This window comes from Indicator indicator (assembly GCF_027791375.1).
Source record: "Indicator indicator isolate 239-I01 chromosome Z unlocalized genomic scaffold, UM_Iind_1.1 iindZ_random_scaffold_45, whole genome shotgun sequence".
NCBI classification, from domain to species: Eukaryota; Metazoa; Chordata; class Aves; order Piciformes; family Indicatoridae; genus Indicator; species Indicator indicator.
The window spans coordinates 103,558-175,646 of NW_026539138.1; the positions used below are offsets into that span (position 1 = coordinate 103,558).

A 72,089-nucleotide genomic window follows, 5' to 3' on the forward strand; every position below is an offset into this window, starting at 1 on the left:
AGAGGGTACATATGGGTGAAAGGAAAGGCCCAAGTGCTTGATTTGCTGCCAGAGGGCAGCATTCTGGGTAGCGACTGTCTCTGTGCTTTTTAGAAAGCACAGCCTCCTCTCCTGACAGCCCTTTACTTCTTTGGTTTGTTTTCATGGGGTTTTTTGTTTTATTTTGTTTTGGTGGTGGTGGTTGGTTTTGGGTTTTGGGGATTTTTTTTTTACAGTCCTTTGTGTTTATATTTGTCACTATTTGGTGAAAATGTTCCTGTTGTGGCAAAAGGTGATTTTGGTCGCATATTTCTCCCAGACATAATGAGTGCTCCAAAGCCATGCTGATGGGAGAAGGCATAACCAGAGCGGCGGGTGCTGGTCCGACGCAGGCGTCTCTTGGGTGAAGGTGGAGGTGGCTGCTTTTTGGCTTCTTTGATCTTGAGCAGGACCTGAAATCAGCAAATAAGATGGAAAAAGTGGGAAGTGCATCATTATTCACAAGCACAGTTAAAAGGGGAACAGAAGCAGGGGTCCAAATCTGAAAGTTATTGACAAAACAGGTGGATGACAAGATGGGTTGCAGAGCAGAAACTGAAGTGGCAGCACAGGATAGCTGCCTGGTAAAAGGAAAAAGCAGTTTTATTCTAAAAGGTGTTAATGGGAATGTCATCTTTAAGTCATGGGAAGGAAAGATTTTGATGCGTTGTCCCTCATAGCATTGTGATGATCTGGTTGGAGTATTACTGCAGGTATTTTGGAATTTCAGTCAAATAACCCAAAATGTGAAAATCGTCTAAACCATTGACAAACATTCAGAAAACAAATAAGGACATATTGTTAAACTATCTCACTTAATCTAGAAAACAGATTACTGAAAGGGACCTCCAGTATGTAAAAGCTTTTTATGATGAGAATGGTGACCAAAAGGTTCTCATGTTCTTTTGGCAGAAGAGTATGAAGTAATGCAGGTAGGTAGTGAGCTCTCTGCTCTCATATGGCCAATAAGATCATCTGCAGATGAGTACCTTTTGAGAAGGAAGCTGTCAAAGAATCATAGAATCGTTTAGGCTGCAAAAGATATTTAAGATCATCAAGTCCAATTGTTAACTCATCACTGCTATGTCACCACTAAATCATGTCCCTTAGCACCACATGGATTTTAAATAACCCCAGGGTTAGCAACTTCCCTAAGCAGTCCATTCCAGTGTTTCACAGCCCTTTTGGGAAATGAATTTTTGCTGATGTCCAGACTAAACCTCCCATGGTGCAACTTGAGGCCATTTCCTCAGATAGTTGTAGAAAGCAATGAGATCTCACCTCGGCCTTCTTTTCTCCAAATTAAACAACCCCAGTTCCCTCACATGAACTTCCCCAGCACTGAGGTCAAACTAACAGGCCTGTAGTTCCTGCATCCTCCTTCCAGTCTTTACTGTAGAGAAGCATCACTTTCCTAACCTCAAGCCAACTGGGACCTCTCCAACTAGCAAGGACTGCTGGTAAATGACTGAAAGTGGCTTGGTGAGTACTTCTGCAATCTCGCTCAGTGCGCTTGGGTGGATCCCATCCAGCTCCATATTTTCTTAGGTGGTGTAGCAGGTCACTTAGCATTTCCTCTTATATTTTAGGGGCTGGAGATTGTGAGACTTGTAGATTTTTTTCTGCCCCTTCATCCTGTGTTATCTGCTTTGTTGATCTTCCCCCTGATTCTTGGCAGTAAACACTCAATTCTATTGTCACCGTCATTAAGCTCAAGTCAATCAAAATACTCCCAGACATAGAGGGCTATCCCACAGCCTTTCCATCCCTGATGGAGTTTATAGCCATCCAGCACATCACTCCAGTTGTGAGTCATCCCACAATATTTCTGTGATGTCAGCTATATCACAGTTTCCCTGCTGCACAGTGTTCAGCATGCACTGGAGTAGGTAGCCCAGGTTCAGCTGATCTATTGATCCCATTACCTTTTTCGAGGAAGAAGCCCTAAATCCTACATGACCATTCTTGGGAGCTTCTCAGTTTCCATCACTTCCTACCCTGATCAGCCCAACTGACTACTACCCATTGTTGGTTTTCCAAGTAGGCAATGATGAAATTTCAAAAAGAAGTTTGAGATCAATGACTTCAGAGCCTTGGGATGAATGGTTAAGGGGTCAGGAGCACAAGTAGTATTTACTTCTGTCCTCCCAGTGGCTATGCCTACTGATGGACTAAACATGAAAATCCAGCAGATTAATGCCTGGCTATGGGTCTGGTGTCAATGGCAGGATTTTGGGTTCTTTGATCACAACCTACTCTACAAGACTCCAGGCCTGCTGACTATAGAAAAAAAACTGCTTATCTCTGAGAGGAAAAAGAATCCTGGGGCAAGAACTGGCAGAGCTGATTGGTAGGTCTTTAAACTAATTTTGAAGGGGGAAGAGGGAAAAATGAGCCTCACTGAGGACATTCCTGGGACAATTGTGAGGCAGGGTACCAGCTCCACTGCTATCCCAGGTTATCACTGTTACCCACGATGGTAACAGATACTCCTCTGCTAAGTCTCTGAAGTGTCTGTATACCAACACAAGAAGCAAGGGGAATAAGCAGGATGAACTGGAAATCTGGGTGCAGTCGCAGGGTTATGATCCTGTTGCAATTACAGAGCCATGGTGGGACAGCTCCCATGACTGGAATGTGGTTATGGAGAGCTATGTTCTCTTCAGGAAGGACAGGCTGACAAGGCAAGGTGGTGGAGTTGCTCTCTGTGTGAATAAACAACTGGAATGTGTTGAGCTCAACCCAGGGGGAGACGATAAAAGCATTGAAAGCTTATGGGTAAGAGTGAAGGGACAGGGACATTGACAGGCTGGAGAGGTGGGCACAAGCCAACATCACGAGGTTCAAAAAGACCAAGTGCAAGGTCCTGCATCTGGGTCAAGGCAATTCCAAGCACAAATACAGGCTGGGCAGTGACTGGCTGGAGAGCAGCCCTGAGGACAGGGACTTGGGGGTGCTGGTGGATGAGAAGCTCAACATGAGCTGTCAGTGTGCACTTGCAGCCCAGAAAGCCAACCAGATCCTGGGCTGCATCAAGAGAAGTGTGGCCGGCAGGTCCAGGGAGGTGATTCTCCCCCTCTGCTCAGCTCTGGTGAGACCCCACCTGGAGTACTGCATCCAGTTCTGGAGCCCCTATTGCAAGAGGGATATGGACATGCTGGAAGGTGTCCAGAGAAGGGCCACCAGGATGATCAGAGGGCTGGAGCACCTCTCCTATGAGGACAGACTGAAAGAGTTGGGGCTGTTCAGTCTGGAGAAGAGAAGGCTTTGAGGTGACCTTATTGTGGCCTTCCAGTATCTGAAGGGGGCCTACAAGAAAGCTGGGGAGGGACTTTTTAGGCTATCAGGTAGTGATAGGACTAGGGGGAATGGAATAAAGCTGGAAGTGGGGAGATTCAGGCTGGCCATGAGGAAGAAGTTCTTCCCCATGAGAGTGGTGAGAGCCTGGAATGGGTTGTCCAGGGAGGTGGTTGAGGCTCCATCCCTGGAGGTGTTTAAGGCCAGGCTGGATGAGGCTCTGGGCAGCCTGATGTAGTGTGAGGTGTCCCTGCCCATGGCAGGGGGGTTGGAACAAGATGATCCTTGTGGTCCCTTCCAACCCTGACTGATTCTGTGATTCTATGATTCCATGACGTACAAACATGGGTGATACAGTTGTGGGGGTTTACTACAGACCACCAAACAAGGAAGAAGCTACTGATGAGGCCTTCTACAGGCAGCTGGAAGTAGCCTCAAGATCAAGTGCCTTGGTGCTCATGGGTGACTTCAACCACTTGGATATTAGTTGGAAAGATCACACAGCCAAGCACAAACAGTGCAAAAGGTTCCTGCAGTGCTTTGATGACAACTTTCTCCTGCAAGTAGCTGAAGAACCAACAAGGAGAAGTGCCATGCTGGACCTGGTATTACAAACGAAGAAGGACTGGCTGTAGATGTCAAGGTTGGGGGTAGTCTTGATTGCAGTGACCATGACATGTTAGAGTTTAATATCAACAGACAAAGAAGCAGGGTGATAAGTGAAATTTCATCCCTAGGCTTAGAGGGCTAACTTTCCCCTCTTCAAGACTCCAGTGGAATAGGGTTCTTGAAGGAAGGGGGGCCCAAAAGAGCTGGTTGATGTTCAAACATTACCTCCTCTGAGCTCAAGAGAAAAGTATTCCCTAGAAAAAAAAAATCAGTAAGGCAAGCAGAAGACCTGCATGGATAAGCAAAGGACTCTTAGTAAAACTCAAAAACAAAAAGGAGGTTTACAATATGTAGAAAAAGGACTGCTCAACTGGAGGGATTATAGAGATGTAGCCAGAGAATGTAGAGATGCAACAAGGAAAGCCAAGGACCTCCTGGAACTGAATCTTGCCAGAGGAGTGAAGGAGAACAAGAAGAGTTTTTTCAAATACATCAATGATAAAAGGAAGAGCAGGCAGAAGGTGGGCCCACTGCTGAATAAGAGGGGAGATATGGTAACTGATGATGCCGAGATGGCAGAGCTGCTGAATGCCTTTTTTGCCTCATTCTTCACTCCTAAGACCAGCCCTCAGGAACCTCAGTCTCTAGAAGGAAGGGAGCAGAACTGGAGAGATGTGGACATTCGCTGGTCAGTCAGGACAGGGTTAGAGATCTCTTATAGCATCTGAAGACACACAAATCCATGGGCCCTGATGGGATGCATCCACGAGTGCTGAGAGAGCTGGCTGATACTGTGGCTGAACCTCTCTGCATCATCTTTGAAAAGTCCTGGAGAACAGGAGAGGTGCCTGATGACTGGAAGCAAGCAAATGTCACTCCAGTCTTCAAAAATGCAAGAAGGAGGAGCCAGGCAACTACAGACCAGTCAGCCCCACCTCCACCCCTGGAAAGATGATGGAGCAGCTCATCCTGGAGGTCATCTCTAACCACATGGAAGACAAGAAGGTTATCAGGAGTAGTCAACATGGATTTACCAAGGGGAAATCTTGTCTAACTAACCTGAGAGCCTTCTATGAAGTTATGACCAAGTGGGCACATGAGGGAAGAGCAGTGGATGTCATATATCTTGACTTCAGTAAAGCTTTTGATACTGTCTCCCATAACATCCTCCTAGAAAAGCTCAGGAGATGTGGCCTAGATGGTTGGTCAGTGAGGTGGATTGAAAACTGCCTCCACAACAGAGTTCAGAGGGTCGTCATCAATGGCACAGAGTCAACTTGGAGGCCTGTGGCAAGTGGTGTCCCCCAGGGATCAGTACTGGGTCCAGTTTTGTTCAGTACCTTTATCACCAACCTGGATGAGGGCATTGAGAGTACCCTCAGCAAGTTCTCTGATGATACAAAACTAGGGGGGGGGTCTGCCTGACACCCCATCAGGTTGTGCAGCCATCCAACGTGACCTGGACAGGCTGGAGAGCTGGGTGCAGGTAAACCTCACGAAGTTTAATAAGGACAAGTGCAGGGTCCTACATCTGGGGAGAAGTAACAACCTGCAGCAGTACAGGTTTGGGGCTGCCCTGCTGGAAAGCAGCTCCACAGAGAAAGACCTTGGAGTGCTGGTGGTCAGCAAGTTCTCCATGGAACAACAATGTGCTCTTGTGGCCAAGAGCGCCAATAGGATCCTGGGATGTATCAACAAAGCTGTGTCCAGCAGGTCTAGGGAAGTTCTTCTACCTCTCTACTCTGCCCTGGTGAGACCACACCTGGAATACTGTGTCCAGTTGGGCTCCCCAGTTCAAGAGAGACAGAAACTTAGTGGAGGGAATCCAACAGAGAGCCACAAGGATGATTAGGGGACTTGAGCATCTCCCCTATGAAGAGAGACTGAGATCTCTGGGGCTATTTAATCTTGAGAAAACTGAGAGAGGATTTGATCAATGTGTATGAATATGTAAGGGGTGGGTATCAGGAGGAGGGGGCCAGGCTCTTTTTGGTGGTTCACAGTGGTAAGACAAGGAACAATGGGTTCAAACTTGAACATAGAAGATTTCACCTCAACATGAGGAGAAACGTCTTTACTGTGAGGGTGATGGATCAGGGGAACAGGCTCCCCAGGGGGGTTGTGGAGTCTTCTTCTCTGGAGACTTTCAAACCTACCTAGATGCATTCCTGTGTGGACTGCACTAAGTGATCCTGCTCTGGCAGGGGGGTTGGACCTGATCATCTCTTGAGGCCCTTTCCAACCTCTGATATACTGTGATATACTGTGATACTGAGATCACATCAATAACCCTTGCATATGTGTTGACACATGAATATCCATCCCCTACCTCCACTGAAACTGCAAACTGAATGACTTTGCTGGCACACCATCTACATTGGCATTGGCATGCCATGCCGCCCCAATACTTATCTATAGTGACCCTGGCTTTATGTCTTTGCACCTTTGAAACTAGTTTAAAGCTCTTTTGTTGGGCCCTTCTAACTCCTGTGCAAAGATCCTTTTCCCCACTTTGAGACAGGTGTACCCCATCTGTCACCAGCAGGCCTGGTGTCATGTAAATTGACCCACGATCAAAGTTCTGACAAAGTTCTGTCAAAGGCAGAAGGCCAGGAATGAGTGCCAGAGGCTCAGCAGAATCCCCAGCCACTGGACCTCATTCCTGCTTGGGACAACAGCAGCTGTAGGTATTTGGCCTCTCTAAGCATCAGGTCTATATTTAAGGTCCTCTCACATTGCCAGATGGGGATCTCTGTACATCAGGAAACCCAAACACTCCTCTCCTGTGATAATGCACTTCTCAGATGAGGTGACATATTAAAGTGATTTTGCACCATAGAGAGAGAGAATCATATAACTGTTTTGAAAGAAAGAGACCTTTAAGATTGTCAGGTTCAACTGTTAACCCCACACTGCCGGCTCACCACTAAAACCACATCCCTCAGTGTCACATCTTCATGTTTCAAATACCTCCAGGGATGGTGACTCCACCACTGGAGCAGCTTGCACCAGTGCTTCATGGCCCTTTCAGTGAAGAAATTTTTTTCTAATGTCCAACCTAAACCTCTCTTGGTGCAACCTGAGAATGGTTCCTCTATTGATGCTCAACCCAAGCACTGAGTCTGGGATTGTGGGCCATAGCTATGTTGGACTTCTTAACTGAAGGCTAACTGGGCCATTTTGACATACCTGAACTGTCTTAAACTGTGTCCTGATAGGTTGGACTTGATGATCTCGAAGGTTTTATCCAACCTGGTTAATTCTGTGATTCTGACGACCTTCCTTGCAATCTTCTCTAGGACCACCCACCCCCTAAGCAAGGGCTGGGAATCCGCCTCCACTCATTCTTCAAGAGTCCTGGAGCACCTGCGGAGCTTCCCAGACATCCCAGGGATGATCAGGGCAGTCCCTGGGGAGCACCGAGGAGCAGGCCCGTGGGGTGGTGCCCGGAGACATTGGTGTCTCGCAGCTCGCTGCAGGAAAACGAAGGACACACCAGGTGGCAGCATCATTTAGCAGATGGTCCTATTTGAGAGCTGGGCCGGAGTCCGCGCTTACTATAACCTTCTGGAGGGCTTCACTGGTGTAACGAGCTGTGCGCTGTCCCAGCCCACTCCATCTCTCCCGGCCTCTCCTTGCCCTAGTGACCTCTTCTTCATATTCCTGGGGATGGGAGGGCAGCTGGACTCGAGGGGGTGGTATTTGGCTACGAATGGATACATTGGCTACAAATGAAGTAAATTCTGAAGTAACAAACTCCCCATCAAATATGCACACCTGCGTGGAGAGCAAAGGGCTGTGATCTGCCAGGCTGAGAACTGGCAGCAGGGCAGGAGGAACACCCAGTTCCTTTGCCACTAAGCCACAGCACTTAACTGCTTCACACATTCTTCCCTTCAGAACAATCTAATCTATATCTAAATAATCTCAGCCTTAGTCCCAGTTACAGAAGGTTTAAACTATGCCAGAACCCAAATTCAGTTCTCTTTCTCAAGAGACACTGGGAAAGAAGGATGTCAGTGCTTGCACCTATAAGGACATACACTCTGCACAATGCCAAGCCCATGTGATATGGCTCCACAGTAAGTTTAGGTGATAGTAAGCATGATTTCTGGTTTAACAAACCACCTCCTTACTTTATCACTGGGAGTTGGCTTTAATTGTGCCTTCAGGAATCGAAAGCCAACTACGGGCAGCACGCAGAGGGTGATGCTGAGGAAGATTGCCAGCCACACATTTGGTTGGCTGAGGGTGTTTCGAGCAGTACCTGAAAAACAAAAGCACAATTAAAACCATTAACAGCAGCAGCTCTCACCATCATTCACCTGAACCTTCCACTCTCTGTGATTCCAAGACAGAGCAAAATATGAAGTGTACACCACCTCCAGCAGTGAAATCAATCAGCTGCAGAGACGACAGCAATGTCAATACCACATTCAAAGACGAGCAAAGAAAAATGCACTGTCCAGATACAACTGCAGCAAGAACTCAGGGTGACAAGGATGTCAGAGTAAGCACCTCATCTCTTTAGAAAGAGTCAAATCCCTGCAAGGGATTGATGTAAATATTGAGGAGACCTTCAGCAGGAGTTCATCCCTCTCATCTGTTGCCAGAACTCTAGTGCAAAAGAAATACTATTATTTTCTTAGTTTCCAGAAGCAGTTCCTGAAGCACATGGAGTACTGATTGCTCAGCAGATGCCACAGCCCTTTATGAGAGGTGCATGTTGTTGCTCTGGATGTCTGCATGGGCAGCATGGCCTAATGGGTATGTTGGCAGAGCAACTCATATATGCTGCTGTGCCACTGCCACCTTCTTTGAAAACAAAATGCTCACTTCTGGCTCCTCCAAAACTGAAGGAAAGTAAGACAAAACAGTCTACAAAACTCTCAGTATAAGGCGTAATAATGCTGTTGCTGGCAATAAAAGTTGCTGAATATTTTCAGCCAAATTCTGCTGTAATAAAATTCCACCACAATTAAAGCAAACAAGTTGTCTGAATCCAGACTAGAAACACTTTCCTTAAAAATAATTTCAGACTAAGACCTTATGAAGCAGCAATCAGCATTATGGATAATTTAACCTACATAGTCTCAACAGAGCAACAGATAGAGATACCCACCTGCTGTTGGAAACTGGACACTCCTCTCACGCAGATTTTTTTTATACTAAAAGCCATATTACAGTGGAAGTGAGCATCTGTTTGGAAACTACCTTGCAACAACTGACCTGCTTCTCAGATGTTTCTAAAATGACTGGGCTTCTTGAAATTGCAGTGAAGATAGGCTGAACAAGTCTTTGCATAAGAATTAATCCAGAAATAAGGCATTGACTAATACACCAATCAGAGACTTGAAATAAAAAGCATTAAGATTTCAGAAGTAGAGTCTCGTAACAATACTATAATGATATTGACTGTGGATGCACAGAGATAGTGAAATCATCGTAACTACTTTGCTAACATTCCATCTTTATCAAAGTCACTCATTTTTTGTCATACTTCACTTTATGCGTGTGTTCAGAAACACAGAATCACAGAATTTCAGGAGCTGGAAGGGACCTTGAAAGATCACCCAGTCAAACCCCCTGCCAAAGCAGGATCACCTACACCAGATTACATAGGAATGCAATATCTCCAGAGGGGGAGTCTCCACAACCTCCCTGGGCAGCCTGTTCCAGTGATCCATCTCCCTCACAGTGAAAACTTTTTTCCTCGTATTTATGTGAAAATTCCTGTGCCTCAACTTCCACCCATTGCCCCTTGTCCTGTCATTGGACACCACCAAGAAGATCCTGGCTCCATTCTCTTGGGACTCACCCTGCACATATTTATAAACATTGATGAGGTCACCTATCAGTCTCCTCTTCTCCAAGCTAAAGAGCCCCAGCTCCCTCAGTCCAAAGACCTGGTTATCTCTGGATTTGTTATTGTTGTGAATTTGCCATTTAACCTGGCTGAAGGCTCATCATGATCACATGGTGTTTCCCTCATGTCTAATGGGAATTTGTACTTCAGTGCTTTCCTGCACCAACATGGTAGGTTATTTACAAAAGCACTTGCATCAAAATTCAAACAAAATGTTTCTAGATACTTGTAAGAATTGGACACTTGGAAAGAGAACATAGAAGAGTGGCAGAAAGCATTGCAGCCAGTTCAGTAGGTTTATTTAAAGGATCATTCCTGTGGCTGCATGTGAATATACATTCTTATGCAAGGAAGTGACCATGGCACACATTCACCTGGACAGATGGGATTCAAAATAAGCATTCCCAGCAGCCCCCAGAAATGCCATAGCTTTTTTTATAGAATAGGCAATCAATGTATTCTCTGTTGCCTTTAGAGAGATGCAAGAAATTCTCAACAGATTTAAGCCTCACAATATGTCTGTTCTGAGTACAATCCATATTCATCCCAGGGCTTACCAATGAAGGGAAATGAGGCTGTGAAGATTAGGTACATGCCATCACTATACATGGTAAAGGTGATAGCAAAGTAAACAGAAAGGCTGCCCCAGATGAAGAACTGGTTCACAACTGTCCAGTACGAGGTGTCCAAGCCAATCTGAAAGAAGGGAGCAATAAAAGTATTGTTAGTACCTTAATTATTTAGCAAATCTCTACTGAAGACAGCTTGTCCTCTGCTTTGTACACCTGCTCCCAGTAGTTATTTATTCAAGTCTCAAATAGATCACAGGATGCTGGGATACCATTCAGGTATACTACATTTTCTGTGTTGTAGTCCTCTTCTCAAGCATTCACCAGTGGCTGATACTGGAGACAGGATACTAAGTTCAAATGTGCTATGCTTATGTTCCCACCCTCAAGCATTTAAAGTCAGGAGAAGACACCTACGAGACCTCAGACAGCAGAAACCATTATCTTTTAAGATTTCTTCTTATCCTGTTAGTACCATCTGAATTTTGTACCACCCAAATCTTAGCTATTTCTTCCAGCAAGTGCAATCTAGCATCTGCATCATGCATGCTGACAGGCTACAGACAGGCCCATAATTCAGACCCTATAAATAACTGCCTTATAGCAGACAGACAGCCCTGTGCTTCAAATCCTTCCCATAAATCTGGAATGAGTCCTTCTCTATTCCCAGCCTTAGCTTTTTTTTCTGCTGTGACTTCAAACTTCCTGAGGCAAAAGCTCTTGCCTTCCTGTCACCCAAATCTTTCATAACATGCAAATTCATGCTCTGCTGAACTGAGGGGAGTCATCTGGTGTCAAGAGACATTTTAGGAGGTGTTGGGGTTTTTTGGTTGTTTTTTTTGTGGTATCTTTTGTTTGGATTTTTTTTTTTGCAATAATGCAAGATACAGCACCAAATACAACACTATCAGGGTTCCAAAGTGGCCCACCAGATGCTGCTTTCATAAAACAACAATTAATTCCTGTCTATATTACCTGGGATGCCTTACCTGTACAGACACCACAATCAGTAAGCAGGTCTGTGCCATCAGTGCAAAGGACTGGTAGTCAGCAATGGCCTTCCCATCACTCCTCATTGTATTGTACATAGCCCCATAGGGGATGAAGAAGAGAATGAGGGAACTGTAGATTCCTTGCAACATGCATGTGAAAAACACCGTTTTGTTAAAATAGAGGTTCTGCTGGCCAGGCACATACAGCTGAGGAAACAGAATGCTCCAACGATCATCCACATCCTGAAAGCAGAGAGGAGATTGTCAGATTTGCTGACGCCTACCCAATCAACCACACAAAAACACTTAGGGTTGGCACATCTCTGAGACAATCATTTCCATGAGAAAGGGTATAATACACAATTCACTCATTTGTGCTGACTACCATTCACAAGCCAAGGTCACTTAAGTATTTTGTCTTGTACTAAGAAAGGTACACCTAATCTTAAGAAGACTGAATGGTCTATTCTCCAGAAAGTTGTCTGGAAGCTGAGGGATAGAAAATACCTCCCCTGTGTCCACACACAGGCAAGTCTATCTGACTTGGATCCCTTAAGTTTCCAGAGCTGAACACTGTGAACCACCGTAGAACAGCAATGTTTTACTTGCTTAACTTGTAAAAGGCATATTATAAGAGCACCTTTATTGCCCTTATGTCTTGTTGAACACTAATAATGAGGTAGAAATGTGTATGTGGAATTACTGCAGAGAGACTTCCACTAGAAAGGCTAAACCTGAAAAACATGGCTTCAGAGACCTAGTTAATTTGTTGTGTTGTGTGGCTGTTAAAAAGGTGGCTTGTCAGGATTCAGGAGCTCAGCTAGCAAGACGTGACTATTTCAGGGGAGTGTTGCAATGGCACCTTTTACTGTAGTCAACAGCCTAACCCAAAAATCTCATCACACACTGGAAACCCACAGGGCAAATCATCCTGGCCTGTATCAGGAATAGCGTAGCCAGCAGGACAAGGGAGGTTATTCTTCCCCTGTACTCAGCTCTGGTCAGGCCACACCTTGAGTACTGTGTCCAGTTCTGGGCTCCTCAATGCAAGAGAGATGTTGAGGTACTGGAACGTGTCCAGAGAAGGGCAACAAAGCTGGTGAGGGGTCTGGAACACAAACCCTATGAGGAGAGGCTGAGGGAGCTGGGGGTGTTTAGCCTGGAGAAGAGGAGGCTCAAGGGTGACCTCATTGCTGTCTACAACTACCTGAAGGGAGGTTGTAGGCAGGTGGGGTTTGGTCTCTTCTCCCAGGCAACCAGCACCAGAACAAGAGGACACAGGCTCAAGTTGTGCCAGGGGAGGTATAGGCTGGATATTAGGAGGAAGTTCTTCACAGAGAGGGTGATTGCCCATTGGAATGGGCTGCCCAGGGACATGGTGGAGTCACCATCGCTGGAGATGTTCAGGAGGAGACTGGATGAGGCACTTGGTGCCATGGTCTAGTTGATTGCTTAGGGCTGGGTGATTGTTTGGACTGGATGATCTTGGAGGTCCCTTCCAACGTCGTTGATTCTATGATTCTATGATAAGTACACCATCTCCTCCCTGGTGTATCATTTTTTTGGGTACAATTTTAGATCTCACAGCAGGAGACAGTTTAAGGGGCTATCACAACACCTAGAAAAAAAAAGTCGTCCTCTTTTGCTTCACAAAACCAGCTCAAAGCACCTGGAGATAAAACCTCTATCAAAAAATCTGAATTATGATAGAAACAGTACCTGATCAAAAAGGCTCATTCCTAGCACTGGGAGGGAAGTGTATACCAAATTGTAAAGTGTGATGAACCACTCATCGTAGACAGTCTGAAAAAAAATTAAGGCAGAGCATGAAGTTAGGAAAAGGCTAATCTTTCCCAAAAATACACACAATTAAATACTGGAACATCTTGACTGGTGACGCCAGGTGGAAGCAGTGCTCCATGGTGGGCAATCAGCAGCAGGGACCCTGCCTCCAACCAGGTGCCCTCAGCCCCAGGGCTGACACCTGCCCATCATCTATCTGCACTTTCCCAGTGCGGGGCTGGATTGGACATTGGTTTGTTTTAAACTAACAGCATATTTTTTGCTGCAGGAGATTTGTTCCTCTTACAAGCTGCTTGAAGGGCACCTGGGGTTAAATTGTTTGCTTCAAATATGCAAATAGAGAAAGCATAAGTCCTACACAAATCTGTGCCAAACTGGTCACAAACACACAGGGCTGGAACACCTCTCCTATGAAGAAAGGTTGACAAACTTGGAGCTGTTTAGCCTGGAGAAGGCTCTAAGAAGGCTCTGTTGTGACCTTTCAGTACTTAAAGAGGACCTACAGAAATGATGAGGACAGACTTGGTAGCAGGATCTGTAGTCATAGGACAAGGGGTAATGGTTTTAAACTAAGAAAAGGTAGATGTATACTATATGAAAAGAAGACTTTTTACAATGAGTGCATTGAAACACTGGCACACGTTGCCCAGACAGGTGGTAGAAACCCCATCCCTAGAAACGTGCAAGGTCAGGCTGGACAGGGCTCTGAGCAACCTGGTTTAATTGAAGATGTCCCTGCTTATTGCATGGGGGTTGGACTAGATGGTCTTTAAAGATCCCTCCCAACCCAAACCATTCAACGGTTCTATGATTTTGTGGTCAGGCCTCTGTGTAATCTTTATCCTTGTTCAATGGTTGTAGTTACTTACAACACTTTTTTAAGTCCCATGAAGGACTTCTGTGCTTTATAATGCTCCTAGATGTCTTCAGGCAGCATAATTAAGGCATCAATATCTGCTTTATACTCATACAGCTGAAGAAGACAGACTGTGTGCCACTCAGTGACAAGGAACAAGGTGGGGGAGTGGTTTAGTCTTTTTTCTTTCAAAATGTTTCCAGGTGCTTTGCTGAAAATGCTAGCTGGCCATAACCATGAGAAAACAAAAGCTGGACCTACCTGTGCTGAGAAGCCAGAGAAGAAGCCATACCAGAAATGCACTAATGTGAAGGCAAAATTCTTATAGAAGAAGTATTTGAGGAACTTGCACATACGGATGTAGGACCACCGGCCATGGACCAAGAGCAGGCGTTGCAGGTAACGGAACTGTGCAAAGGAGAAGTCACTGGACAAGACTGCCTGCATCCCTTCCTGGCCACTGATGCCAACCCCAATGTGGGCAGCTGCAACAAGAAGTTACTGATCATACCATTACACTTTGATTACTCCATTTAAAAAGTTCTTTGCACTGGAAAACTGTTAATTCCCTCCAAGCCTTCATAAAAAGTCATAACTAATGTTATTTTTATGAAACAAGGAATTTTTTGGGCACTAGTTCTCTCAGCAGCATTATGATTTTGTCTGTGTTGAAACATTTCTAGTATCTTGGCTTTTATTATTTGAATGAAATTACATCCTCAGTGACAATTCACATTTTCTTTCTAAATGTATTCCAACAGTATAAATGGTGTTGTTCATAACACTGCTGTTATGAAAAAAACAATTTAAGTCATCTTGACATCTGACTTATATTTACTTGCATGCATGTCCTTCCAGCAGCCTTAACATCCTAATCAAAATTTTCAAACCCTTTAACAATTTCTCAGATACACTGTGACAAGGCAGACTTTAGCCTTTTTTACATTTCATAGACTTTATTAGTTCAATCAAATAATTAGATAGAAGAGTCACATCTCTTTTAATGGTGACTTCAGTTTATTAAACATGGACATAAGTTTAATGTGACAGCTAATTATACAACTTTTACTAATGAGAACAATCTTGATGTCTGGAGGTTGCCTAGATTCAGAGGTTTCCAGAGAACAGCGAATTGGTAAAATCTCCAAATCCCAACCCTCTAATGGGGGGTGTGGGTTAGTTTCTAATTACCATGTACACTTTCAATTTTTCTTATCCTTTCTTTACTGACTGCCTGATTTATCTCCATTGAAGGTCCCTACTTAGCCTTTTATTTCTTAATTAAAAGGCTCTAGTTAATCAATTCCTGCAAATTAACACAAGAAAGATTAGCACTAGGCCCTTCTGAATAATCTTAATTTAATTGTACTGAGTTGGGGGGATTTTTAATTTTTTTTCATAAATTCAGTGAGATAATGGAGCATCCAATGATGCTCAAGGACAAAGGGACCTAGAATCCTTTGATTAATAACTCAAGGGACATCACTGACAAATGGCTCTACCACATGGAAGTAATGAAAAAAAAAATCATGTAACAGTATACAGACTATTTACAAGCATGATGATTTTCTTTCTGCATGGCAGAAAGAAAAGCTCTCAAACATACTGATTTGTTCTTTGTATTGCTCTCGTGATAATGGCTGTGCAGACAGGTGGACATATCATAGTTCCAGCAGTTTTTTGTCTATTCTGAAGCAGAAAAGAGAAATAGGCAGTAAGTGCAGCCTGAGCTTCCTGCAGTCCTGGTGGTGGGAGCACAGCAAAGAGTCCTACTGTGTGTTCTGGAAGGCAGAAAACATGAGTAGCCTATAGTGACAGTGCTCTTTAGAAACCTGCCAAAACTTGGAACACAGCCACTAGGTGCCACAAAGACGGTAGTACAGAAGACATTCAAATGTCTTATTTCTACTAGATCACCTCAGATAGCAAACACATCAGCAAGTCAGTTTGCTAGAGCATGCCAGCTGTTGCCCATCACTCACTTTTGATCATGCTAACGTCGTTGGCACCATCTCCAATTGCCAGGGTCACAGCCGCCTTGTACTTTTTCACCAGCTCCACCACCTGGGCCTTCTGCAGTGGAGTCACCCGGCAGCAGATCACCACTTTACACATGCAGGCAGTTCTTACCAGCTCCAGCTCCAGATTCCCTTCCAGTGCATACGCCTGAGAAGAAGGAGCAAAAAGGCTGTTTCAACCCAAGATTCTGCGATTCAGGTCAGATAGCAGCAGCTCATGGCCTGACAGAGAAGATTAGGCAGTAAGAAAATGAGAACTGAGAGAGATCTTCTGTTCAGCAGAAGGAAGATATAAGAGCAGGGACCATTCACACCACTCAAGATCATTCCATGCAGCAAACAACCTAAGCATGTTCCTTGGATGCATCACAGCTAGATTTACACATGGTTTGCACAGTTAGATTTGCACTGGCTGATGTATCCTGACAGTGCAGTACAAGTTCCAAATGACAAGTTTCAAACAGGAGCACCAAATTAGTAAAGCTGCTGCTGGGACTGAGACAACCTAACATATATCCATGCAAGAGAATCGCTGCTTATCCATCTTGGTTTATTTTTTAAGTTCTGGGAGAACTGTGGTATAAATAGAAGATATTTCCATTAAAAAAAAAAAAAAAAGGAAATGATGAGCTCAGTTGGAAATGATAAAGCAAAACACAAAGCCAGGCAGAAGGCAACTTTGCTCTTGAGTGCTGACCTTTTAAATTAATCAGCAATATTATTTCTGTTTAGGAACACAGAGATAGTTGGATGCCTGGTCACCACTCCAGCTCTATGAGGAGGAGGGAGCAGAGTTAACTTTGCATATTTCTTTCAGACCATGCTTTTTGGCTCTGTCCTTTCTTCTAAGTAGTCATGCATGGAAGAAATTCACAGAGCTCTCTCCTCAGAGCCATTACAGCAGGCCCGCTGCCCTTTCTGCATAAGGCAGACAGTCCCTAAGCTAGATACCCTTTCTTCTTGCAACACAGAGCTGTGAGTCACCAGCGCCCACACTTCCCTCCTGTCAGTGGCAGGCTGGCTTGCACAACAAGAGAGATCTTTTCATCGTTTAGCTTCAGTACTGGCTGCTCAGTGCAGTTAGAGATGGCTTTTTCCACAGTATCTTCACTGCACAGCACTAGCAAAATGCTACCACATACCACATGAATAAATACTGTACACAAATCAGTTTGTGTGGTGATGCCATTACAGCTGCTGATGTGCTTCTGTTCACTCTTTGTTTAAGCAAGATGAAGAGTGTGCGTGTGCTACCATCCCATCCATCTGCACATAAGTGACGCAGCACTGAACAGATGCTGTGTTTGAGCAGGACAGTATCAGCAGTAACACCATTGTTCAAGCTCTAGAAATATAGAATCATTTAGGTTGGAAAAGACCTGGGAGATCATAAAGTGCAACCTACCACTGCCAAATATTCCACTAAACCATGTCTCTAGCACTACATCTACACACCTTTTAAATACCTCCAGGAACAGTGACTCTACCACTTCCCTGGACAGCCTGTTCTAGTGTTTCAACACTTTCAGTGAAGAAAGTTTTCCTAAGATCCAATCTAAACCTTCCCTGGTGCAACTCCTGTCCTATTTCTTACTACTTGGTGGAAGGACTCCTGCCTCCACTACAACCTCCTTTCAGGTAGTTGTAGAGAGTGACGAGGTGTTCCCTGAACACATAAACAAATAAATAACATATAGTTTTGTCCACACTGTCATAGTGATCCTCACACAGGAGAACACCATGTCCTTGATGAGACAGGTGTTGTCCACTCTGCTGTGGGCAATATAGGCCGGCTGCTCCCACACAGACCAGATTTGAATTCCTTTGTGTGGCACATATCTCCTTGCCAGACTGTGGGTAAGTGTGTGGTTTTCCAGGAATAAAAAGAAAGTATTGTCACTGCCACCAGTTGCGCTTTCACAGCACAGCTCCCAGGGTCTGTGCTCTGGGCTGGTGGGATGGATAGGAGCAGACAGGTGCTTGTAACTGGGTGGGATGGTGGGGAATTTGCCCATGCAGATGCACCAAACATGATAGAGGCCTTGTCAGTTTTGTAGTGAGGATCTAAAGAGAATTAAGACCCTGAAGTTAAAAAGGGAGCAAGCATGAATGAAGGAGAGGGTAGGTGGCAACACAGGCACTGTCTGAAAGTGTCTCATCTAATCCAGTGTCCATATACTTGGTACAAAAGCCAAAAATGGAGCAAGCTTATATTTTTTTGAATAATAATTTTCTGGGTCAGTATATATCTCAATCTATTTTCTTTATCAGCAACCTGGGAAAGCAAAATACAAATGAACTTAACCTAGACTAAATGTTCCTCTCAGACAGGCTGAAATGTTTCTAAATTAATTTGTAATCTAGCCTATCCTGAAAAAACTTCCAAAAATGGAGAATCAATTACAATGCTTCACTATTCTCACCAGAAAGACTCTTCACCCAAAATTCTCTTATCTCGATTTAATTCAACTGCCAGTTATTATTTGAGGAGTACTACCAAGACTGAGCAGTATTCTCTCATCCCTGGAGGTGTTAAAAGACATGTAGATGTGGTTCTGGGGAACATGCTTTGGCACCAGATTTATTAGATCTAAATGATGTTTGAGCATGATGATCTGAAAGGTCATTCTCCAACTGAAAAAAAAATCAATGAAAATCAAAGAAAATGGCCCAAATAAGTCGAACTATTTAAACTAAGGCTTTGCAGATGCCAAAGCAAGCAGGAAGCTTTCCTCACAGGTCTTATCAGTGATGCTTTTACATAGATATCTCTGATTTTGTATGTGTGTAGATTATATGGAAATGAAGGACAAAGCATTTGTTTTTTTACTGAATTCTCCATTTTTCCAAAATATTTTTCCAATATGTTAAAATGCTTTCAAATCTAATCTTGAACTCCATCATACCTGCAGTTTCTCCTGGCCTGGTGAAATCTGCTCTCTTTTTAAGCAGTTAATCCAAACTGAATATGAAATAGCCCCCTGCAGATACCATTTAACTGTTGTTTTACATCAACAGTGACCTCTTAAGAGCCATACTTTCCAAGCAATCATGCAAATGTCACTTAACAATTTCACCTGGATCCTATTACTTCAGTTTGCTTGGAATAACATCATGGGAGATAGTGTCAAATGATTTATTTGTTAAGTAGCAAGATGTATATTATATCTGTTAAATATATCTGTTACCAGATATATTTAGTAGAATATATTCTTTGCATATTTGAAACCCATGTCTGATGTTACCTTATTTGCTTGTTGTGTCCATAAACTGCTAACATTTCTGGTATCCTTGCTTAAATGAAAAATGGTCCAGCTACTCTACACCTTTTGTTAACACAACATCAGAGCCAACTCTTCTCTGTTCCAATCTTCTAAAACCTTGCCCATCACCTCTGATGTCTCATCTAATCATCAAATCTAATCTTCAATTAGGGGAAAAAAAATCTGGTCCTCTAGAACTACATTTTTAATGCACTTCTAGATTTTAAAGCATTTCTAATATGTCCTTATCACATTGAGTTCTTCATAGAATTCACTCTTAACATGACTGAGCCTTCCTTACCAGGCTGTGGCCGGTGATAACGAGACCATACACTCCATTTGCTTGCTCATCAGGTATGAGTTTTGGGGTTTTGGAATGTTTTTCAAACCGAATGTTGATTTCATCACTGTCCAGAAAAGAGTCTGGCTTCATCTTTTTCCTTGCATTCCTGACAAAAAAAAACCAAAACCAAACCAAAACAAAACAAAAACAAAAACAAAAAACCCCACACCCAATCAAAATTAGAATAACAATGAAAAGTTTGTGTAAGACATCTATGTCTCATTTAAGCAACTTTATGAAAATAAAAAACACTTCCCTTTGTTAATTTGGTTCAATTTCCCCTGTGTTCCTACAAAAATGTACATAGTTGAGCTGCTGTTGTTCATGCAGATCATCCACATGCTTCTGAAATTCTAGCAAGTGTGTGCTAAATATATGCTAATTTAATGTCAAGCAAACAATCTGAGCATCATGAAGGACAGTAAAAGGAATGCCAATTTTATCTGCATATTGTCTGGCAAACACCTATTTCAAGAGAAAAAGACTGAAAAACTTTCCCATTTTTCCCTTATACCTAAGAAATTGTGTCTGCTGAGGAGACTAAGGAGGAAGGTACATTTCCAGATAATGCTAGGAAAAGATCCAAAAAAAGGATCACAATATGGATGAAAGGCAATAGCAGCAGAGAAACAGCATAGCCCAAGCCTGGAGCCAAAGACTTTGTGGCTCCAGATCATCTGTCAAATGTCTTCTGCTATTGCCTACTTGACTCTGCTTTCTTATATGTTTATATAGATTTCACCTCCTGGATTAAGAAATTTCAAAATTTATCCTGAGAGATGATTTCTGCATTGTGATTAGCTGCTGAATCTTCCAGGGAGCCATCTATCCCTTATCTAAAGTCCCTGAATGAACTACACCAAGTAAAGCCCACAGGGGGGGGAAAAAAAAAAAAAGGAAGGAATAATACAAAATACAAATGGTGCAAGGGCACAGCAATGAAGCTGTGTATTTCAGCCATTTACCTCAGCTCATTAAGTACATCATCAGATGTGCTGCCTTGAATAATGAAAACATCTTCCATGTCATCATACAGCAAATTGCAGGAGTAACCAATATTCATCGCTGTCTCTGTAAAAGGTAAAGCAGGAAAATTACCCATATCAGCAGCCTCAAATTTACCACCATCTCTGTGGCCTTTCTAAACACATGACAAAAGCTCTACCTGCTCATTCAAAAGAGCTCTGAGCTTTTCAGAGTGAACAGTTTAAGCAGCCAAGAGAATCACCCTGATGGATATGGCAGCAAATCTTCTGAAGGTCATCAGGAAAAAAAAAAAGATTCAACCAAAATGAAAAAAAGCTTTAAACACCCATAGGCCAACATGCTTGGAGCAACAAAACCCACTTCATGTCAGTTTATAAAAGGTTTTTTATCTTTCCCTTCCCGTAACTCCCAGAAAAATCCCCAAACCATAGTTCTGGAGAAGAACATCAAGACATTTGCTCACAAATTCTGGGGAGAAAAAAAGGTGCTTCGGTATTTTCTAAGCAAAACCATTACATTTGGAACATAACAAAATGAAATCTTCCATGTTTCCCAAAAATTCTCTGCTAATTTCATGGATTAAATTATTTGCAAACACTTTCAACCTGCTAGAAACATCATTGTTCCAGTGAAGTTACTATTTCTGCAAAATATGGAATCTATTTACTGTTCTTTTCAATTTAGCGCTTTCTTCAAAAGCCTCAGTTTCTATTCTGGATCATTAATTCCAGGACCAGGTTGAAGCATATCAAATATCCTCATTAGCATTAAAATTCCTGGAAGGCAGGACAAGATTTTTTTCACCTCCTTTACCGAGATGGACAACTATACTAAAGTGACAACATTTTCCAGCATATAACAAGGATTATGGGATTCTCAGTGTCACCTCTCCAAAGGCAAAGAATGCTGGCTTCACTCTAGTCTCAGGACGGGAGTTAAGAACAGTCAGTAGCTACAGTTATCTATTCTAATTCCATACAGCTGAGTTTTGTCTAGCTGGCAATGAAGGAAAACCTTCTAGGTTCGTTTTCTGTGCAGTTTTCAAAGGAGAAAGAATGTTGTCCTAGCAGAACCATCCCATCAGTGGGAAAGAAGATAAATATCCAAAGCTGTTAGTCCTTTTACCTTGCTTGTCTCCAGTGAGAACCCATATCTTAATGTTGGCTTTGGCAAGAGTCTCAATTGTCTGTGGGACTCCATCTTGTAACTTGTCCTCAATTGCTGTGGCACCTAGTAGCTTAACAGAAAATAAGGAACTGGTAAGGTCTTTCCATTGCTAGCAAAGGAAAAATCATTAAACCTCCAGTTAATTACTCAGGCAAACACAAATTAAATCCTGGAGCAATGTTATACTGATTTTCATTCTTCCTCAGCAAATGTGCTGTACAGAGCAGAGCCCTGATCCTGCAGATGTTCTAGTCTCTAATCCCCCAGGCTCAGAGTAATCTAGGTTATGCATTAAATTCTTTGCCAACATGTTTGCACACTTATATATCCATGTTCTTCCACATGTCCTCTTCACAGCAGACAGAGCTTTAACTGAGGGACAAAGACATCTGTGGATCTGTGCCCAAACCTCTGTATGCATCCTCTACTGTGAAGCTTGCTCCAAGTGATGTTGTACTGCAGCCGTCTTGTAACTGCTAAAACATCTTGTCCAGCCCGTAACAGAGCTATCCTCACCCCTGCTCCTCACTGTCACACAGCTAAATAAGACACTGCTCAGGATGCTTGATTATTTTAAAGTTATTTCTTTTTCTACATATTGGAGATACCTGGTGCCTTTAACCTATTCTCAAATGGACATGAAGGTTTCACTGGTAACTCAGGTTTAGATGGCATCTGCTACCACCTACCTCTTGCTGTTGGGTGACTAAATTAAGAGTTTGCTTTTAAGCCCAAGATGCATTTTGGCTTCCTAGGATGTTCATCATTCATCAACTCTGAGTGTTATCATTGTAGACAACACCTCTAACAGAACTGCTCAATAGAGTCCTCAAAACAGCACAATTCACAATTTACAGCAGGATCTGATGCTCCAGTTAGCAAGAGTTTAAATGCTCGAGGCATACAAAGCCACCTCCTGGGAACATCTACTCATCCCTGGCAGCCTGATTCTGAGCTGGAAGCCCAAATGTGGACACTGATGTCAAATGTGCCCCGGAAGAGAGAACAAGGGCTTACACTCCCCATAGCCATTGTCTTCCTGGAGCTCTAGAAAGGTGCAATAGTATTATGGCCAGGCTTTTGCCTCTCTGCCCATGACCTGGTGTAATAGCAGCTGAAGAGACAGTCACGATGACTTCCTGACTGTGGATCTTCCTTAGTTTTTAGTTTAATCCATGATAAATAGTACTTTTACTACTATTCTCTGAAACTAACCATGTTTGATCCTCTTGTGTCCTTACATCCTTACTTGTTCTAAAGGTGCCTAGCAGGACCCTACCACACAGAGGGATTTCTGCTCTTGCTCATCATCCAGGTTGTGATATTGGCAGTCCTTTACACTTCCACAAGATTCATGTACTTCCTTGATGACTCTGGTTGTCACACCCATTCTCTGTCACAATCCAAGCTCTCCTGCACCCATTCTCTGTTCTTCCCACAGCACCTTCAGAAAGTCTCTACTGTACAGAGTACAGGGAAGGGTCTGGTGTAGACAATGTTTTCTTCGGAGTGACACATCTTCCTGCTGTGAGCCCATGACTTTTCTCTGCTCAGACCATGAACTTCTAACCCTTTCTTGCAAAGCAACTGGTCCTTAACCTCCTAAACCTCAATGTCCTCCCTACTTTGGACATGACCTACAGAGCATTTGGACTAGAGAATCAGCATTTTCCACTACTCTTTTGAGACCTAGAAGGGCAGTAGTCTCTTTCTCATGGACCATGCAATGTTGAGCATGAGTCTCCTTGGCTCACACTTTCTTCTCCCAGGAGCAATGATGCAGCTCCCTGGAAATCCCAGAATTCCCAAGATTTTACGAAAGCACTGCTGTGAGTACAAAAGCTGAATTGCCTCCCCTCAGATGCCGTACATCATTTTCATTCATTATTCATGTCTCTAAAACACGGACAGACCCCTCAGAGCATTCAAAAAGCTGTAACAACATTCAGGCAGAGAACAATGACTTGAAGGTCACAGCTTAGACCTATGTCAAATTGACATAGACATGTTCATAGCCATCCTCCCCATCATCATGCCCAAGGCTAGAAGAACAAAGAAGACATTCTGAAATGGAGAGGCTCTGGGGATTGTTCACTGCCTGCAATTTCAAAGGCAGGAAAATAAATAAATCAGCCATTTGCACATACAAAAGATAGCTCTGAAATATTTGTGTCCACGTCATCTCCCTCAGGCTCTGGTATGTAACTTCAGCACAAGAAAGCCACTCTGACACCCACATGAGTTAAAATAAAACCATTCCCCTGTACTGGTGGCTGACACCCGAGTTATGGGCTCCTGACGGGGGTGCCAGTGAAAACCCAGGACTGCCATATTCTTAACCGCTCCTGTCACACAACCCACTGAGCTGTTTGCAGAGCAATGTTTACTGAAGTCATACTGAGCTGTTTATTGACGAACCACAATCCTCTCTGCCTCCCCCAGAGCTTGGCCCAGATTCCCTGAAACACCAACCATTAGGTCTTTTTCAATCTCTTCATACAACTCTGACAATTTATCTTCCCGTCCTTCCAAGGCAGTGCTTGCTTCATGGTGACGCCTAATCCAGTCCTGAAAGTAGTCTTCATCCAAGTTTTTGTAGGCCACCACAAGTGTCCTCAGACCTTCACCAGCAAACTCCTGTGAGACAGTGGTGAGGCAGAACAGGTCAAAGGACAGTCTGCCCATTTGGGCTTACAAAGTACCCTCAGAAAGCAAAAGCCTATCTACAAAATCTTCTTGGCTAAAGCCTGCAGAGGAAAAGGTCACATCTTAGACCACAAACCTTGATTAAAAACTGCTCCCAGACCACTTTATCATTGTCACCCATGGTCTTTACAAAGAACAAATTCAAAAGGGCTTTCCTACTTTCTGGCTCAAAGCTCTGTATTGACCAGGCAATTTTTTCATAGGCTCATACTTCTCAACAAAAAGTTCAGAATAGTGAGACCTATATGAACAGTGAATACAGCCTTGGATTTTGGACCTGGACTCAACATTTTTAGGGTCCTGATTCAGGTTATGAATGATGGTATGCAGCTCAGTACTTGGTAAAGTAACAGAGATGCATTTGCGAAACTGGGGTCCAGGCTTGAAGCAAAGGTGCATCAGCAACAGGCCACATCCACAGCTCTGCTCTGCCCTTTCCTTTGCCAGCAGTTTTCTCTGACTCCTCCAGGCAGTGAGCAGAGATGATTTTGCTATTGCACAACTCCTCTGGCAGAACTTTATCTCAAACTCTGCACTGTACCAGCAGCTTTTGGCATCACAAAGTGGAGTAAATACTGACCCAAATATGGCCTTATGTGAATAACCACCTCCCAGTACATACTATTAGCATTGTAAAAGGCCACAAATTTGAGTGATGCATTTTCCTTGATACCCATAGATGATGTGAAAGAAGAATGATAGAATGGTCTGGGTTGTAAGGGACCTCCAAAGGTCATCCAGTCCAACCCACTCCGTAGTAGAGAGGGGCATCCTCAACTATCAGGCTGCCCAGAGCCCTGTTGAATATCTCCAGGGATGGGGCCCCAACCACCTCCCTGAGCAATCTGTTCCAGAATTCCACCACCCTCATGGTAAAGAACTTGTTCCCAACCTCCAATCTAAATCTCCTCTTCTCTAGTTTGAAGCCATTGCCTCTCATCCTATCACTGCGGGCCTTTGTAAACAGTCTCTCTCCATCCTTCCTGTAGGCCCCCTTCAGGTACTGGAAGGCTGCCACTAGGTCTCTCCAGAGCCTCCTCTTTTCCAGACTGAACAACCCTAGGTTCTTCAGCCTGTCCTTGTGGCAGAGGTGGCTCCAATTCCCTGATCATTTTTGTGGCCCTCCTCTGGACCCTCTCCATCAGGTCCGTGTCCTTCCTGTATTGAGGGCTCCAGAGTTGGATGTCACACTCCAGGTGAGGTCTCACCAGAGTAAAGTGGTAAAATCACCTCTCTGAATCTGCTGACAATGCTTCTTTTGATGTAACCCAGGATCTGGTTGGTCTTCTGGGCTGCAAACACACACTGCCTGCTGATGTCCAGCTTCTTGTCCATCAGCAACCGCAAGTCCTTTTCCACAGGGCTGCTTTCTATCAACTTATCTCCCAGTCTGCATTGATAAAGAGGATATCGGAGCACCTGTTTGGTCCCATCTAAATGAGAATCCCTGAATCTCAATAACTACAGATCTTAGTTGTATTCAAACAGATAAATGTCTCTGTGGCCTTTTACTGAACACCTGAGTTTTTCTGATCCAAAGCATGCCCGAATGTCGTGGGTCCATGTGTTGTAGAGAAACAACAAACTTGAATGGAATTTAGTTGCCAAAACACAGATGCATGATGCAATTTTATGTGTTTCACCTATTCTGCATGGCTTCTAGCTCCTATTCAAGAGGAATACATGTCTTCTGAATGTTCTGCATTGTATTTGCGATCCATGTCCAGATGTTCTGGAGAAGTCCAAATGGCATCTGCTGCCCATGCTTAGGCAATTGATTTGAAATCCAAGGCTTTATAAATTAGTTTCCCTTTTCACTCCATAATTTTTAAAATGTTGTTTAGGTGGTGTTTCCGAAATCTGGGGGTTTGCCTTAGTGCAAAGTACATTTCTGTACCTGGAATTAAAGGAAAATATCAAATGCAGAAGAAAATACTTACATTCAGGTGTTCTGTGGTCTCCTCTTTGAGAGAGTCACAGGATGAATGAAGCAGTTCATAAAGAATAGTGTCAGCCCCCTTGCAATATAGAGTCAAGTCACCTTCTGGACTCCGCACTATGAGGAAGAGGAAGTGAAATGTTGCAAATCCCAGATAGAGGCACTTGGGATTCATAACACTTCCATAAAACCAAAGAAAGTGTTTTAGAGGTGTCTGAAATCCATCAAGTTTTGGCAAACTCCCAAGAATCAAGACAACCTTTGCTTAGAAAAGAAGATAATGCAACTATTGAGGCTATACTGTTCTGAGCAGATGCTCTATTGACTATGTGGTTCCTACAGGCAGCATTTCAGGCAGGACATCTGCATTCAACAGTCAAGAGCAAATTGTTTTTTAGGGAACTGGTCCTGCTCTTATTGCTCCTACCAACAAAGGTGCTACCATTCTCTTGCTACAGTTGTGATGCTCCATTCCCTGAAATATCTGAGGATATTGGAGGGTTAATAAAGGTTACATGAGGTTTCTTGACTAACTTCTTTACTTTCTTTTTGGGAAAGTGGGCTTCTCTGCTTGTCCTTGCTTTCTCCTTTCCCACTTTCTGAGATTTCACTGATAATTTTAAAGCTGATAAGAAGGAAGACCTTTTTTGCATTGTCATGAGGTAAGCAATACATGTAAAAACCTTAGTGTCTCCAAGGGCCTGCTCCATCATTGTGTTATTAAGAGGTTCTTACACCTGCCTAAGTATTTATCTAGGACTGTTGCTGCCCTGTTGAAAAGTCAAGGCAGCCCATCTCAAGTGCTTGGAGGTGAATGTTACTCAGAAAGCCTTGCAAAGGATTTCTCTGTAAAAGGCAACACAGCAGAAGGAGGACCAAGTTGAGTGCCTAAAAAGGGAGGAAAGAAGGGAATGAAGTGAACATACCAATAACAGACATTCTCTTGCGAACATTGTTGAAATCCAGAATAGCCAGGAGTTTGTAGATTTTTGTTTCTCCCATTTCCATGACTGTGATGGTCTCTGGTGTGCGAGCCCGGAACACAAACCCAAAGTTTCTGGCAGCAGTCACAAGGGCTCCCTCATCAGGAGATTGGGCCTGATACACCAAGTTACCTGACATGCAAAAAAACCAACCAAACCAAACAAACAAACACCAGTGTGTCTGCTGCCTTGTTTCTGAGTCTTAAGGAATACAAATTCAGAGATAATATATCTGTGTCCGTACCCAGATGTGGAGCACCAAAATGCACCTTATGTATACAAATGTTTATCAAGTCCCATCAGCCCAACCCCCAGGCCAATACAAGAGACCTCCTAAACTCTTTTGGAGTCTCTTATCACTCTCTTTGCAGTTCAGACATTTTTCACTAAGAGAACAACTTCTGGTGCATTTAACCACTTCTAGTTACAACTTCACGTATTTTTTATACCAGTATTTTCACCTTCTATGTTTCATTTTATGGCTCTAGACTTTAAAGCATAGTTTTCACTATATCTGGAATCTGAGGAGGCTGAACCAATATCTGTGGGACATTGGATGAGTGGAGATAATAAGCATCCAATGGAAAGGTGCTGTATACTCTGCTTTATAAAACTTGGTACAGAGTAGAGAAGGAGTGGGGCAAACCATTTGCCACTGCAGGGAAGCTGTGGCACCTGCAGTTTCCACACTTTAGATTTGTCATGTTTGCAGCATTGTCAGCTCCACCACACTGGGAATGGAGGCTTTGGTCCTTTTTCTTCCCATATGGCATCTCCAAAGACACTGATTTATGTGTAGTCACATATTACAGATATTACAGAATATCATCAGGAAGGCAAGAGGAACAATAACAGCCTTTGTGGAGAGAAGACATGCTGTGGTGCAGAGAAAACATAACCACTCAGTCTGGTTGGTGCTTTCAAGAGTCCTCACCTTCCTTCTTCTCTTCTGGCATCACTGTGTGGCAGAGTGAGAGCAGCCGGAAGAACCTGTGCGTTGGGACATCGCCTAGCTTCACAGCTTCAACCAGGCTATGGTCATAGAAGGCAAACTTCGGGTCAGCTAATGGGTTGTATGAGAAATCAACCTTTTCTGTGTTCTGCAAAAATAAAGCTTGGTGTTATTTGTGGAGCTCTCGTATGTACAGCAATGCCTGCCCATCACAGACCCTCTCTCTTCCTTACATTTACAAAGGGCACTCTCCTGCGTGGCTGTCTATGTCAGAGACTGATGAGTCTGAGTAAGTGGGAGATCATTAAAGCTACTGAATCACAGGAGAGGACAGACACTTGAGGTGCCTTTCAGAGCAGCACTCAGGTGGAGAACCTGATTAGCTAAGGATGCCACTCTGTATGACAGCAAATGCTCCCTACAAGATCTCTGCCAAAGGATTTCTACAGTAAAGAATGCATACCTTCAATGTGTGCCTGCTTGAAGGTGTCATAGAATCATTTAGCTTGTAAATGACCTTTAGGATCATTAAGTCAAACTATTAATCTAGCACTTGCAAGTTCACCGTTAAACCATGCTTGTGATGTCAATGGTTATCTGTGATAAAGAATGTGGAAGCCTAATTTAAAACAATCAAAAAAAAAAAAAGCTGCATTCTCCACCCTATTCCCCAGAAGCAAGAAAAAAGATCCTAAGGAGAAGAGATGATAGATAAGTGATTTAAAGTTTCAACTCCACAGACACTTCCCATTTTGTCTATAAACAAGGAGTGACAAGTAGAGGGGAATGTACTGGAGAAATGGCCACAAAGCCAGGGGTAGGAGGAGCTGCCTGGCAGCTGGTTGGCAGGACACCAGCATGTGTCTCCACCAAGTCAGTACTTTGCATTTTGCTGCCTGAGTGAGGGCAATGTGGAGGTACAGCACTCATCACAAATAGCCAGTTTCAGTGGGCAATTTAAGTTTTAAACAGCCTAGAAATGAATCACTGAAACAAAGAGTGGGATTTTCATCATCATCTTGCTGTTTGTTACTTGGATTACTGCATGCAGTCTTCAGACATTCTAGAAATCCAAAACATATGGGTTTGTGCTGGCAAGAAAAGGCTACAGAAAAGGGGAAGTCACTGGCAGACATTTTTACACTTTCAGACATTTTTACACTGTCCAGACATTAGTGGAATTGAAAGGTAACCATTTTATCAATGTTAGCTGAACTTACTGATTCCCTTAATGGTGAAGGATAATAAAATGCATGGTTATCCAAGTTTCCAACAAACTTCAATGGCCAAGTATTCAAGAGAATCTGTGTATGTCCTAGGAAGCATGTGAAACTGAGTGAACAGTGGCCACTCAGGCTACTCAACTCATAGGTTTAAATCAGGCTTACTGGAAGAGAATGCAACTCTGACAATCCCCTGAGATCCACAAGAGCACACTTCCCTGTTGTCAGGATCAAGAATATCAGCTTTTGCAGAGTCAGGAAGAGCAGCTATGCCTGATTGGGTTGTGTCGACTAGCACTTAGGCAGACAGATTCACTGAAAGTACAGATCCTCACAGCACTTGTGTACTTACCTCATTTATTTCTATCCTTTGCCCAGACATATCATACACATCACCTGCAAGCAAGAAAGACTGAGGTTATAGTCTCAAACTCCAGGTAGGTGAAGTCTCTGACATTTTCTATCATAAAAATGGGTTAAGGCCTTTTGAAGTTGGTATCTAGTTAAAAAGCTTCAGTAAGGAAAAATATTGTAACATGGGCACTGTAGACTGATGGTTCATATCAATCAATTTCTGTGTTAATCCACGACAAAATCCAGAGACTGGCAGACTCCTGAAACACAAAGCAGTTACTGTAAAAAGTGACTGACATTTGGGGAAGGAAAACTCAGCTCAAGCTGAACCCAGAAAAGATATAGTGGTATGTAGGAGAAGCAGGTGCTTTCAGGGAATAATTTCTTTTGTACCTTCACAAGACCAAATCCAGCTCCTGGATTGTATTGAGTTTACAACAGTCCCTGAACAACCACAGGAAAGGAGTAGGCAAAACCTATTCTTCCCACGTCTGGGTAACAATGCTGGTGCTAATTTTCCCTGAACTGACGATCTGATCACAGAAATGGAAGATATCTCATTTCCAGGAAATATTGAAACTTCTGTCTGGAAGAAACAAAACACTTCGAAGGTCTAGATTGTGCCCAGCCCAGCCAGATTTAGCACTTTCTTGAAATAAGATTAAATATGGTGAACTATATGAATAATAGATCCATACCTGCACAAGCAACCTCATCTGTCAACAAAGTTTAGTGACTGGTACTCCTTCACAAAAGCCCCAAGGGTACAAAAAAAACTCCAGAAGTCATCTGAGGCTCTTTTTGGTGGTACACAGTGGTAGGACAAGTAATAATGGGTTCAAACTAGAACATAGAAGATTTCATCTCAACATGAGGAGAAATTTCTTTACTGTGAGGGTGACAGAGCCCTGGAACAGACTTCCCAGGGGGGTTGAGGAGTTTCCTGCTCTAGAGACTTTCAAAACCCACCTGGATGCATTCCTGTGCAGACTATCCTAGGTGATCCTGCTTTGGCACAGGGGTTGGACCTGATGATCTCTTGAGGTCCCTTCCGACCTCTGATATACTGTGATACTGTGATACTGTGATCTTTCTTGAGAACTGCACACCGTTTGAAACCTGGGAAACCACAACCATGAAGGTTTTGGACACTTCCTTCCTAATGGGAAGTGTAAGCCTGAGCAGTACCTTCCCTGGCTTCAGAACTAATTCATCCTCTCTGGCATGGCTTTCCAAAGTGCTCCTGAGCAGCAAATCCAAAGAATGACATTCCTAAGAAGAAGCTAATAATTTAGAAAACCATAAGCAATAGACTGCCAACCTTCTTTCTGTATATTTCTCATTCATTTCTGGAACCTATATTCTCTATCTGTTAGTGGTGACAGCCACAGGGACACAGGAATGAACAGACTGAATATTTTTCAAACTGTTTAGCAGTACTAACATTGGCTAGCAAAGTAGTATAGAGGTCTCCAAATATATACAAAACAAGATTTATAGGAGGAAATAACTTCTTTTATTAATCCAGCTAATAGCACTAAAAAAAAAAAAAAAAAAAAAACAAACAAAAAAAACCCATAAAAAACAAAGACACCCTAGTCCATTAGTAGGTCACAGGATCACAGGATGTTAGGGGTTGGAAGGGACCTCTGGAGATCTTTGAGTTCAATCTCCCTGCCAGAGCAGGACCATATAATCTAGCAGAGGCCACATAGGAACACATCCAGATGGGTCTTGAAATTCTCCAGAGGAGACTTCACAACCTCTCTGGGGAGCCTGCTCCAGTGCTCTGTAACCCTTACAGTAAAGAAGTTATTCCTCCTGTTGAGGTGGAACATCCTGTGCTGTAGTTTATATTCACAGAAATAAATCCACAGAGCCTGTCCCTTCCTTCTTGACACCTAGCTCTCATGTATTCATATACATTTATTAGATCCCCTCTCAGTCTTCTCTTCTCCAGACTAAAAAGCCCCAGGGCTCTCAGCCTCTCCTCATAAGGCAGTGCTCCAGTCCCTTAATCTTCCTGGTAGCACTCTGTTGGACTCTCTTGAGTAGATCCCTGTCCCTCTTGAACTGGGGAGCCCAGAACTGGATGCTGAATATTGATTCCAGGTGGGACCTGACTAGGGCAGAGTAGAAGGGAGAACCTCCCTCCGTCTGCTGGACACACTCCTCTTAATGCACCCTAGGATGCCATTTGCCCTCTTGGTCACAAGAGCACATTGCTGTCACATGGATAAATTGTTGTCCACCAGGACTCCCAGGTCCTTCTCCACGGGGCTGCTCTCTATCAGATCACCTCCTAACCTGTACTGGTGCAGTTTATTATTCCTTCCCAGATAATAGAATCACAGAATCAGTCAGGGTTGGAAGGGACCACAAGGATCATCTAGTTCCAACCCCCCTGCCATGGGCAGGGACACCTCACACTAGATCAGGCTGGCCAGAGCCTCATCCAGCCTGGCCTTAAACACCTCCAGAGATGGGGCCTCAACCACCTCCCTGGACAACCCATTCCAGGCTCTCACCACTCTCATGGGGAAGAACTTCTTCCTCACATCCAGCCTGCATCTCCCCACTTCCAGCTTTATTCCATTCCCCCTAGTCCTATCACTACCTGATAGCCTAAAAAGTCCCTCCCCAGCTTTCTGGTAGGTCCCCTTCAGATACTGGAAGGCCACAAGAAGGTCACCTCGGAGCCTTCTCTTCTCCAGACTGAACAGCCCCAACTCTTTCAGTCTGTCCTCATAGGAGAGGTGCTCCAGCCCTCTGATCATCCTGGTGGCCCTCCTCTGGACACGTTCCAGCATGTCCATATCCCTCTTGTAATAGGGGCTCCAGAACTGGATGCAGTACTCCAGGTGGGGTCTCACCAGAGCTGAGTAGAGGGGGAGAATCACCTCCCTTGACCTGCTGGCCATACTTCTCTTGATGCAGCCCAGGATCTGGTTGGCTTTCTGGGCTGCAAGTGCACACTGACAGCTCATGTTGAGCTTCTTGTCCACCAGCACCCCCAAGTCCCTCTCCTCAGGGCTGCTTTCCAGCCAGTCACTGCCCAGCCTGGATTTGTGCTTGAGATTGCCTCTACCCAGATGCAGGACCCTGCACTTGGTCTTGTTGAACCTCATGAGGGTGGCTTGTGCCCACCTCTCCAGCCTGTCAAGGTCCCTCTGGATGCCATCCCTTCCCTCCAGCGTGTCTGCTGCATCACACAGCTTGGTGTCATCAGCAGACTTGCTGAGGGTGCACTCAATGCCACTGTCCATGGCACCAACAAAGATGTTGAACAAGACTGGTCCCAGGACTGATCCCTGAGGGACTCCACTTGTCACTGGCCTCCACTGGGACATGGAGCCATTGACAGCCACTCTTTGGGTGAGGCCATCAAGCCAGTTCTTTATCCATCTCGTGGTCCACCCATCAAATCCATGTGTCACCAGTTTGGAGACCAGGATGTGGTGTGGGACAGTGTCGAAGGCTTTACTCGGGTCCAGGTAAATGAATGGTGCAGGACTCTGCACTTATCCTTGTTGAACCTCATTAGGTTCCTCTCTGCCCAGCTCTCCAGTCTGTCCAGGTCTCACCGAGTGGCCGCTCAGCCTTCAGGAGTATCAGCCAAGCCTCCCAGTTTTGCGATCAGCAAACTGGTGAATAAGCATTGGCTAGTTTCTTGAGGGAACTTAGTGATGTTAATCAATTGGTCAGTCTCTGAACTATTAGCACCTCTTGAGCAGTGTGAAGAAAACTGCCCCAGGGTCATACAACAAATGAGCCTTTTAAGTCAATAGTTGAGCTAACAACTTTTATTTCTCAATGTTTTTCTGTATATTTTTCTCTCCTGTGGTAGGTGAAGTATGTCAGGAGTAAAGACAAATGATCAATCCATTGACTAGGGGCTGACCAAAGGTTCAGCTGCCTCAACAGGATGTGGAAAATCACTGCTCATGACATGAATGGGAGGCACAAAAATGTGAGAGGCTAGCCAAATTTGCAGATAACCTCCTGAGGCAGGTTTCATAAGCAGTTGTGTGAGTTATGTGCTATGTTTTGCAGGGTTAGCAATACCTAGGTAACCATGTTAATAATATCTTAAAAAACTGAGATTACCTAGGTAGTGATATCAGAAAAACAAACAAACAAGCAAGCAAACCCCAACCATCGAAGAAAAAAAAACAAACAAAAATCCTAAACAAAAATAAAAACAACAAACAAAACCCCAGAACTCTGAGTACAGATGTAGCAAAATGGGATCAACAAGGAAAAAGAAATGAGGTGCAGGTTTTTTGTTTGGGATGACACTGGGGAAGAAAAGGGAATGTTAAAGGATAGCAAAAATGGGAAACAAGGGGCAGGAAAATTATGCTATGATATGCAAATGATGCACTTGCCACTGCAGCTTCTGCAAGACACTATTTTCTGGAGATCACATTTAATCTCCGTGAACTAAGAGGAATATAATGGAATAAAACTCAGAGAATAAGGCAGAGAACATACCATAGGATTTGCCATTGATGGAGCACTTGTTGAAACACATGATGTTCTGAGTGAGAGTTCCTGTTTTGTCTGAGAAGATGTACCTGATCTGCCCCAGCTCTTCATTGAGTGTAGTTGTACGAGCCTGAGCTGGGGTATCATTTGGTGGATAATACATTTTGCGGTCCCAGTCAATGTAGAAACTGTTACCCAAGCGTATAATCTCTACACTGGTGAAACAGAAAGCAAAGGTGATGTTCATTAGTTTAAGGGACAAGATCTTTATCTTCAGCACCACCATTAAAGACTGCAAATAGAAGTCAACTTTGAAGGTAATGACAGGGCATACTCATCAGGTTGTACTTAAACGGCCTGTAGTAAGCAATGCTGAAGGAGGTCCCTCTGAAACAATGCTAGGTTTATAGCAAATCCTTCTCCTTTTACTTATAAACTAACATTTTATAAATCTATCTGAAAAGTTTCAGAAGTTTTCAGACTGAAAGCAAGGCAGAGGCAGTGGGTTTCACTTGGTGCTGTTTCAGGAGTGGTACTCCTGAATGGGAATAGTTTCCAGCTGGGCTCTGGGCTGGGCTGAGCCTGATGCCAGGGTATGAGCACGGCCATGGCTCAAACAACCCAGAGTCCAACAAGCAGCAAGTCATGGTCTAATTCAGCACAACCAAAGAGCTGTATCAGCTCCCAAATGACATGAATTCCCACTTTGCTGCTCATGTGACATACTGAATGGGAATGGGATTAACTCCTCATATTTACCAACACATAAGAGAGCCTCAGTAGCAAAGCTGCCTGAAGAGTTAGGTGCAATCATAGGCTGTGCAGGCCTGCTCAGTCCATACTTCAGCCTCCAAGTTTTGCAAGTGTCACAGGCATATTGTCTGGTCATTACCTCTGTTTGCCAACTACAATAACCAGCAGAAGACTATGTTCTCTGGAGGTGGTGACATTTGCTCTGTTCCTATACCACTAAGTACTATGAATCCTCAACCTGGTTACACCTACTTACCTTGCAGTCCACTCTGCACACGAGCCCTGCAGCCATCTCATTCACTTGATATGATGGGCAGTGCAAATGAGAGAGAACAAGGTGCTAACAATAGCAAGTTTCCAGCCTTACTCCTATAGCATCATACACCTATGCTTTCCCTTTAACTGCAAAGTCATGCTCCCCTCTACAAGGGCTCACACTTGTCCTTGCTCTAACCCTGATGAAGGCCTCCAAAGGCAGCAGAAGTAAGAAAGGTATTGTGGTGATTGTGTGATCATCCACAATGGGGGTGCAATTATGACCTAGGGAAAATGTTGCTCCAAACTAAGGCAAAAGCTAAATCTCTGCTAAGATGAAACATGGAAGGAGATTCTGTCACGTACCTGACATACAGTGAAATTGGCACCACCGTGTTCAGAATGATCACATATGACCAGAACATGAGAAAGCCAGAGTAGGAGGCGGAGTGGACACCTTCTGCCCAGGGCAGATAGACTTGGAAATAATAGCCCTTATCATACTCCCAAATGCCATTGCCAATGGCTAGGATAAGACACATCAGTGCTAAAAATACAAAGATCTGGAAAGAAAAAAAAAAGGGAAAAAAAAGGAAAAATTTTGCATCTTAGAAATAAGGAATTTGGCACATGCAGGGAAATCAGAAGACCCTAATGACAGTGGGTTGGACAGCCTGAATCAGAGGGGAAAAATGTTCCTAGGGGCAAAGGAGGGAAACCAGCAAAGTGATGATACTTTTACATCAAAGACAAAATTACACAAACTGACACAAGAATCACAAGACTTCAGACAGCTGCAGATTTAGTCCCAGGCAGATGCCCAAACCAGAGTGCTTAAAGGCAGCTGGCTGCAAAACATCAGATCTTATTAGAGGTGAGTTGAGCCACAGGTTCTCAAACATTTACCTTTAACCTTGGGAGTAAAAACTGCCTGGAAGACCTTTTCTGCCCATTTGATGGACATACCACAATTTTCCTCACCATTTCTGAAGAAACTACTGAAGATGGTTTGTACCACAGAAAACGCAGCACTGTGCAGGCTGGAATTCCACACTGGGTATCATTCTGATGGTTAAAGGAGAGTTAATCACTGACTCAGTACTAATGGTTGCCTTGGTACCTGCTATCACCATCTGATTACATTTCCTTTGAGCAAACAGAAAGCAACCCTAACTAGTGAAGTGTATCCATGGACTTTAGAGAAGCCTATATCCTGAAGACATGGGAAGAGCAACTGGGAAGAGAATTTCAAAGTGGGACATCTTAGTGAACTCTGGGACTTGCTCAGGAACACCATTGAATAGATACAAACCCAATATGTAACTCATAAATTATATTTGATTAAAAAAAGACAAGAACATATCAATACAGTAATTTGGAAGCATACAAGAAGAGAAGGAAGAAAGGAAGTTAGCAGAAGTTATTAAATAATAGCCAGGAATTACAGAACTGTGAATATCTAACAGTCATAGAAAGTATCAAGAAAAGAAAACAGTAAACTCATAAACAAGTGTGGAAAAGGCAGACCTGTTCAACAAATAGTCCTCCAAGAATGAAGGAGAAAGAATGCAGAAGGGAGCAGATGGAAAAGACATTATTTTCTATGACAAGGATCACTGTGTGGCTCTATCTGCCAATGAGAGCCACTTTCTATCTAGCTGGTCCAGGTAATTTAAAGATGAAAACTTACAGACACAGGCTGAAAATTTCTCTTAACAAGTAAGGTTGGGTTTTAGCAAGACTTTGAAAACTGAGAAACTCCATCATACTGAAATCTGTTAACATAATTCCAGTATTTGAAAGGTAGAAATGGTGATTGTTGGAAACATAAAATGAAGTTAGCTTGTCATCCTTCCTGGATAAATAATAATAAAAATAGTTCAAATATTTAACTTCTCCAAATATTTAACTTAGACCAACAAACATCCTAATGAAAAAGCTGCAGCTTCCTAATGAAAGGCTGCACAACACAGCAATTAAAAACCATCTTTTGCAAGTACAATCATTATGCTGGACCATTTTTATAATGCCACCCAGCAATAATCACATTAAACCTTTAATCAACCTTTTTAAAAAACAATAATTGAAAGACAAACATAGAACATTGCTGGTAAAGCTGGTATTTGCATTACTGAGGTAATCCATGAGAGAAAGAAGGATAGTTTAAGGGAGTGATTTGAATCACGTGGTGAAAAGTTTGCATCCAACCAACCTGAGTTTTCACACAAAGAAGCTGCTAAAAGGGGACTGCAGTAAATAAAGGTGCTGGGCTGAGCTTCAGGAGACACATTTATTTGCCACCTCAGAAGCAGCTTTTCTGTTTAATCATAAGAAGCCAAATAAATTACTTCACTTGTGAAATGGGGACAGCATTGCTTGCTGGTAAAGAATGTGGTGCAGTGTTTTTAAACCTCTGTGACCAGCAGTAAACACAGACTTCAATTTGTGCTGTCATAATCGTCAGGACGTAGTGATATATGAGAGGCACAAACCTTTGCTAAACCAATGGGCATAGATGGACAAGGATGTCTATTTTTGTAGATATTTCTGTTGGTCACATAAGTGAATTTACTTCTTTCTACAGACCATGTCTGTTTTAAAAGAAATTAGAGGAGCCAGCCAGCTCTTCTATCTTATCACTGTACCCTGCATGATTCCTCACTGCTCCACAGGTTAAAACTGTCAGTTTGCAGAATATCACAATCCACGTAGGAAATTCAGTATGTGACTCAGCAGCAGAAATACACACAGGGCAACACACACAGCTGAACTTTTCTGCAACACAGCAGCTCTTGTCTATGACTGCACTTGCTTTATGAATGCTTCACTTTAGATGAATTTGGCATGCCAAAGCTTTCGCCCCTAACAGATTCACTAGCGCAATAATCATGATTATTCACGTTCACTAGCATGCTGTTTGCTTTGAGACTAATGCAAAAGACCAAGACACTAACAGTGTCCCTGGAGATTAATTTCTGTGCAGAGAAACAACTCTGTAGAGTGTTGTAACCTTAGCCACAGCTCTGCAAGAGAAGGATATGAAAATAACCTGATTGCAGGCTTGTGTTTGCTCATGAGGCTTCCTTGAAGGAGCATTCTCCTAACCTGGGACCCTGCCCTTGCAGCACCTGCAAAAGATCCTCTGCAGGACTGAGGAGGATTTTTGTAAAGAGAAGGTGACTTTTGACAAACATTTCTTATTGTGAAAAGGAAACTGTGAATTCAAACTGTCTCAATTTCTTTATTGCAACTTGAATTTCTGATCCAGGATTTGAAGCAGTAAGTTGCTTAAGAGATGAGGATGATAGCCCTGTTTCTCTGAAAACATGTTCCCCCAAGCCTGCTAAAAAGCACATTTTGGAGGAAAAAGCATCCTTGAGCTGATGGGTGTGTCTGCTGGAGGAACATTCACATCTCTCTCAGATCCTCAAGAAACACTTCAAAACAAGAAAAAACAGCTATGCTTTCCATCTGGAAAGGATCACTCCTAATTGACCTTTGTTGGGACACACCAGAGCCATATTTAACCTGGAATTTGTCAGTGAACTCTGCTTAAGCACTGCTTTTTCCTGGAAGTTTTATGGACAATTAAACAGCTTTGCAAGTGTTAACACAGAACAAGTTTCATTACGCTTAAAATGTGCTATTTATGGGAAGCTGTGGCTGCCTTGTATTTCCAAATTCAAGAGAGCAATATACTGCCTCTTTTACTCATAATGCTTAATCTTCGACTACCCAGTGAGCTGGAAGGATCTGGTTCCACCTCCCCTTGGGTGTGAAAAGAGCCTGGAGCTTAGAGTAGGATAGAGCATAGACACCAAGAAGTTAGGTGCCCCAGAAGGGTGCAAAAGAGAAAAACACACCCTTGACTCCAGCAGCATGAAAGAACCCAGGCAGAGGCTGATGCAATCAGCTGCAACTTGCTCAGTTTATTAAAACAAAGCCAAGAGGTAAACTCATCTCATTTGTGTTCATGCAGAGAGGCCAAACAGACTGGGTGGGACCCTTAACTTGTAAAATTAGATTTGGCAAATATTAATTGAATGCTAACTTCCATGTTCCCTAGTCAGTATTTCTCTTCCCTGTTTCTGTACCTTATGGATTCCCCAGAGCTCTATCTCACAGCTCATCCTTCTCCAGATAAAGCATAATATGACAGCTACAAAAATGTGGAGTTTTTCAAATGCTTGCAAAAATCTGAATGTAAGTGGCCCAAATAGGTTTTTTTTCTGCCCTCTTAAGTGTTAACAAAAAAAAAAAAAAAACCCCACTGAGGAAAACAAGCTGCTGATGGTGATCATGATTTTCACTTGACAGCTCTGGGAGCTGGGCTAATTACCACTGCTTTGATGCAATTTCAATTTCACAGGAACACAACTGCCTCTGTTCAATAACATCTCTCATCACAAGGCCCACCTAAAAAGCTTTTTTGCTCCTGAGGAAAAAGCAGGAGGACAGGAATGAAATTATAAGGTCGAAGAGTGGTGCCCTCCTGGAGATTTTTGTGCAATAAACCCCAGTGCCATGGAGGCATGAAACCAAGGAGGGCAGGGAGAGCTCAGGATAATCTGACTGTGATGGACAGACTGCTGTTGAACACCTTCTCCAGGGCTTGCTCAGAGCCTGAGGATGGATCCTGGCCTCAGCCTGGGCTGGAGAGCAAGGGCAAGAGGGAAGAGTAAGTCCTCACCACATCTTCTTAGTGTCATAAACCAAAGGTTGTTGAATATGCATGGAAAAGAATGACAAACTTGCACCCAAAAGAAAAATAAACCCTGAAACTAAAGACCTTTTCTTCAAGCAAGACTGACTAAAGCATATCAAGAGTATATTTCTTCCTTCCTCCAGTGGCTTTGAACTTAAGCAGTAAAATATTGTAAGAGTTCATAGAAGAACCATTATCCTTGCTTGGAAGTATTTTGCATTTGTTAAGACTACTGACAAGCTTAACCCTCACATCAGTTTTCCAGTTTCAGATTAGTGTTCTCAAATTTCCCAGCTGCTAAACCCACCAGTTTCTGAGCATTAATGAGACCGTGTCTCACATTTTACCCTAATGTGTTAAGTCTGAAGCTGGCATCATGTAAATTAACAAACTCAATTACCAAGTCCTATGCTGATATTAAAGATGCCAAAAAATTGGAAGGGAGAAACATGGTAATGTTTGTTTAAATAGAAAATGACAAAATTACTAGGGAAAAAAGGTATTTGCAAGCTTCAAAGTGATACTCAAAAAAAAAAAAAAAAAAGTGCAAGGGAGAGGAGAGCAAATGAAAAGCTCAGAAGAAGGATCCTGAATGTTGTTGAAGGCCTTGCTTTGCAAGATGGGCTGGCAGAGGCACTGCAAAACTCATGCCCCTAATAAATTATTACAAGATTTTCGTTTTTATCATTAGACATTTCTGATATTCCAGCATTTGTACGGACAAAGAGGTGGAGAATCTGGAAATGATGAATACACCTGAATAAATGAAGGTACTGTAATCAGACTTACCAGCAACACAAGGACATTCATGAGCCGATCAATGCTAGTCCGTTTAAAAGTTGTCTTTCCACTATTCTGCATCAGTTTGGTGTCTGGCCCTGGAGATGAAACACAGTCTTGAATTCTAGTATTAAAGCTAAGCCGTTTTAAAGCTGATTCTCTCTGAAGCCCCACTGCCCTTGACAGCACAAATATCCATCACAGCTTTCTTGAAGGCAGGTGCATACACTTTACAGTACTAGTGGGAAAGTTTGGCACAAAAAGGTTAAGTCACTTGCCTTAGATTATATGGAGAGAGTCACATAAAGCTATTAAATCTGGATTTTGACCCTGGTTTCTTTCAACAGTCAATCCTCCTTTTCATGTTTAATCACTTTTTACAGAATACCTGATACTGCTCTGTTATTGGTGACATATTATACATCATCTCACGTGTCTACAGTAGAATAGAAACAATAGAAGGTCTATGCTCACAAAAAGAGTAGATATAATGGCCTACAATAATATTATTGATGACTCTGCTATTTCAATATTTATTATAATCACAGAAATTATAGGGAATTTTTAATTGAATATACTTAAAAGTAAAAATGTTTGAGGAAGCCTGATGAAAGACTCCATTTGGCCCCGTGTGGGCCAGTAGAAGTAGATTTAATTCATCCCTAATTCTTAAACAGATTTAATTCTTGTATTCTTTTTACTGATTGATCAAGACTTATCTCACTGTTGCATGCATTTCTGAAATAAAAGACTACTTCTGCTTACTAAAACATTTAATCAAGATGGAATTGGATGTTGTAATCTAGATCAAATTTTCTCTTATAGACCACTATAAAAAGGCTAAGATTGCAATTCCCTGCCATATGTGTAATTTCTATCCTAAAGCTAAGCTAAGGGATCTCATGTATTGTTTTGCTCTTGCTCTTCTTCCTGATAGAAATATATTTTCCAAAGAGGAAAATACTTGGCTCCTTTGTGCAGGCTGGGTGTGATGTATTTCCTTGCTAGCGCTGCTGTGCTCTGTAATTCACGTGTCAATTTTTCTACCTACCTGCATAAATAACAAGCCCAAAGCACCATTCTGTGTTCCTAATAGTACAACCCCTCAGCAACATCTTCTCATTGTCCAGGGCATACTTCTCTCCTCGAAGAGTAAGAGTTCCTGTGAATTTGTCCAGTTTGTTATTTGGTGCCTCACATTTTATTTCACCTACAAAAGGAAGGCAAAAACAAAAATTAAAACCTTGGTCCAGAAAGATGTCAGTCAGTACTCTATTCCCAGCTCTTTCTTTGACAGGGAGTATTTCACACTGTAGCTGCAGTCCAGTCCTGACCTCTTTGTTCCCATCTTGTATTCTGTATTTGCTGATGGTTTGTGATATGGCTGTTTCCTCATATTCACGCCATAATGCAAGGAACTTGGATTTATCTTGTTCTTTGAACATGGCAGTTTTACACTGTTAGAGTACTAAACAAAGCTTCCATAGCTTTTATGTGGGTGAGACAAAGTGTTGAACCAGCAACATACTTTTAATCCTTTCACAGCAAAATCAGTGGTAGTAGGATGTCACTGGGTAACTTTACCTGAGAATGCTGACCTCAAATAATTCCTGTTCCATTTTCTTTAAAACTGCAGAAGCACAAGTCAGAAAAATCATAGCCTGAAGGTTGCAATGCAGTAATTAAGTGAGGTGTCTTTGTTCATTGTTTTAAAATTTCATCTGTTTTATGACTTAAATCCCAGTGGCAAATGGGAAAAAAAAAAAAAACAAACAAAACCCAAATCTTGCCTTCTTTGGCCATGCAGCTGACCCTGTAAGTGATTTGGAGAGCCTGTTTCTATTTCCATGCTTTATTTCTTATAATAAAACATGTTCACACAAAACTATGTGTATAAAAATGGTTGTTTAAATCAACATTTACACTTGACATCTAAAGATTCAAAGCAAAGCCCTGTGGATATATTGAAAATAAATGGAAAATCCAAATTGTGCTGTATTGAGAGGGAATTCAAGGGTTCGGTTTGTTCAGCTAACCAGCAGGAACATTAAAGTTATTTTGATTGGAGACTGCAAATACCTGCATAAGGACTAACATTTGCAGAGAATACAGCTCTTTGAGTTGTTCTGAGAAAAAACAGACCAGGTTCAAGAGATTGGAAACAAAATCAAGAGAAATCCAGAAGGAAAGCAAAATTTTAAGACTTGTGGTATTCTCCAACACCGTGAATTTTAAATGGAAGGTTTTTTTTCATAGAAAAACTCTACTCTGTGGCAAGCAAATCATCTCACTTGATAGATTAAGTGATAAGGAAATTCTGTCACATATGTGATATCAGAACTCCTACTAACAACTATGCTGACCTTCTATTTTTTCTTCTAGTTAACCCAAGAACAATCTGAAATTTACTGCTATCATTTCTAGAAGTCTGCAGTAAACAGACCTGTTTCACTGCAGCTCTTGAAACCCCTTGAAAAGCACAAAATAAACAGAGACTCTGCAGTGCAGGCTGAAACACAGCACAATGAGCTTTTGGTGAACCAAACCCAGGAAGACTGTGGCTCTCCTCATGCCAGCTGTGGGACAATGCTCACTCATGTGAGTATCTCACATGCCAGCATCCATGTCGACTTTCCAGTAAGCTGTTGAGTTTGGGTTACTGATAAGCTGACTTGAGATCAGACTAGAGTAACCCAAATTTGACTGATTGCAAAGAGATGAGAAGCTCTAGAGATTCCCCCAATACACCTGCACTGACCCCAGTAACTCTGTAACTGAAGATATCTCAGCAAGGCATCTCCTGTGTGCTCCTCCCATTAACAGCAAGATGATACCTGAATGCATTTCACCTGAAAAAATATATACTGCTAAGTCTACATGTGATAAGTAGTAAGTAACCAAAAAGTATTCCTTCCTTTGTCGTCTCCCAGTTCCCCAAATCAAGTAATGAATTCCAATGTTTTGCAAGCATCTTCCTTATCTGAATCATCACAATGTCAACAAACATCATAACTCACATTAAGCATTCCACTGAGTGCCTGTATTAGCTGCTCAACCTTTTCCTCTCTTCCTGTCTTAAGAAGTAATTAGATAAAGAGTTACATAAATATTTAAATAGTTCTACAGAGGTTTGCTGGGGAAATGCAAGGTTGGGTCTGATTCCAGGCACTCTTCCCAGTACTCTGACAAATATAAATAATCCTGGGAAACATTTTATTTATTTATTTCATGTATTGCAAAGAAGCCACTTTTATTTACAATATAACTAAAATAGAAATTTAAAGGACAAACAAATATTTTACAAAATAAGTTGTAATTTTCCAAAGATTTTGAAACATTTTGTTTAACTATGCAATTTCAAGAATGCAGTATCCTTGGATAAATATTACACAGAAATGCTTGAAAAATTATTTGAGACCAAGATTTTGCTACAAACTGATACACACTGCAGCCTCTTCAGGAAAATAATGAAAGCATGCCACTCTGACTATTAACATAAAGCATCCAGCTGCACCCATAAAACATGTTTCTCAAAACCTCAGCCACCATTTCAGAGAAATCCTGATGTGCTGAGCTGACACTCAGATGAGCCATTATTTCATAAAACCTTAATACAGAAAACAAAAGAAAAGCCCCTTCCTCTGGATGACTGTACCAGAGACAGTCCCAACTGTGCTCTCTGCCACATCCTCAACCATTTGTCCTAGAATGTTATAGCTATTCCAAAGTGAATCTTTTAAAAACTATTTTCCCTCTTTATCTAAAAGTATTTCCTGAGAGCCTGCAGTCCTTGAGACATTCCCAGGACAGCAGCAATCACTCCACCCCTTTCCATACTGACTCTTCCCGTAATCCTGCCCTTGTATCTAAGCCAGCAGGGCACTAAGGATTATGAGTAACACCACTTGGTCTTTCCTCCATCCTCTCTTTGTAGGCAGATGATGTATGAGCATGGAGCATTCCGATTTTGATATGTCTGGATCAATTCTCTGTGTGTGCTGCTATGTGTTCCCTGGTATCCAGTAACAGAATGTGTGGGAATAGCTCAAAGCCATGCCAGGGAGAGGTTCAGACTGGATTTAGGAAGCATTCTTTTACTGAAAGAAAGCTCAAACTCTGCAACAGGCTTCCTAGAGAGGTAGATGATGCCCCAAGCCTGTCAGTGTTTGAGATGCGTTTTGACAATGCCCTTAATAAAACTCTCATTTTGGTCAGCCCTGAAGTAGTCAGGCAGTGGGACTAGAAAATTATTGTAGGTGCCTTCCAATTGAAATAGTGCAGTTCTCCATTCTATTCTATTTGATTGTATTGTATTTATCTGATATAAAAAACAGTGCTGATACAGGTGCCCATAAACCACATCTTAAAATGAAGTCTTTATGGTAGCATCAAGAGAGGAGAGAAATGTTGGAGGGACTTGGAACTAGATGGTTATTAAGTTCCCTTCCAGTTCAAAACATTCTGTGATTCAACACTAAAGAAATATGCAGCCAGAGGGAGAATTCCTACCAGTGCAGTTTTAGGTTATTGCCATGCACAGCACCAAGACCTTCAAGTGAAGGTCCTGTGTGCTGTTGATAACTGTTGCACCGAATGCAATGCGTCCATTGTGTTCTCCTGTTGCTGCAACCAGCGAACTCCTGGCAGGGAGCAGGAGACAGCCTAGAAGGAAGATTCTCAGACACTGTGTCCACCTTGTGTTTGGGGAAATGCTCTGGAAAGCGGATTTTCCATGTAGACTCACCGTTGAACTCTGTCAGTTTCTGAAGATCTTCTCCAAGCTCTGCAGTGACTGTCAGTGCCTGCTTCACTTTCAGGTTTGTTTCACTGTAGCAAGTAATATGAGATAAAAGCATGAACCAAATATCATGTGTAAACTGAAAGCTCTGTTCTATTCTTGAGATCAGATTTCTTTTTTAGACTTCTATGAACCATGCCATCACCAGTGCTTTTCTGCTGGCTGGAAGTTTCATTGACATGGTATCATGGTACCAAAGAGAGTGATGTGGGTCTGTCTTTTCATTTTCACCACAAAGTGCAAGCCCAGGAATTACGGCTCTCTGAGCAGCTCACTGTCTCTCCTGCCATTCATACCACACTGCATCCTGAAGTATCTGAACACACAAGAGAGCTATGGATCAGCCCCAGTTGCTTTCTGGTCTACCTAGCTGGCAGGTGTGAAATGCATTGTCAAAGAAAGACTTGCCTGCACAGGAGCTACCAGCTTATTTTCAATGGAGATCTAACGGGGCAAGACCAGAGGGCTCTCTATAGGATTTGTGGACAGACACAATGTCTTGATCTGTCTGGTATTGCTTAGTCCTGCTAGATGACACTAGCTCCAGAAAATGCATAAAAGGTAATGCAAATTGGGTCACAAAGTTGAGGTCAAGTCCAATTTATTCAAATTAATACAAGTTACTTGCAGCCCTCTGACTTGTAGTCATTTGTGTACTGGAATGAAGCCTTTGAAGTGGCCATGCATTAATATTATGCTGTAGTACGCCTAAGGAGATGATTGCTGGAACTATTCATTGTGATTAACTCAACCAGATAATCTGTCTAAGGGAGACATAAGAAAGAGAAAGCTTCTGGCAATTACCTAGGATAGTACAAGAACACATTTCAAACTAACTCTCAGTATAGACATGCTGTCACAAAAATAGACGTCCCCTCCTCACATGACAATTGCAATGAAAGAGGTAAAAAAGCATCCACCAGAAGATGTTATTTTTGAGATGCCTGCCCAAAGTTTATTCTATGTATCAGGAAACTCTGGCTTATAAAAAGCTATTGCAGGCAAGGTTGCAGCACCCAAAATGACCGTGGAGATCTGGGCTTGCACTGGCAGCAGTGGTTGCACCCAAGGGGCAGGCTTGCTTACCCATCCAGTTCAGCTGTCTCGATGTATGTCAGGCTGTGTGGCTCACTGCTCGACAGTAACAGTAGATCGGCCTGCACATGGACAGACAGACTTGGCCTGAGTTCACACAGTCAGAGGGCATGGCACTGCAATGCTCCTTGTGGTTTCTGCACAGGAGGTCGCTGAGGCATTTGTCACCACTAGTAACTCGTTTGTGAGGGATAAGAGTAATTACAGACACTGACCATGAGTAGAATGGAGAGAAACTTTACTCACCGTCACAAAGTTGTTGTTCTCTAGTTTTATTATATCCCCTACTTGGACATTCATCCATTTTTCATCCTTTAACCTGCAAGAAAACTCCTATTAAATATGCACAAAAAGCAAACACCACTTAGGAAAGTAGGATACTCAACTCTGCTCCTGAAGCCAGACTGTTGATGCCATTGGGACCTGATGGAGTAGGTTCTGCCATGATTTGGCTGGATCCATATTAAGTTAAAGGAACACCAAAATAAAAAATAAGCAGTAATACAGGTTGGGATGACCCATGCAGAGTGGAGACCAAGCCCCACAGTAACATCACAACCCCTGTGCAGTGTCCTTCTCTCTGAACTGACTAATCCCTTCCTTCTCCTAGGGCCACATTTTCTCAGAAAAAATATCTCTACTTTGTGGAACAGACTGCCCAAACGTCTGGGAAAACTGTCAATTGAGTTAGTTTTTTTAAGTGGTATTAAGGGCCAGAGCAATACATTTGTGTGTGAGGCTGCCTGTCAGGGTGGTCAAGGCAGGTGCTTTGACTGTGTGTGTGCCTATTTAAGCCTATTTCTACAGCGGCCATCACAGCTCCAAGCAAAATACGCATTGCAGCCAGCCAGCTAAACTGCAAGCACCAATGTAACTAAGTCATGACAGTTTTATAAGCAAATTCTAGAGATGAGAAATATCAAGAGCTGTAACAAAATGGGACTGAATATTCAAGGTTGAGTTCACCTCAGCCTTGCTTTGTCAGTGTTGGCCAAAGCTGGGTGGGACCTATAGTTTCCAGTTTATTAACAAAGGCAAAACTTTAGAAAATTTCTACTTCAGTATGTGTTTCCTAGGCACAGTAACTAATGCAAGGTAACTAAGAAGCTGTTTTCTCAGCAGAAAGCACAAAAAGTATGTTCCTATTGTTCAGTTCCCAGTTACATTTTTAACTGTTTGATCATCTTCTGGAGTTTACATGACACAGTGCTATCTATAGCATGGAAAAAAAGTCACGTGAGACTTCACAGCTGTCGACAGCTGTCTTGTACACACAGTTGGACTCCATGGAACAACAAGTAAACAGCACATCTGTCTGCCACGAAAGCAAAAATTGCTGCTATTTTTGTTTCCTGCTGAAAAGAACAGTACTAGTGGTACAATGTCCAAAGCACACAAATGAACTGGTTTCAGTACATCTCAGTCAAAAGTTCTACTCAATATCAAAGTATTATGACATGTATGACAAAGCTATTCCTGCTTCTTTGTTTAACTGACTTGTTGGTATTGCCTAGCTTTGCTTAATGTGGAAATAAGTGCTATAAACATAAATGGACATGAGAAGGTAGCCTTGTTTGTCACTTCCAAGATAAGGAGTAAAATAATACAATAGTCTCAAAGTATGACTAATTTAGACAAAATATGTATATATTTGGGAACAAAAAGAATATACTTTTTGACAGTGTATGCTCACCATCATAATGCATGCACAGTATGACACTGTGTCTTGGTTACACAGGGTCAAAATTACAGCAAAACAGAAAGGACTTACATGCCATTGATCAGGACCTGGACTGGGCGGTTGTTGACGTGTTTGTCACTTTTGTGTCGATTCTGAAAATTTGATCAGTGAGTTAAAAGTCATTTCCAGGAAAACAAGCACACAGGAGGTATAGGCAGTTCAGTTACATTTTAAATTTTCACCTAGCTGGCTGAAGGGGTCGGACACACCGGAGTCACGACTGAGTCATAGGTGAGCCCCTGTTTACACAGTAATATAACTGGGCTGCAAAGAGCAACAGGCAGTCAGATGTAGAAAGTGGTTACAGATGCCCTGACACTGCTCCCTGAAGAGCACCGCACTCACTTCCACCAGCCTACTTGGAAAGCTGTACCAAGCCTCCACAGAGCACCGAACTTACCCAATAATGTGAGAGAAGCAGATGCTTATCTCAGCCTTAATGTCACCCCTTTGAAGTCAATGGCTTTTGACCATTATCCTTGATCAGACTTCTACCAAAGTTGTTCAAGTTTGAAAAATCACACGGATTTTATTACTTATTTCCTACCAAAAGGAAGTACACTGCAGATAGATGACAGGGGATGAGTTCTCTAAAGTGGAAGCTTAAGACTAGACCTCTCTTCATCCATCCAGATGTACCCTATCAGCAACCACATTTTCAGATGTCGTGAGCAGTTTCAGTGAAATTCAACAGAGCTACTGGGCTGCTCAGCAATTTGGAAATCCTAGCTCCTTTTTAGGTAATGAATCAATCATAGATTTGGGGATCTAGTCTCAGGCCCCACTTAGCCACAGACCAGTTCTCCAGCTGCCTGCCCCTCACTGTGATCATTTTCAGTGGTTTGGTTTAGTCACTGTGCTGAAGAATCACAGGCAAACTCCAAAGTACAGGTCAACAGTATGGATCTTACAAAATCGTCGATGGCATCCTTGACTCCTGATACAGCCAAGACCAGCACTAGGGGCACCACCGTTGTAAACCAAGCCAGTGAGGAAATCTGAGGAATCAACTGTAGAAAGAAAAAATGTCTGAGTTGAGAAATTTTCTACCAGTTCAGCTAACAGATGGAAACAAAGTACTGTTGTCTGTGGAAGCTGCAGATAACATTTTCACACGATATCTGTGCACAGAATAAAGATAGACGTCCACCTCTCTCTCTTAACTGACCCCACAAAGGTGGGACAGCCAGGGAATCTACACTTTGCTTACAGAACAAGCTATTACTTAGGATATAAACATGGAGCCGTCAGGAAGTGCAGTGGTTTCTCTTTCTTGATGCTTTGGAACGTTAGGATTGCAGAGTTACCAGTGGATTTCTCTGGAGACATTTACTTGGGAAAACCTGATGCTATCTGAGTAAGGCCTGCTGTGCAGGGCCCTCAAATTGTTTCAGTAACATTTTGCTGAACTAAAAACTTCATAAACAACACATAGCTGACCTTCCTGTTCCAATATCAACAGAGCAAATTTGTTTCCCATATTTTTAGTAGCAAGAGGACCCAAGGATTGATGGTGACTCTGTGATGCCTCAGTGATGCAGAGATGGATCTTAGTCCAGCACAGTTCTCCCCTTGCTCTAGAATAGTAGCAACAATGATAAAAGCAATGTGGTATTAGCATCACTGTGTCCATCAGATTGGATCTGGACAGTGTCTGATCCATGAGCAGCTGCTCAAGTCTGGAGAGCCACTCCTTGAGATTGCTTATTCTGCTGTGCTGCCATAACCCATATTGTATAGGTACCACCAAATCCATCCAGGAGGAGTGATGCAAGCACATCTCTGCTCAGCTGTGAAGGCTGCAGAGATGCATAATTATTACCTTCTTACTTAACCAGGAATGTATATGTCCTACTGGACTGTGGCAAAGCAGTGAGGAGGCAGAATCCCCACAGCCTACCCATCACATCCACTCCTGATGGAGGAAGAGATACTCCCAGTGTAGAGGGATGGAGTCAGTGGGCAGAAGAGAGGGGAGAAAGTTAAGTAACATAAATATAAAGACTAGTGGCTACCCTCTTTACCATACTTTGATGTAATTAGCAGAAAAAGCTGATTGCTTTTATACAGTCACTCCTAGTTGGTTCAGCAAAAGACGGAGTCAAATATAAATTGAAATACTGTGAATTTGTTAGACAAACAGCTAGAGTGCAGTACAACAACATCAGCAGTGTTGCCAGTTTAGCTGAACAGGCACTTTCACTAGTTTCTCAAAAAATACACATGGGCTGAAATCTGCCAGATTCATTCCCTGTAAATAAGCAGAGAAGACTGTATTAGTCTGATAGGGGCTTTTTTTTTTTTTTTTTGAGCTGAAATTGAGAAAGAACTTTTGCAGAAGGTAACATTGCAAACTTTTGTGCGCTACAACGTTCAAATTCAAAATACCGTATTTTAAGCATAATCAGAGTTACACATTTTGGTTTTGTTTGTTTTAATAAGGTGTATTCCAATAAGACTCAGCAACAATAGAGATTTATCCACATTCTAGCAAAGTGCAAAGGGACAAAAATCCTGATATCAATTTCTCTTGTGGGTTCAGCTTTCAGCAGAGTAATATTACCAATGGGGACAGGCAAAGTACAACTGAAAGCCATTATGAGCCACAGGGTTCAGTAGTGTTGCCAGTGTCTGACACCCTCCATATTAGACCTCTTCCTCACTCTGCTGAGCAGGGAGTGGCAACAATCAGCTTTATGCAAATTAGCTCCAGCCTTGAGCCTTACTGAGGTTAACTCCTTCCTTCCCAAGGAATCAGTACAGGTTAAAAATTTGTTCTTCTTTTTGCTGTTTCCTTCAAGACTGCCAGTGGAATTTGCCTTTAAACCTATGTATAAGAGACAACTTCCTTTTGTACTTCCTTTTGTACTACAGAAGGTGTAAGTAATGCAAATCCCAGGACAGTCAGGGGTGCTCAGGTGTATATACAAAGGGATAGTAGCACAAAAAACATACACAGTGTGCTGAAAATGTTATTTTTTTTTTAAATTCAAACTCTCATATCCAAAGGAAAGAGAGGAAATTGCCTTTTTCTGCCCCACTGTCTGCCTGCTTTAAGGTTTTACTAAGATGCTAAGTCATCATGGGGCTATAGCTTGTGCTTTTGAACAGACCACCTTTGATAACAGCCAACACAATCTGCTGGAAATGGCACAGAGAATTCATACCTGCAAAATCAGCAAGAAAAGAAAGTAAGCATTGGCTATTCGCTGAAATTGTTCAAACAGGTTGAGAGGCAGGAAAGTGAAGAAGTTGTATTTCGATGTTTTAATCGAGTTGTTCTGTAGGGGGAAAAATAGAATCAGTAAAACAGGAAACAAAATTACAGCACAACCCATTTCAACTGTGTTTTTACTTGCTTATATTTAGTAATAGCATTGTTTCCAACAGCAGCTCAAAAAACATTTCCTTTTCCCCCAAACAATCATGCTGAGCCTGGATAAACAGAATTCTCCTTGTAACTGGCAAAAACCATGATGCTCAGTCAATGCTGGTGCAACTGCAGATAGATAAAGGTACATGTCACTCACAAACAGAGATGCATCTTCCCTTTATTAATAGTCTTCCTAGTTACATGATGAACAAAGAGAATTAAAAACTTTAACCAGAACATAGCAACTGTTGCTGGTGGAAAACACATGCTGGGTCAATTACCTATAACATGTCTGAGACTTTGAGGCACCAGTTGTCTGGACAACCCCACAGAAGCTAACAGTCCTCTCGCGTGCACATCTTCAGCTGATCCAGCAGCTTTCAGCAGTTTTGAGAGGTAGCTTGTTTCTGTTCCACAAAGCACAGTTGAATGTGGTATTGTGCAAAAAGCCACTAATACAAGAACTCAGCATTTCAGTAAGTGAGCTGTAGTCTTGTTCTCTATTTCCAGTTTCCTTTTCTAATTTCAGATACAGCACAAGCAGTGACTGGTCCCTAAGGGCAACGATACTGGTGAAGGGTCTGGAAAACAAGTTCTATGAGGAGCAGCTGAGGGAACTGGGATTGTTTAGTCTGGAGAAGAAGAGGCTGAGAGGAGACTTCATTACTGTCTACTGTTACATGAAAGGAGGTTGGAATGAGTTGGGTGTTGGTCTCTTCTTCCTAGTATCCAGTGATAGAACAAGACATCAAGTTGCACCAGTGGAGGTTTAGACTGGATGTTAGGAAAAGTTTCGTTACTGAAAGGGTGGTCAGGCATTGGAATAGGCTGCCCAGGGACATGGTGGAGTCACTGTCCCTGGAGGTGTTCAAAACACGTGTAGACATGGCATTTGGGGATGTGGTTTAATGGCCATGGCAGTGATAAGTTGACTGTTGGACTTCATGACCTTAGAGGTATTTTCAAACTGAAACAACTACACGATTCTATAATTCTATTTCTCAAACTAGAGAAAGACACAAGCTCAAAGTGATCTGGTCCAGTTCTTGCCACCTGTTAGACAGGCTCGATCCATTAGCCCACCAGATTGGGCTGTCCCTTCAGTTTTTACATGAATAGAAACTCTGTCATGCCTAAAGTTTATCAATCTTTCATAAAGTTTTAGTCCTCGAAGTATGTATGCTGTCTGTTTCCAGCACATCTAAAATTTCCTCCCCTAGCATCTCTCAAAAAACGCCTATTAACCCCCTCCCAGGAAACTTCAGGTTTAACAGCACAGGGAGACAGATGTTAGACACTGCACCCTCATTCTCTTTTTCACTTCATTCTGGGTTTTTTGTTGTGTTGTGTTTCGCTTTACTTTTTAATCAAGAGAAAATGGTGATTGTAATACTATAACAGCCTTTAGATATTACTAAACTGGTGGGAGGATAGGAGCTACTAAGTATGAATCACAAGACCACTTCCAATCCATGCATTAATACAGGTTCTCCACATCTAAACTGACACACATCAGCATGTTTCCACCACTGAACCAGCTATTTAAGGGTATCACCAAAAGACGTGCGTGGGGCAAGCTCTTCTGATTTAGGAAGTAACTGCCTTTCAATGTCTCCAAACACAAAATACAGCAACATTCTTCAGCATTAGCTTCATTTTTCACTCCTTATACAAGCCAGAGAAGAAGTCTAAAAACGCAGAGATGGAAACGCCCTTCATGGAAGAGCTAGCCAAATCCTCCCATCAATTGCAGCCAGCAAGAAAATATGCTATCAGTCATCATCATATAAACAATATTGCCTGTCTCCTGGCATTGTGTGGCCATCTTTGGATGTGGTTAACTCTGCCTGTGATCTAGCTGCCATGACACATAAATAAGATTTATTTCAAAATTTATTTCAAAGGCTCCAGTGACACTGCTAGAACAGAAGCAGTGGAATAGCAGTATCCTAGGCAAACCCAACATACAGACAACAAAATTACTTGATAAGTCTGGGTCCACCAGACACAAGGTCTGACAGAGTTTTTAATAAAATCTGGATCTAAAGATGCTCCTGGCCCACTAATCTGCAAAAAAAGTACTATGGAGTTGTTTTTTTTAAAGAGAAAACAGTAGCTGCAGGAAAAGGTAAGTACAGTGGACCTGACCTTTGTGCATCAACAGATTTCAGAGGGTCACATACAACATGGGAAAAAATACTGAGTAGACATTGACACTGACATAGATCTTTGCCTGCACAAATCTCAGAGGGGAATATGAAAAGAATGGGAGTGGTTTATTTCAATTCCTGCCATCTATTTCTGTCCGTTAATTACGTCAGGAAAACCACTGAATGAAGCAGAGCCATTCATTTTGTTTCCTATTGGCATTAGGCATGGTAAAAAACCCAGACATAACAGCTTCCAAACACTTAACTGCAGGAATCTGGACATGCAATATTTTCTCCATAGTGGTCTAGGAGACATCGTGACATTGTTTGACAGACACTCCTTGGGAATGCTGTGACACTAGAGACCTCAGGGTAAGAACAGGGAGTGTCCTCTCATTATTCCAAAGTGGATCTTCTCATTATTCCAAAGTCTGTAAGTAAAACTAAGCAGCAGAGAGAAAGAATTCCCCAGAAACACTATGAAGACTTCTAATTCAACAAGTGACTTGTTCATGGCCCTAATGGGCTAAAGTAAGGTTCAATATTAAGTGAAAACTTCATCTTTCCCAGTTCAAACCTCTGTGTTCCCACACCATGGATACAGAAGCTCTGTGTAAGATATTATCTGTATTTTCATGCTGTATGTTTTGAAAGCTTGGGCTCTTGGTTGATTACAGGGAAATCTTATTTGGCCTCTGCTCTTCATCTTATCCAGCTCCATGATGCTTTAACACCATCACACTGTGTCACTCCTTTAGCACTCTATCAGAACTTGAGTCACAGAATCACAGAATTCAGAGAATTAACCAGGTTGGAAAAGATGGTCAAGATCATTCAGTCCAACCTATCACTGAACACCATCTAATCAACTAAACCACGGCGCTAATTTCCTCGTCCAGTCTTATTTTAAACACTTCCAGGGACGGTGACTCCACCACCTCCCTGGGCAGCCCATTCCAATGGGCAATCACTCTTTTTGTGAAGAATTTCTTCCTAACATCCAGCCTAAACCTCCCCTGTCACAGCTTGAGACTGTGTCCTCTCATTCTGTCACTGGCTGCCTGGGAGAAGAGACCAACCAACCTGGCTTGGGAGGGGTACTATGGGAATCGGACGCATGACAGTGTGTTAAACAGTCTAAGCTCATTTTACAAACAATGCCTCTAACGTGAATCCTGCTTTAACCCTCCCATGCTCTGCCTTCAGCAACGGAGACTTCCATATAGGAAAAACGATGGACACCAAATATCTTTGAAGCAGCAATTAAGTGTTAAGAGGCTTTATTACAGGACCTTCTGGTTCTCCTATGGAATTGTAGAAAGCAAACATGTAAGAAAAGCAGCTCTATGGGCCAAGCACAAAGATGAGAATTGGCAACTTTACACTTACTTACAGATTTTCCCTAGACTTCTGGTTGACCATGGACAGTCCCTGCATATGAATGTGTCCTAAATGAATAGGCTCAAGTCTCCTTACCCACTGACAGCCTCACCCTCTCCCCATGGAAAGCTTGACACAAGAGCAACATTATCTGTGGGTGAGGGATTATTCTCATCTGCTCTTTTCAGGGACTGGATTCACACCTCCTGGAGGTGTGACTCCACCAAAATGCTGTCCCTAAGAATAGTGCTCATCACACCACAGTTACACAAGTCCAGATCTGGTGGATGAGCTGTTACTTTGGGGGTGTTTTCAGACACCCGCCTGTGACGTCCAATCTCAGGCAAACACTCAGCAGATGGCTCCTACCTTTGTTCGCTGAGCAAACAAATCATCTCCCCACCATAAAAGTCACTGGAAATAAAAGCCACTGCTGCGTTTATGGCTAGATCACAGGGGCTAAAGGGTGATACCCAGAAAAGGCAGGGCATGGCAGGGAATCAACCCTCTGAATTTATAGCCCTGTCTCAGTGACATATTCATTTCTAACATCTGGACAACCTGGCTCAAAGGATATTTTAGCAAAACATTGGCAACTGCACAGGGAGTTCTTGTGCCAGGACATATGGCAATGTCACTGGTACCAGTGTAGACACAAGGTTCAGACCAATAAAGCAGCTGAGAAGCAGAAATGGCTTTCCCTGGTGCTTGGATAAAGCCTTGCGAGGAGGTGGCAGGAGCACAATTCAGTGGCGCTTTGCTTTACTGCAGCAGTGACATTTGAAAGCGCACAGGTGCCATATGCAGAAATGTGACCATAGGACTATGAATGTGCTCAAGGATATATTTAATAGACTTATGCAACAGGGCTTGTGGTGCCATGGAGCTTTTGCCTTCATAGGGAGTACAGTCTACATCAGTTTTAAGCCTACCAGGTTCACTACATTATTCTTGATGGTGGGCAGCAGCTCCAACTCAACAAAAGTCTGAGAAAGGCCAACAAGATGCTGATAGGGTTCGTCTGGTCCCTGTAAAGATTTTATCTTGAGTCCCAGAAGCAGATGACTAGACAAACACAAGATACAAAAATCTCTATATCCAACCTACAATACTCTCTTTTTTTCCCCCCTCTTTCAACAGGCTTTGGACATTTCTTACATATGCAACCCTCCTTAGCAGCAATAATTGTGTTCCAGAACCCCATCGCATGCTGGGTATTCCAGGAAGAGCTCTAGAAAAATGTGGTCACTGGCTGTGTTTCTCTGTGCTGTTCCTTCTGCCTGGTGTGATCCATTTACAAACCAGTTAATCCTCACTGTTGTGTCTTCATTGTGGCAGTGCAGAGTGAGATAGCATAACTTGATGACCTCATGCCATCACTCACAGACAGGCCAAATACAGGATCTAAAGGTCTTGTCCCTTAGTCATCTCCTTTGAACCACACTGCCTTCTTTTTGTGCTCAGATGAGATGTGAAGGGGAGCACTGCAGAATGGTGCAGAGGAAACAAACTCTAACACACCATACCCTGTTATTTAAGGTTTCCCACAACCAGACTTCCAACCAGTACCATAGGGGTTACGTCTTCATGAGTGGAGAACTTGGCTCAAAGGAACCTGTGGTCCTCATTGCAGCTCACATGTGGCACAGCTCAATCTTTGTGTGTTTGTCTTAAAATGTCTTAAGAGCCTTAGCCTCACCTGGTGTCTCCATTCACAATCGTGGTCCTGGGCTCAGGAGCCCACTTAAACCCAGCTATGTGCCTTCAGTTCTTGCCTGAGCTATATTGTATGAGTACCAACCTCCAGCTTGATCTCTGTCCTAGTTTCCCATATCCAGGTCTGTGTTCTGGAAAGGCCTCAAATCCATCTTGTAGTCCTGTCTTCAGCCCTGTCGCCTGACACTCTTGACAGGGCTCAGTATATGGACCCTGCAGCGGGTTCATCACCTCACCTTGTTTGGGATGGTCAGGATGGGATCCATTACTACCATTCTACCCTGTCCACAACAGATGCTGAAGGACTGCATGCTGCTCAGTGAGGATATTGCCTGCACTGGGGTCACTCTTGTCTCCCATCTTATCCTCTCTTGTCAGGAAGCCCTGATAGGGCTGCACCCTGGCAGTGCTTCAGCTGATCTTCAGATGAATCCAGCTAACACCTTTGAAAATGCAGAAGGAACAGTGCATTTGGCTGCTGTAGCTACTCCTTCATGCAATACTCAGACCACTTCTCACATGATCAGGCAACACTCCCTTCAGCATGATGAATTCTGGAAAACATTTGCAGGTTGAGACAGGAAGAGAGGGCAGTGAGTGCCACCATCCTGACCACACTGACAAAGTACTAGAGGATAACCCACCAGGCATCCTTCTCATATCAAAGCACACAAGCAGAAAAGGTGGAATGGAGTTTATACCTCCTTTCAGAGGAGATTAAATTTCAAAGAGATAAGAATCCAGCTGCCAATCCAGCTCAGGGCAAAGTGTATTTTCCATAGGAAGTTATATACATCACTCCTGTTTTACTAGAGAACTCATCAAATTACCAGGCAGAACAAAAACAGAGTCCAGGCAGTCCCTTTGCTGCTAGTCCCACAGAAAGGATGCTGGTTTGACCCTAGATCCTGATGCAAGATGAAATCTGTTATTGACTCATGGGCCCTGCATTTCCTTCCCTATTGTCTGAAATCCAATTTCAAAGCTGTTTTTGCAGCCCTTCGTGACGTCCCTGTGCAGCTGTGCTAAGCTCCAAGGTAAAAGCTAAGAAAAAAAAAAAGTCATTGGGATCAGAGAAAACAGTAAAACCTCCACAAAAGACTTTCTTCTTCAAAATATTGATAGACAGAGAACCTATCCTGACAGACCCACATAGGGCAGTCCCCTTTTCAGCTCTGCTGCTGACAGTGGGGCCAGATTAAGTTGCCTCAGGTAAGAGCCTTGACTAAAGCTCTTAAATCTAGCTGGCACATCTGGCACCCTGCTTTTCACTTTATTTCAGTCTTTGCACAGGCAAATGTCTTACTGAAGCCAGGAAGGATCTTTCTGAATGCAGAGTGAAAAACCACAGGATTAGGACCTGACTTTTTTTTTTTCTTTTTAACTGACCTATATTGAGTCTGGTTTTGCACGGCACCAAGTACCTTTGCATGCCACTCATTCACGCTTGGTTTCTGAGTCATCCCTAACTAATTTTGTGAGCTGGTGGGTAGTACCTACCTCCACACTCAGCCCCTCCATTTAAGTGCACAGGATTTTGTTTTAAAGTTCATTTTTCTAAGCTACAGCATTCATGCTGTGCAGGATAAAGCCAAAGATGTTTTGGGCTGCACCAGTCCAAGAACTTTAGCTTCAGCTTCAGTCTTCACACTAAGTCCAAACAAACCCTGACTTACTCAGGTACTGACACCACTTGAACAGGTTGAAGTTGCTGTCCTTAACCAATGACACCTCTTATTATTTAATCACAGCAGAAATTATCAGAAGACACATAAGAACTTTCTTTAGGTAAGAGACACTTCCCTTGTCCTCCTTTCAGTCTGTACTGCCTTTTTTCACACAGATGAACGGTACCACCCCAGTCTTCCAGACCAGGGTACGACACAGCTCATATGCCCACAAGGTGCATTCAGTACTTCATCTTCAGCTGGCCATTGGCTTTGTGGTGAAGCCTCTGTGTTAAGGGGATTCCCACAGCTCCTGCCTACCTCTTGCTCTCATCCTACGCTGTCAGTCCAGCCTGTTCAACCCTCTTGCCTAGCCAGTGCTTAGCTGAAGAGGCTCTAGAGGCTGCCTGGAGCAGTGTGACACAGACACACACAGCTTGGCCTCTTGAGTATTTTCTGATGAGCCCTGGGAAGGAATTGCACTCCAAGTCTCCTGCAAGTTCAAGTGTGATGAATCTGGACATGCCCTTGCATGTGTTGGCAGACATGGATTTCCACTGAGCTGGTTTCTGCAAAGCTGGTTTGAGCACATTTGGGAGGCTTGCTTCATACCAGGAGGCCCAGCTTTCTGCAGCTGACAAAGCTGATGTCAGACTCCACACACAACAAAGCTTCCAAGTCTTTCTACACGTCTTTCTTCTCCCTTCACTGATATCCTGTAGACTTTGCACCAGGAAGGGACAATAACAACCAACTATTCAGGGACAGCACACCCACCTCTGACTGTGCTTTCCCACTTCCCTGTTCTCACTGAGACTAAACAAGGACAAAGCATCTCTGTACCTCTGATATATGCCTACACAACAGAAACTCTCCTTTTAAAGACTTGAACCTTCACAGCAGCTGGGACATACAGGTTGGCTGATGCAGTAAGGTGATACACTACATGTTTCTTTGCTTTTCCATTTCTTTTCTTTACTGGCCTTTCTCAGCAAGTGCCTCACCCTAACAAAACATCTACAGCCTCACCTAGCTTTGTTACAAGAACCTGTTCTATAGGTTTTATGGCTAACATGGCCTTTAGCTACCAGGAAAGTAAACCTCACTCCCATGGCTTTCATTTTCTAAAAGATTTTCTAACCTTTGTTATATTGATGGGTTTCCTTCCAATTTTGGCCCAGCATCCCTCAATGTGCCTTGAGAGAAGACACAAATCCTGTGCAGCAAAACAAGGACTAATTTTCTTGCTGTGTGATGATGAAAGACATCTATCCTCCTCCTAGCTCTGTAAAGATGACTCAAATCACCATGTAGCTGTCCATGTATGATGATTCTTGTGTCCCAAAGAGCTGACCACCTCAAGGAGGAACAGACAGTTCAAGCTGTTTGCTTGTGCACAAATCAAATTAGAACCAGGAGAATAGAATAGAATAGAATAGAATAGAATAGAATAGAATAGAATAGAATAGAATAGAATAGAATAGAATAGAATAGAATAGAATAGAATAGAATAGAATAGAACAGAGCAGAATAGAACAGAGCAGAATAGAACAGAATAGAATAGAACAGAACAGAATAGAATAGAATAGAATAGAATAGAATAGAATAGAATAGAATAGAATAGAATAGAATAGAATAGAATAGAAAATAGACTAGACTAGACTATACTAGACTAGACTAGACTAGACTAGAATAGACTAGAATAGAATAGAATAATTGTTTTGGTTAGAAAAGACCTTTAAGATCATCGAGTTCAACCATTTGCTAAGTCAAACAAGTCTGGTAAGGAGGGCAGCCTCCTCCGCCTCAGGCTGAACAACCCCAGTTCAGCATCACACCTGCTCTCCAGACCCTTCACCAGCTTTGTTGACCTTCTCTGCACCTGCTCCAGCCCCTCAGAGTCACAGAATCACAGAATAAATCAGTTTGGAAGAGATCTTGAAGATCATCCAGTCCAATCTTTTACCCAGCACTGAAGGGTCAATACTAAACCACATCCCCCACACCCACGTATGGGGGTATTGAAGCCACCACTGCCCTGGGCAGGCCATTCCAATAATTTTCTTCTTCAGTGAAGAAGAAAAACATGAGAGCAGGAAAACATATTGAGATAGAACTGTGGCTGCATGAGACAGAAATTGGCCCAGTAGTTTCTGTGCCTGAGCACAGGGAAGGATCTGGCATTTGGACAGTCTTGGTCTGTTGGAACCACATACTAGTGCTGAGCAGTGCAATCTCACCATGTTCAGACAAACCTGAACACGAAGAAGGGGACCAGACTTGACCCTTGCAGTGGCCTACGGAACTAACTTTGAGGGCCATCATGCATATGTTAATGAGAGGGTACTAGGAGACTGTTTCCCCTTTTGGCATCTCCAGCACCCAGCAATCTGTAGCATGGGACATGAAGCCATTTATGAGTAAGGCTAGTCCTTTTCATACACCATGATAAGTGTGCTTAATAAACTGAACTTTTGCCAGGACTTATCAGAAATAAGCAGCCTGAAACATGATGTGCAATCCCATTGAAGCAGTGCTTGCATCACCAATTAAAGCCTTTTAGTGCCTCACACCCACTCAGCACTTCTAGGCTTGGTTCTTTCTGGACAGTTCTCTAGATTTCCTAAGCCTCCATCTACACTGGACTCCAGAAATCATGAGGCACAGCTGACTGAAAAGAGAGGTAAAATTACTGAAACTCACTGTCAAGTTTTAACAGATTATATTGAGACATCTTTTTGGCTGCCTCCACTTCTACACCTAATCAGCAGACTCTCGTGAAAACCCTCCAGAGCTCTCTTTAATTTTGGTTATTAGAAAATCCTTGGACATATGAGCAATCAGACAGGAAACAGTGGCATGCAAAACCAGACTTAGGAATGTTTCTTTCAAAGAAATAGGTCCAGAACCAGAAAAACTGCTTGTTCTTTCTACCCTGGCATCATTATACATGCCTGTCCTTCTCCCTTGCCCCACTGCCGTACATACATTGCTACCCTACAATGAAAGACCACAAATCCATATGTAGGGCAGTATTCATTCCAGTACTCCACCATCAGGTTCTGTACAAATCAAATGCACCTCCCCAAAGTCTCAAATAACCAGGCTTGACAAAGCGTTTATGTTGCATGGCCTTTTACATACATTAACTACAATGCATTTCATATTCAGGACACATGCACCATCTCTGGACCTAGGAAGTCTCTAATTTGTGTTGGGTAGTTCATAGATAAGAAGTGATCACTGGAAACCATCCAGTTCATCCTGCCAATAGATCAACTACACTAAGGTCTTTAGCCAAAGCTCTTTTCACCAAGCTAGACTTTCTATCCTATAAGAAATTAGAGTATTCTGAAATGGTGAATTTTTACAGTCCCTACCAAGAATGTACTTACAATGTTCCTAAACCAAAATATGTTTCAAAGGAGCTCCTCAGTAAAAGTGAAGGATGAATGTCACTGGAACTCAGATATGCCAAGGAGAAAATTCACTAAATTTATTTCAATATCAGTTGGCATCTGAAAATGCTTTGAAAGAATGCAGCTTCAAGGTCAGCTAAGGAGGAGATGACCCTGGAGCCAGGCAGTACAAGTTTAGCAATTGAGCTAGCCTTCCTTGGCACACGGTGTCAGCAAATGGTCCACAAGCTTTGGAAATCAAGTTGCCAAAGGGGCTTCCTGGCCGTGCCAGGAAGTCTGGCAGACCTGGGTCACAGCCACCCCATGTTAGGGTGCTCCTTGGCACAATGTGAACCTAAGGAAGCTGTTGAGGAGCTGGAAATAAAGTTGGCAGGAATCTTTCCAGAGAGGATTTCACTTGAAGTGCTGAGGAACTGACATATTTCCTTTCATATTTTACTTTAAAGGGAGGCAAGTTTCCAACAAAAAGCTCCCCTCAGGTTCCTTTAATCAAAGGCCCTGGAGCCTGATCCTTGAAACATTTTGACTCACAAATAATTTTCTGGGTGTGTGGAAAGTCACTGTGTCATGACTTTCCAGCATTAGATCTCCTTCAACTACCAGTTGGCAGGGTTGACTCCAAAGGCATATCTCCCTATGTTTGACTCAGCAACAAACCATCTGATGGTTTATCTAGCACATGTGTGCCTTGTTTGCAAAGTCATAGCTGGTGTGCAGTCTAGCCAGCCATTTGAAACAACATTCAGAATCACAGAATCAGCATGGTTGGAAAAGGCCTGAGATCATCAAGTCCAACCTATTACCTAATACCTAACAGCTCCTGACAAATAAACCATGGCTTCCAGTGCCACATCCAATCTTTTTTTGAACACCTCCAGGGAGAGTGACTCCACCACCTCCCTGGGCAGCCTATTCCACTGGCCAATTACTCTTTCTGTGAAGAACTTTCTCCTCCAGATGCAACCACATCTGTGACCACATCTGTGTGAAACAACATATTCTGGTTACTTACAGCATATTCAAATTGCAGATTAAAATCCCGGTTGTTTGCTTGAAGTTGTCTCTCTTCCTCTGTAAAGAAAATGAAACACATCAGACATGCCTGAAGGTAATCAGAGTCAACATAGGTATGAAAGAAGCATCATAAAATTAAAGCAGAGCTGCTGAAATTTCATGTCACAGGGAATCTGTGCTCTGGGCTAACCATCTTATGTCAGGGAATTGAGGATGCTATTGACACTGGTAGAACAGCATTGTGAACTGGCCTGTACTCCAAGTTTCCTCTACCCACAACCCACTGCAATGCCAACACTAATTTTAAAGGTTGTTCAACTTCTCCTGTGTAAGAATTACCACTTAACTTCCAGTGCTCACTGCATCTCTCTACCTTGGAATCTTTGGAACTGTTGCCATCAGCCTCCTGTTAGTGCCCCTTCTCCAGCACAAGTGAATTTGCAGCATCATCCCACAAATCACCACCAAACTGCTGGAAGGGATTTCAAAAAAGTCATCAAATCTATCCTCTACCTCAAAAAAGGTTTCTGTATGTCACCCCCAGTAAATGTCCTGGAAAGCTCCAGTTACGTCTGTTGCTCGGAATGCCTATTCCAGGATTGCAGTGTTCCTGCCCTGGGGGAGTTTTTTCCCCATTATCTACGTAAAGAAATGTAAAGAAATTGTATCTTCTCCTGTGATGGTCAAAGGTGATTTTCTGCTCCCACTCAGTCCCATATGCTACCTGACAAGGATGCAGAGAACAGATGAGTTAATTATGTGTTGAAGGCTGCTACGCTTTACTGTAGTTTACTCTTCCAAGGGTAAGCAACTTCAGTGTATTCAGTCACTTTGGTAGAGGTTGAAGACCGTAGAGAAATTCCTCCAGAAGTACCAGAGATTACGAGGGGCTGAACGGTCTACCCCCGGCGGGGCGGACAGAGGAAATCGTGTTATTCCATCACACAATCCTGCATCTCCCTACACTTGGAGATTCTCCCTCTTTTTCCCTTCTCTCTGCTCCCGGAACACAGCAGCTGTTACCTCTCTTGGATTGTGAGGGAGTTTGTAGCCTTCTGTGGCCTTCTTGGAAAGCTAATTTGTTGCTGTGCAATTGGGCCTAGAGTGAGGGGGCAGGGCGGTGGTGGGTGTTGGGTGTTGGGCTGTTAGGTGTTGGCTGTTAGGTGTTAGCTGTTGGGGTGTTAGGTGAGGCCTAGTGGGGAGGCACTGAGGCTTGGTAGGAGTGCCTTGGTGGGGGAAGAGTCTGGGGCTTGGTGGCAGGGGGGAGATTTTGGAAGTTTGGGCCTAGCAGTGAAGCCTAGCTGGGCTCAGGTGGGAAGCTAGGCCCAAACTGATTCTGCTTATATATTCCTTTTTCCCTGAATAGCTTTTGTATTTCTGTACACATTTGTAAATAGTATTCATGTGTAACCTCCAATTCTGTGCAAGTGTTTTCATTTGACTCCTTTGGGGTAAAATACCTGTCTGTCCTCTCAAGCCAAGGCACACTTATTATTGGTCACGAGGGTGATCAGAGGGCTGGAGCACCTCTGCTATGAGGACAGACTGAAAGAGTTGGGGCTGTTCAGTCTGGAGAAGAGAAGGCTCCGAGGTGACCTTATTGTGGCCTTCCAGGATCTGAAGGGGGCCTACAAGAAAGCTGGGGAGGGACTATTTAGGATACCAGGTAGTGATAGGACTAGGGGGAATGGAATAAAGCTGGAAGTGGGGAGATGCAGGCTGGATGTGAGGAAGAAGTTCTTCCCCATGAGAGTGGTGAGAGCCTGGAATGGGTTGTCCAGGGAGGTGGTTGAGGCCCCATCTCTGGAGGTGTTTAAGGCCAGGCTGGATGAGGCTCTGGCCAGCCTGATGTAGTGTGAGGTGTCCCTGCCCATGGCAGGGGGGTAGGAACTAGATGATCCTTGTGGTTCCTTCCAACCCTGACTGATTCTATGATTCCATGACCGGTCAGTCTGTCCGAAGAAGCATCGCTCTTCGATCTCAGTGAGCTATCTAGTTCTCCTCACTCTGGTCAAAACCACAGAATCACAGAATCATAATCACAGAATATTAGGGGTTGGAAGGGCCCTCGAAAGATCATTCAGTCCAACATCTCTGCCAGAGCAGGATCGCCTATACCAGATCACACAAGAACACATCCTGGTGGGTTTTGAATACCTCCAGAGAGGGAGACTCCACAACCCCCTGGGAAGCCTGTTCCAGTGTTCTGTCACTCTTACAGTGAAAAAAAAATTCCTCATATTTATGCTGAACTTCCTATGCCTCAGCTTCCACCCATTGCCCCTTGTCCTGTCATTGGGCATCACCAAGAAGAGCCTGGCTGCACTCACTTGGCACTCACCCTTTACATATTCAGAAACATTAATGAGGTCATACACATTAATGGACCACAGTTTGCAACTGAGGCCTTACCAAAGCTGACCAGATAATCACAGAACCACAAAATGTTAGGGGATGGAAGGGACCTCGAAAGATCATCCAGTCCAACCCCACTGCCAGAGCAGGATCACCAATACCAGATCACACAGGGATGCATCCAGGCAGGTCTTGAATACCTCCAGAGATGAGATTCCACACACCCCCTGGGCAGCCTGTTGCAGTGTTCCATCAGAGTGAAAATTTTTTTATCTCGTGTTTACATGGAACTTCCTACGCCTCAGCTTCCACCCGTTGCCCCAGAGCACAAGAAACATTCCACCTTTCTTATAGACTGTACATATTTGACATAAGTATTCACCTAGAAGAAATTTAAAATAATATCCTTATTGTACCACAAGCAAACAGCTGTAGTGTTCCAGAATATGACCCATTTTGGCAAATCCTTCATATAAGGGCTGAATCCTCATCAAGCAATGCAGATCTTTAATTTGTCCCTGCTGAACTGCATCCAGATTTTTTCAGACTATTTCTCCAGTGAATCGGTTCTGATACTGTATTTCATTGTGCTTGCGGCTCCTGCCAACATGGTGCCATTCGTAGATTTACTGAGTTTGTTCTTTCTTCTGCCAAGCAAGACGTAGAAGAAAGTACTGAATGCCAAACTCAGGATACCTCCCTGCTTCATCTCTTGGGTTTCATAATCAGTGATTGATAAATATAGTTAGCATATTTGTTTTCTTAAAAATATGGCACTCACTGCATGCAGATTTTATCTTGAGTATGTGTAGCCAGTTTACTTGTAAAAATGTAGTAAATGACAGTCAGGATACACAACAGCTATCTAAGGCTTTTTCACTAGCCCTCTGGCTACCACTATACAGAATTAATTTTGGTTTGATGTGGTTTTTCAGGACTGTTGACTCTTAATCATCTGCTACACGCACACACAATTCTAGTTACTTTGTTGTGGTTTGTGGATTGTTTCAGCCTTTACCCAAGAAATGAAGCCAATATGTCTACAACTGCTCAACATTTCTGCCCTATCTTTAAGATAGATGCTATGCCTGCTCTCTTCCCAGTGTTGTGAACTTCGCATGTGTGCACCAGAAACTCTCACTCATTGCATCATTGCTTCAAAATACGTTTTACCTTACCCAGACAGTGCATTCCCTCTCTGTTCTTGCCCCAAACCTCCACTCTTCTCTGTTTCTGGGACCTATTATATTACATGTCTAGATAAAACAACAAAGAAGAGATGCAGACCCTTACAGAGCAACTTTTGTTGCCCTTTATCTCCTTGATGCCTTTTTCTCCTTTGCCACATAGTTTGTGTGGATAAAACAAGGTGCTTTGCATGTTCTAGAGGCATCCTTACTCTCTCTGAGTAGCTTGTAATTTTGCTACTTTACCCACCTTTCTGAGCTTTTTCCTGAAAGATGATAACTTATACCTCTGCTCTTAAAATCAATTATTTAGGGAAATGATATCTCTGCTTAGCTCTCCCCCACCCCCACCCCCAGATTTCCTTCCCATGAGATCTCAGTTTCTAGTTCCTCATGTTTACTGACAATTTTCTTCTTACGTCCCTTTTAAACACTTTGCTATTGTCATTTTTTCCTAAGCATCATACCGTCATTTCATAAGCATCCTTATTTACACTCCCTCCTTTCACTGGACTAGCCAGCTCCTCCCTCCCTGTTAGAAGGAATAAGTTCTAGAACAGCCTCCTCTCTGGCCCCCAAAATTACCCACCTCTGCTTCAAAACACTGTGCCAGCTGAACAGGTTGTGTTCCCTTATACTCCACTCCAACTTTCCCTCTGCATAGCTAGAATTCTTAATTTACCACCAGTAAACTTTTCTTTTTTTTTTTTTTTTCCCCCACAGAAGACTTTCCTTTCTAGTTTGCTATGCCTGTGTTGTTTATTCTTGCAGGACTATTCAGAGCTCTGTGATTTGTTCACTTCTTTCTTCACACTGGACATACAAGGAAAACCTCTGTTACCCTTACAGAACAAGCTTTATTCTTTTCTATTAATATTCCAGCCTCATGAGTTATCCCAACACGTGTCTATTACACTTATTAATTGATTTGTTAAGATATCTAGTTCTTCCTCTTTATTCACTCTTGTAAGGGTCTAAGTGATACAGTGCAATGAATTGCTACCCCCTTCCCTTTCCTCCAATAACCCTGTGAATAACAAATCATCCCTGATTTTTAAGACCATTTTCAGATTACTTTTTTTTTTTTTTTTTTGCCTCTCTCTGTGGACTGGTTTCATCAAGCCCTCTAACTACCAAAATAAAGCTCTTCTGGCAGGTAAATGTGTTTTTCCCTTTCTTCAGACACATCTAGCTGTGTCAGATAATTTTGAGCTGGCTCCCAATTACCCTGTCTGTGTGATTCAGACCAACCACAGAGGTTCCATTCACGACCCTCAAAGCACTTAATCCTTCACTGCTTTCCTTGGATGCATTTTCCTCCTCTTTCAAAATGTGGAGAACAATATACAGAGAGATCTGAGTAACTTCTCTTGTGTCCCAGAGGAAAACAGAAGCAGAGCTCAAGATGTCCAGGCTTGTAGGGCTTCGACTATTGTGTTATGTGGCCTTTCAGGAATTTTCCTGAGAGCTACCAGTATCAAAGCAGACAAAAGAGAAAGATATTTGGTAAAAACAGAACTTCCCAACACCCTCATGTTTCCTCTCATACAGTAAGTTCCACTTTCATCCCCTTCCCAGGGGATCCAAGACTAGACCTGCAGTAAATGACACAGAAAAGATAAACTGCTTTACAGTCAAATGAAACAGATGACAAAACCTGGAAACCTACAGAGCTACAGAGGCATGCTTGAAGAGCCTGTCCTGAACCTGAGCCGAGGAACCAGTAGATAGAGGCAGAGCTGTTTTCATGTACCACGTGCTTACTTGGAGCAGGGCAAGCAAGCCAAAGACTTCTGTTAAGCCCTAGTGAGGCCACATCTAGATTACCGTGTCCAATTCTGGGGTCCCCAGTCAAGAGGATGTGGACAGACTCTTTTTAGTAATACCCAGTGACAGGACAAGAGGCAGGAAATAAAAGGGCAACAACAGGCACAGATTAGAACAATGAAAGTTCCATCTAAACATAAGTGAAAACTTCTTTCCTTTGAGGATGATGAAGCACTGGAACAGGCTGCCAGAGGTGCTGTGGAATCTCCTTCCTTGAAGGCTTTTGAAACTAGCATGGACTCATTCCTGTACAACCTTATCCAAGTAATCACACTCTAGAGGGAAGGTGTTGAACTATATGATCTTTAGAGGTCCCTTACAAACCCTGCCATTCTGTGATTCTGTGACCTCCAGTGCCCCTGAAACTGAACACCCGCAGGGGACAACATCATCTGTGCTGCTCACAGCCTGCAGGTCTGGCCAGGTGCCTCATCAGAAGGACCTATGGAAACTTATGATGCATGGAGAGGAATGAAGACATCCAGAACTGCTTATGTGGTCTAGAACCCTTTGGGCATCAATTCTCTTCCCAGCACATGAAACATAGGGCACACAGCAATGCCTAAGGGGCACATGGCAGCTTCCAAGAGGCTCTAAAGTCTTCAGCAACACACTGCAAGCTCCTATGCTCTTCCCATGGATTGCAGGGGGAGTGAAGAGTCATTCTCCTTCCTCAGCCTTCCCCCACAGCTAGTGCAGACAGTGAAGAGATCCTTGACAAGTGCATTTGAATTCAAGGATCTCAAATGCTTCTTACACAGTAAGAGATGCACTCTCCAAGAGGAATTGCTTTTATGTAAGACACACAAATAGCTGTAAACAGTTTAGAGATGACACAGAAACATGAAGCAGTGGGACATGAAACAGATCAGCAAATTAACTCACTCAAGACATTGCCCTCCTGTGTCTGATTGTGTTGCACCTAAGGGCAGGTCTTCTAGGACAACCAATTTCTGAAGGCCCCAGGTAGCTATGAACCTGGTTCAAAACTGAATGGAACATCTCTGGCCAGACATAGCCATCCATCCACCTCAGAGTTAGTATCCCTAAAACCAAGATAGGTAGAATTGTAGAATGGTTTTGGCTGGAAGGACCCTTTAAAGTCTAATTCCATGCCTCTGCAGTGAGCAGGGACATCTTCAAGTAGATCAGGTTGCTCTGAGCCACATCCAGCCTGAACTTGAATGTTTCCAGAGATGAGGCATCTACCACCTCTATGAACAACCTTTGTCAGTGTTTCATCACCCTTGTTGTAAAAAAAATCTTTCTTATATCTAGCCTGAATCTACTCTCTGTTAGTTAAAAACCATTACCCCTTGTCCTGTCAAAACATGCTAGACTAAAAGATAGTATCTGTTTTTCTTATAGGGCCCCTGTAAGTACTGAAGGGCCACAACAAGGTCTTCCTGAAGCCTCCTCTCCTCCAGTCTGAACATATGGAGCTAATTTCTAGTTGCAAGCTTTTCATTTTCCTTACTGGCTAACAGCCAATTCCTTTGGCTAAAGCAAGAATAACCACAATGAATTGCAAAGCATGCCTCATCCAACATCAGCAAGTAGAACTTTCTGTCCTCTGGCTACACCAAGGGAGAACGACCACTGACCGCATGCACAGGGCAACAGTGCCTCAGTGGTTTTACTTTTACAAACAGAGGACTGTGAGATCCTGTTGTGATGCTTCCTAATCAGCTAGCAGTTCTCAACTACCACAGAGCAGATTATTCTTGTTTGTTTCTGAAACTGCTTGGGCAGAAATGAAGCCCCTTGGATGATCATAATAAACAAAAAGTTAGGGCAAGTCAAGCATTACACCGCTTGACCTGGAAACCACAGCTCAGGATATTTTGGCTATAGATCTAAGAATGCATGTCTTATCATGCCCTGTTGATTCTGAAAGCATGGAGTAAAAAGGGAGGGGAAACCTGAAGCATTATCAGATGAGACTTTTTCATTGCATTAAACGTCTTTATATCTCTCTGCAACTCCAGCTTTCTGTTTCTGCAAGCTGCAGTCACAAATCGCTTGAAAAAAGGAATGGTATTTGTGCTCCAAGTTATCATTTCACTGCCACTGAAAACTATTTTAAATTATTCATCAGTGGAAACTCAGCGTACATAAATATGGCTTAATGCCCAGTTCTTGGTCTAACCACTGAGACTAAGTCACTGGGAAAGCGGCTGTTTTCTCAGACAGTCAGATTTGGGAGCTAAACCACAGAATAACATCTGTATTTAATAAAATTAAAACCATGCCAAAAATCAGCTATAAATGTAACTGTTCGGTCCACCAGCCTTCTCCTTTTAGGACAGCTGCACGGAAAAGTTCTGCAGAAGGTTAGATCCAAGATCTGGTCAAACAGCCTGGAAATTTGTTTCTGGTTTCTGCTAAGGTGCATGTGCCAAAAGCAATGCTTCCAACAGGCTGTTGGAAAAGTTTTGTGGGTGTTTGATCATGTGGCTCCAAGGTACAGGGGGTTAAGGGCTTCCTGGGTTTGCTGAGTTGTATACAAATTAGGGCCTGATACCCTGTGCATGAAACAAACACAGCCCTGCTACATGAGTGCCAGTGCCTGACAACAGAAGAGAGACAACATAAACTCTGTAAAAACAATCATCTCTACTCCACCCTTTAAACAAGTGACCTCAAGAGCACAAATGCTGCCCTGAACCAGCTACAAAAAGTGGTATCTAGGAGCTGGGCTCATCTGAGCTTTCCTTGTGGAGCAGCTCTCAGCAAAGCTATTAGCCTTACCAAGTTGTGAAAGCTGTCGTAGTTATTCTGTTATAAAGGGTACATATCTGACCTTCCTGAAACGGTAATGCAAGTCTTTCCAGCAACAGGCTGAAAGTAGTCTTAGAAGACCAAATCTCATGATGCATCTCCTTCCACCTCCTCCTGTCCCATCTCCCTCCTACTTTTGTGGACCCCACTTTGGGGCACCCTGTGATCGCTGTGTGACCCAGCTTTTGGTAACAGCTCTCAACAGCAGCACAAGTGCCACCTCATACACAGAACCCAGGAGATTACCCATCTCTTCCTAGGCAGAGAAATCCTAACCCTTAGTTCTGGTCTTTGGTGGATGATTACTTCATGCATGCAACTATCTGAAACCTGCCATGGTGTGTCAGTACCTCTATCCTCCCTTGAAAAAGAAAGAGAGTAACAGTGTCCATTGAAAGGCAACTCTATGGGAGAGGAAAAAGTCACTGTATACTATATTATGCAACTAAAATGACCGCTCCTAGGGAAATTATTATACAAATTAACACTTAATATACCAACTAATCTCCTGTCACCTTAAATCCAGAATTGTCCCTTTTTCCAGCCACAAAAATGAAGGCACCATGCAACAAGGGGCTCAATTTGCAGGTGCTATACTTGGGTAGAGGCCCTATTATTGGGTGAAAAAGAACAAGATTATTTTTCATAGCAGCAGTATCA

At 42.9% G+C, this 72,089-nt stretch overlaps 1 protein-coding gene across 1 annotated transcript; it reads right to left on the reverse strand.

The window, feature by feature from the left end:
- Positions 1-209: 209 nt before the first annotated feature.
- ATP8B2 (ATPase phospholipid transporting 8B2) lies at positions 210-57,454 on the reverse strand. The gene is made up of 27 exons (XM_054398323.1): positions 57,416-57,454; positions 56,396-56,449; positions 51,728-51,841; positions 49,472-49,570; positions 48,591-48,652; positions 47,066-47,138; positions 46,811-46,881; positions 45,671-45,753; positions 41,978-42,136; positions 40,936-41,024; positions 35,808-36,004; positions 34,440-34,648; positions 29,944-29,987; positions 28,351-28,516; positions 27,360-27,548; positions 26,435-26,550; positions 24,261-24,425; positions 21,747-21,858; positions 20,600-20,705; positions 19,593-19,698; positions 15,993-16,176; positions 14,272-14,495; positions 13,071-13,154; positions 11,349-11,594; positions 10,348-10,486; positions 8,046-8,191; positions 210-419 (listed from the first exon to the last, which is right to left on the reverse strand). The coding sequence occupies exons 1-27, from the start codon at positions 57,452-57,454 to the stop codon at positions 210-212; spliced, it is 3,486 nt and encodes a 1,161-aa protein (XP_054254298.1).
- Positions 57,455-72,089: the final 14,635 nt, after the last annotated feature.

What these genes read in the sequence shown, in the direction of transcription:
- ATP8B2 (XM_054398323.1), bottom strand. Translation starts at nt 57,454, where the DNA reads ATGGTAGTAATGGATCCCATCCTGACCATCCCAAACAAG. An exon ending in AGAATAATGTAGTGAACCTG is followed by an intron (nt 51,842 to 56,395) that starts GTAGGCTTAAAA and finishes TTCCCCCTACAG; the next exon opens with AACAACTCGATTAAAACATC. An exon ending in AGCCTCATTTCCCTTCATTG is followed by an intron (nt 8,192 to 10,347) that starts GTAAGCCCTGGG and finishes TTTGTTTTTCAG; the next exon opens with GTACTGCTCGAAACACCCTC.